Genomic DNA, 60948 nt, shown 5'->3' with positions numbered 1-60948 from the left:
GGGTAAACCACTACAGCCCTAATGGGTCTCCTTGGACCTCTGCCAGGGGGTGATGCAAGGTCAGAGGAGAACGGAGAGGCTTGGAACCACTCCGCACTGCTCAGGGAACAGGGTTGGGATCCAGCATAGCTGTCAGGTCCCAGCCCCACCTCCCACTCGTCCCGGAACACCTCCCTCCTGCCTCCTCCCCACTTCTCTCCGCCCTCCCCAGACCCCTGCGTCAGCCAGGCTCACAACCTTCCCTCCCCGCGTCCCTCCATGGGCCAGTGTGTGTCCCTGCACTGGCCCAGCTGACTCACAAGGAAGCGCAAAGTGCTTTATGGCATGTTTGCAACCCTCCAAGGGACTTGCGCTTGCCTAACTGATAGTTAGGATTGCGCCCAAACTGTATAGTCCTTACTTTGCATGCAGAAGGGCTCCAGGTTTAATCCCTGACAGCATCTTCAGGTTTCTGAAACTCCAGAGAGCTGCTGCTGGTCAGTGCTCAGTGATGCTGAGATGTCTGTACCAAGGGTCAGACTCAGTACGGCAGCTTTATATGTTCATTAGGATCACCCGTAGGCTGCTTGTAGTAGACCCCAATTGGCAGCATCTCCAGGCAGAGCTGGAAAAGACCCCTTTTCTGACACCCTGGAAAGATGCTGAGCTAGACAGAGCAATTGCGTATGGCAGCCTCCTGTTTTGGAGAGTTCATGACTCAGCAGGTGAACAAAGGCTTCGTGCAGAGATAATAAAAAGTCCTAGTTTCAATCACTGGCAATTGTCTGTTAAAAGGATCTGCCCCAGGAGGCCTTGGAGAGCTCGCTGGCTGGACCAACATCTTGACTAGTCTAAAGTTTAATTATTTTAGTGGTCAGACCCATGAAATACAAATTGAGGATGTGAGAGTTGGAAGGGAGCTTGGAGGTCATCTAGTCCAACCCCTTGCTCAGTGCCAGTGTCTGCAGCAGTCCTGGCAGATGGCCACAGTTGATTGGTTCCAAAGGTAAGCACCCCTAAGCACCCCTGCAGACTATGCCACCTGCTATAGCTGGGAGTGCCACTCATGGAGTCATGGAGTGCCACTCCTGCTGCTGGTGCTTGACTCCAGCCCTGCCCAAAGGTATTCAGAATGTTGGACTTTAGTCCCTGGAAGGTATAACATTCTCTGAGAATATGCAGAGTGCTTTTCCCTGCCTGCCAAGTAATCCTGGCCAGTCCACACAACGCATTTGGGTTTAACAGGGCAAGGATTTCTGGGGCATTTCTTGTAGTGCAGCAGGCACTGTAGAGTTTTGGGAAGGGGTTTCAACCTTGACCCAGCCTGGAATTTGATTCAGGAAAAAAAGGCTGAGACCATTTTCCTCTCTAGAATAATAGCCCAGGTGAAAAGAGAAGAGAAATTCCATGTGTTCTGAACGGCTGTATCCAGCATCTGTCTTGAAACGAACACCATAAAGGTTTAATTAAAATCTTATCCCAGCCAGGCTCTTTTGGCTATTAATGGGGCTAATAAAAAAAAAAGATGAAAGATTTCAAACGTGGAGAGATGTGTTAAAAATTCAACTGTGCAACGCTGAAGAAACTGGATTAATTTATTTCTCAAAAAAGAGGATGTGCTTTTTTCTCTTCCCACCTTTGTAGAAAGGTTAGCACCTTTGATGTGTTATTCAAGAAGGAGTACCGTATGAATGGCTGGGGGGGGGATTGGCAGGGGCTAGTGAGAAAGAATGCTACCATATATCTGGGTGTGACAAGGTGGGGAGAATCCTCAATCAAGTTCCCATGAAGTCTGAAGAACATGGATAAGAAGCCATGTCCTTGGGGGGGGGGGGAAGTGATGCTTTTATGATGTACTTCCTGTTGGCTCAAAACAATAATGACAAGGGACAATTTGTGGAAACCCCTAGCAGTGCAAACCTGCGCATGTCTACTCTAAGAAGTAAATTAGAATTTACTTCTAATTCCATGGTTCTGTGTCCAGGATGACAGTCTAAGGTTGCAATTTTATGCACACTGATTTTTTCAAGGTGTGTGACTCCTTGTGACACAGTCTAGCCACATGCAGGCACCCCCCCCCCAACAGCTCCTGGATGACAACTGGAACTCCTGCATACCCATGAGCCTCTGTTCTTACACTAAGGACTGCTACTTATGCCGTTCTACACATCACTGCAGGCTCTTCTCATCTTGATCTATGGCACTTTCATTTGCTCACCCATCGTCATCTGCCCTGCACACCAATTTGAAAACAACTATTTAAAAGCCAGTGTTGTATGTGTGCAGGCTCAGCAGTAGAAAATGAACCTCACCAGCTGCAGTATGTGGAATGGCCACCTGTGTGTTAATGGTTAGCCACTCCTGGTTTTACAGAGCAAGCCCCTGCCTATCTATTCAGAAGCAAGCCCCAGACATTCAGTGCAATTTACTTGCTGGTAAACGTGTACATCTGTGGTTCTCAAACCTTCTAGCGTAGGACCCGCTTTTTAGAATGACAATCTGTTGGGACCCACTGGAAATGAAGTTGTTAACCTGAAAGTGATGTCATGGCTGGAAGTGACATCATCAATGTAGGTTTCAAACCTAAGCTGCAATCAGCCAAAGGTCCCATGACATAGCGCACTCATGATGTTATTTTTGCAAAGCTCGGAATTCAAATGTTCCAACTCAGAAGTTAAAGCAGAAGGCGGACTTGGGTCCTCCTCCAACTACACAGCCCTCCTCCCCTTTCCAGCATCCCCCCACCTACTCAGGGCAAGGCACCCTGCCTCTCTCCCACCGGGAACCCCTCCCCCCCCCGGCCAGCGACTCTGCACCCTGTGTTTTCAGCTCTGTATTTTCAATGGTGGCTGAGCTAGGTGCTACACAACCCAGCTGAAATTGGCTTGTGACCCAACGATTGGGCCCCAACCCACAGTCTGAGAAATGCGGGTGTACAGGATGGCAGCCTTCGTCTCAGAACTTGACTTTGGATTGGAGCTGGGACCTGGCACAGACTTGGAGACTTTGGAAGCCAAGATCGCAGAGGGACCGGCCCGTTCCATGCCCCAGAACTCATGGTTCTATCAACCTGCACATCAGCACCATTGACAGAATGCAAGACTCCTGCCAAAGGATGGCTGCTGCTTTTAAACCAAACCAAGCCATGAGACTGAGAGTGGAGGTTCATAGCAGTAAGCAAAGGTTTTTTAACCACAGATCTGCAAGCAAGATCTTTGCAGGCTCAGCTCTGGGAATGCACTGGAGACCGAGGTGTGAAAAGGAGACCCCACTGAGCTTATCCTTGACCCCTTTCAACACAAGAGGGCAGCAGATAGCCCTGTTTGAGCTGGTAAGAAAGAAGGCGGTGAGGGGTGTGTGTGTGTGTGAGTTGTGTGTGCGCCAAGGAGAGAGAGAGAAAGCTTTCCATTTGCAGATGGGTGCTGTTTGCTATTATAAATCTAATCCAAAATCAATTTCTACTGCTCTGGCAGGAAGGAGAGATATATAGGGCTTACCAACCAGCAGCCTAAAATGAAAGACTTTAGAGGGAGGCAGCAGTGGAGCTCTGCTTAGAGGGAGAGAGCAAATACATATCTTTGGGAAATAAATAAATAAGTGGGCAGCCACCACCCTGGAAGGGAAGGGCGGAAAATAATATACACCTAGTCAGAAATGACTTGAGCATCCAAGACTTGAAACAAGCACAGATAATAGTGAAGGGTTATGAGCTTTCAGGGATGGGTTCATTTCTGGACAGTTGATCACAAATGGCTGCAGATCTTTTGGGGGGGGGTCAAACCTGCCATTTAGGTCTGATGTGTGCCTTTTGCGGTTGTCAGGTGTGGGGCTGGAGCTAGGAGCCTCTGTGCCTGTTGAGCTCTTCCTGGTGTGAATCGAACTCAGGGTGTTGCCTCCCACAGTTGGCTGAATGTGTGAGGTGGCTTCTGAATCAGACTGTGGATCTGCTCAGCTCAGTGCTTGACACTGGCTGGCAGCAGCTCTCCAGGGTTTAAGGGAGGAGTCTTTCCCAGCTCTACCTGGAGATGCTGCCGGGGGTTAAACTTGGGACCTTCTCTGTGCAGAGCAGGAGCTCCGTTCCTGAGAATTGGGGCAGGCTCCAACCATGGAGGCACAGAGGGCTGAGATCTTCTCCAGTTGCAGATGTCCAGCACAAGAGAAGGGCCCTCCTAGATCAGGCTGACATCTTGCATGGTCCTGTTTCCAGTGATGGCTAAACAGATGTCTCTGGAAATCCTACCAGCAGGAGATGAAGGCAGCACCCCTCTTCCCTGTCTTGCTGCTTCTCTGCAATGGATGTTGCCAGCGGCCATCATCTTGTAATGGGGACCAGAGGTCTTAAAAAAAGGGGGGCCGGAGAGGGGAATCTCTGACTGGGATTGTGGTTGGTTAAATAACAGAGTTGATTTTGTTTAAAGACTTAAACCTCCCAGTGCTATTGATTAGGCACATATAATGCAAGGCTCGGTGTTCTCTGCCTTGGCAAGCACCACTTTTCCAAGAACTATGTCTGCAAATCCAGCAGCTGCCACCAGATACGGCCAGGGTGCATAGTGGTGTGTGGGTCACCCCATAGTTGTTCCTGCGGCAAGGTAGAGATCCTTCAGCCACAGCTGCCTCCTGATCTGTCTTTGCCCTGAACTTGGCCACTTTTGAAGAGCCAGACAGCTTGCCTGCTAGTCGTCTCCACTTCTAGGAGGACCGAGCCAGTCAGGGCAGTGCCACCTGGCCTTGCAGACCCCAAGCACCCAAGACCCCTATGGATTACCACAAGTTGAAAAACACTCATCTGCCTGTCCAATAGAATATCCATTATTTTGTAGAAGATCCGATGGCTAACAGGATACAGCGCGTAGCTGACCCATGGAACTCACTGCCACAAGATATAGTCAAGATATATCCTAAAAAAGGAGGGTGAGGTACATTCATCAATGACTGTTCTACCCATGGTGGCCATCAGTTTCCTCCAGAATCGGCTTGCCTCCTAAGTCCAGTCACAGGGCAGCAGGGGTGGGAAAGTGATCAACCCCCTCCTCAGGAAGGAGGCTTCTGGGAGGGCACTGTGGGGAGTGGGATGCTGTGCTAGAGAAGTCTTTGGCCTGGTCTGGCTTTTCTTGTGTTCTTGTATTAATGGACTTGCATCCAGATCCTCTTTTTTTCTTGTCATGTGTGTTTTGCATCTTAAGTTACTATTAATCAGATAGTTGATCTCTCCGTTTCTGCATCTCTCTCCCAGCTCTTTTCGGATGGCCCAGCCTGCCCCGTGCCCTGCTCCGACCAGGGGCGGGTTCAGCCATTACAAGGGAGCAAATGCTCGCTTGAAAGACAGTCAGGATGATTGAAGGCCCCCCTTCTCTCTCTCTCCCTCTCTGGGCTCTGCTGCCAGTTTGTTTCCAGATTTCCTATGAGCTGAGGCAAACACAAACGCTTGCATTGAGACAGCCCTCTCAATTACGGCTGCTTTGTGCTCTGAGCTATGAGTGCCTCTGCAGAATTCGGCAGAGGTGTGATTCTTTTTCCTTCTTTTCTGGCAGTGCTGAGACATCAGTCTGGGATTTGCATTTTCTTATACTTGCTGGAAATACCTGATTGCTTTAAAAAACAGACCCAGGTCTTGAAAATGACAGGTACTGGGGCTCAACAGCCTGGTCCAAGAAACCTGTTCTCTCAATCTCTGATGGGTGAGGGTTGACAAGGTTTCCTCAGTGGGGAGGAAAAGGCACTCTGCACATGGTCAGAGATGCCCTCACTTTGGAGGCTTGGGGGACCTGTCTTGAAGTCACAGCACAGGAGACTAGCAGGCTAGTTTGTAGCTCCAGGAGGTACAGCTCATTGAAAACAATGAGCTCAACTGGGCACTGAAGTTCCCTGGTTGGACTACTCCTCCCAAGTTCTGCCCCTTTTCTGAGGAGTAGTCTGTCTTAAAAGGGCAGATCCCTTGACCTGGAACCCGGCACTCCTTCATTAACCATCCAGTAGGTCAAGGGAAGCACCAGCTGAAAAAGTTTGGGAACCACTGGGCTAGTGATTCAGACCTGAGGAAGCTGAAGCAGTTTCCTCCAAAGGCAAAAGTCAGTCTCTCCAGGCACCTAGAATTGGAGACTATCCGGTAAACAAGGTTTGTTATTTATTATTTTGGTTTTATTTTTCACCTTTTTATACAGCCCTTCCTCTAAGGGGCTCAGGGAGGTGTATCTAGTTCCTCCCCTCCTTTTGTCTCACAACAACCCTGAGGCTGAGAGAGAGTGACTGGCCCAAGGTCACCCAGGAGGCTTCACAGTCAAGTGGAGATTTGAACCTGGATCTTCCAGGTCTAAGTTCAACTCCCAAATCCTGACACCATCCTGGCTCTCGGTTGGAGTCAGGGTGACTCCAGAGGTGGACCATTCCCCCCCCCCCAATGCCCTTTTATACTTCCTGGATGTCTTGTCCCTTGGCGCTGGGTCAGAGACCAAGGAATTGCTGAAAAGTGCCAGGGGAAGGAAAGGCTGGACTGACATTGACAGCTCCTCCTGTCCCAACCCTCTCTCAGTTGGACAAGGGGGGTACTTAGAAAATTAATTGGGCTGCAGTTGCTGCTATCGCTGTTGGCCTGAAGGAGGTCGTGTGTCCATCATTTCCCCAGTTCCCAGTCACCATGGGGAGATCTTGGCACACACATGTGCTTTCTGAAGCATGGAGAGAGCTTGCCAAAGGAGCCCCCTCTGCAGGGCTTTTGCCCAAAGCCCCCACCCCACCTCAGCCAACACTGGAGTCAACACCAGCTAGAGTCTTAAAAGTCTTATCCAATCAGTCTTAAAAGCTGGCTGAGATCAGACACTTCCATCACCGGACGTCCCTCTCCCAGGTGTAGGTACCATAACACTTTGTACGCAGCCTGCATTTCCCTACTCACAAGTAAGCCTGTTTAACTCACCAGCAGATGCTTCGTTAGTCCTCCCCTGGTGACACCTGTCATAACATTGTTACAGCCAGGCCCAAATTCAATTAATTTCTCTTTTGTGCTTCTTTTTTAGTTAAGACTGAGCCTTTTGATAAGATTATTACTGTTGTCACTGCAGAAGCCGCTTCAGCCTGCCTTCTCTCTCTCTCTCCCCCTTTTCCTATTTTTATCTCCTTATAAATAGCCATAGGTGTTGCTGTGTTCTGTGTCTCTTCTCCGTGCCAAACCTGTTTTTATTTTCACACCTCTCTTAATGCGAGCAAGGAATGAGTGCAGTGCTAGTAGGGTGGTTCCCCCATGAAGCACAGCTTGGAGGGGTGGAGTGCGGGGAGGGGGGGGCAAAGAGACAGGGCTCGAAGGATAAAGACTGTTGAGCCAAAGCCAAGATTATGCAGCTCTGTGAAATCAAGTTGTTTCTCCTGTGGAGTACTAACTGCACACCTTCACCCAATCCCTTTCCTTCCCTCTTGGCCGACACTTGCATTTGTGATGTAGCCATCCATCTTCTGCCTTGACTGCTGTTGCTTTGTTCCCCTCCCTTGGCATCCCTTGTCATACCTCAGTCCTTGTCGCCTCTATCCAAGTCTCTCAGCCATCAAAGATGTTCACCTGTCCTGTCGCTCACAGCGTGAGATGCTGCACATCAAATCCCGCCTCTGCATAATGTGGGCCCTGCTGGCTCAGTCATTGCATCTAGGATGCTGGGTCAGGCCAAGACCCGCCTAGTCCAGCTTCCTGTGCCCCTGGAAAGCTTGCAGACACCAGATGAAGGCAGACCCCTCTTCCATCATTGGCTCCCCTGCATCTGGTCTTTCAAAGCAGACGGCCTCTGAATCCAAATGCAGTACTTATCCATCATGACACAGCCGTTGACATGACATGTCTCCTCCTCCATCCATTTGCCCAGCCACCTGTAAAAGTCATCTTAAAACCTAGCAGCCATTGCCACATCTTGTGGCAATGAGTTCCATGGATGAATCATGTAGGGTGCTTCATCATGTAGGGTGCCAACTTAAAACCTAGTGGCAATCTTGTGGCAAAGAGTTCCATGGATGAATCATGCAGGGTTTGAAAGACTTCCTTCGCCCCCCTTCAATCTATTGGATGACCCTCAATTCTAGAGTTGTGAGAGGGAGAAACTGCGCTGGGGCTTCCCTCTCTATCCTCTTCCCCAAACAGTGCATCATTTTATTTATTTTTTACCTTTTTCTACTGCCCATCTTCCAAGGAGTTCAGGGTGCTGTACATGGTTCCTTACCTCCTTTTGTCCTCCCAGTAACCCTGTGAGGTAGATCAGAAAGTGACCAGCCCAAGACAACTCAAATCCTCCCACCAGGCACATTTTTCCTAAACTAAGAAGTTGCCTTTTCCTAATAAGCTCGGTGCTCCACCCACCCTGGTCATTTGCAAGTCAATCATCTTGGGGGCCTTGGCTGCTTGGTGTCAAGAGTAAAATCTGGTCCTTCTCCCAGATGCTAACTTGGGAAGCTTGGTTCATGGCTGGTGGGGACAAAAGAGCCTGTTGGAACACGCTGACTCCTCCCTCTCTGACCTCCCAGTCCTGGATCCCGATCTTGAACTGGATGTATGATTTGCCTGCTTATTGACAACTGCCCCCTCCTCATCCAAACAGCTGACCTTTCATCTGCCCCTCCCACTGGGAGGGCAATGGTTGCTAAATCATAAACTGCTAAATTTAGTGGTATGCTAAATCATAAACTGCAAATTAAAATATGGCTTCAGTCCTAAGCAGGGTTGCTTAATAGCCAACTCTTTCAAAATCAATAGGGCTGACCTCAGGGAAAATATATTTTAAGATGGGCACTCATATGAAATATATCATGATTTCTCTTTTGGAAATCTAACACAGAAGGTTTAGTTTGTTCAGCCAGATATATCCCAATCCTGGAGGTTTTTGAGGAGGCCTTGTGATGTCATAGGTGAGGCTTGGGGTTTGTCGCAAGACTGCCAATCTCAATAAAATGGGGGAGGGGGTTTCCTGGTACTGGGAGGGAGCTCTGCAGTAGAGAGGTGGGCTATAGTGGCAGCCCTCCAAGTGACCTGTACCTTTTTGCACCTGCCTGAGAAAAAAGCAAAGAAATAAACACAGCTCTGAAGAAACAGAGGGCTTTGGGGTTTAAGGGAAGCCCTATGTAGGGTAAATCTTGCACCCTGAAAAATTCACCCCAATTTTTGGTGGCACCACTTGTTGGCAACCTTTAGTCTCAAAAGACTCTGGTATCGCGCTCTGAATGGTGGTTCTGGAACAGCATCTAGTGTGGCTGAAAAGGCCGATTCGGGAGTGACAATCCCTTCCACACTGGGAGCAAGTGCAGCCTGTCCCTGGTCTGTCTCCCTGGCTGTGGGCCTTCCTTCTTTGCCTCTTTGCCTCGGTCTGTTGGCCAAGTGTCTCTTCAAACTGGGAAAGGCCATGCTGCACAGCCTGCCTCCAAGCAGAACTCTCAGAGGCCAAGGTTTCCCATCTGTTGAGGTTCATTCCTAAGGCCTTCAGTTCCCTCTTGCAGATGTCCTTGTATCGCAGCTGTGGTCTACCTGTAGGGCGCTTTCCCTGCACAAGTTCTCCATAGAGGAGATCCTTTGGGATCTGACCGTCATCCATTCTCACGACATGACCAAGTGAACGCAGGTGCCTCTGTTTCAGCAGTGTGTACACGCTGGGGATTCCAGCTCATTCTTGTTCTAGCACTGTGTTGTTTGGAACTTTGTCCTGCCAGGTGATACCAAGGATGCGTCGGAGGCAGCACATGTAGAAAGCATTCAGTTTCCTCTCCTGTTGTGAGTGAAGGTCCATGACTCGCTGCAGTACAGGAGTGTACTCAAGATGCAAGCTCTGTAGACCTGGATCTTGATATGTTCTGTCAGCTTCTTGTTGGACCAGACTCTCTCTGTGAGTCTGGAAAACATGGCAACTGCTTTACTGACGCATTTGTTTAGCTCGGTATCCAGAGAAAGAGTGTCAGAGATTGTTGAGACTGCTCTGGGACTGGTAAAAAAAAACAGGATGTCAGGAATTTAAGAGTTCCTGCAACAAATGGCTCCTCCTTCCACACATCTCTGCAAAACATTCCTCTTTTAATTTGTGCAGATCTAGAGAGAAATAATGACAATATCTTGGAAGACCAATTTCTACTTCAAACTTCTGCCCTGTTGCTAATTGGGGTGACAAGGTGGGGGGTCCTCTCTTGTTCTGGTGTCCTGTGGTCCCCGCTAAAGAACTCTCAGGGATGTTGAAATCTACTGCAGCAGAGTCCTGCGATGCCCCATGTTGGAAAAGGAGCCCTTTAATTCCATTTGCAAAATGAGTTTGGCACGAGAAGTGCCGGATTCTTCTGTCCAGTTCCAAAATGCTCTCGGGGATGATGTAATTTATCTCTGCGGGAGCTCAGCCACTCTGCGGCCTCCGCTGTTCCTGCCCTGGCCTGATTCCCTCCCTATCTGTCTGGCATTTTGGAACTGGGCAGCGAGATGACTTCATGTTCTTTGGAGTGCTCCAAGTTTTGTTCCCCCTCCCTCTTTCCTTGTCTGCCTTCCTACACTCGCTCTGCCTGCTTCACAGCTTCCCAGAAAGGCCTGCAGATTTAAAAAATTTTTTTTTTTTTGCTGTGTTTGCTGGACAGGAGAAGGAGAGAAAAAAATAGCTTAGCAATTTTGGAGTGCAGAAGGAATGCTTGGTTGTAGATGGAGATGCCTCAGGCTAAATAATATGCCAAGTGCCGAGTGTGAAAAGCTGAAGGATTGGATCCGGGTTTTCAGGGGAGCCTCTCAATGGCCCCCCCCTTTGTGCAGTTTTGATGGGTGGGGCACAAGAAATGAGGAAGCAACTGAGCTGAGGGGGCATTTTGCACATGGGATGGCAACACAGTGGTGGACTTGGAGATCAGCATAGGACACTTCCAGGCTTCTTAGGCTCTCAGCAGCGGCCTGATACTGCGGGCTCCTGATCTTCCCTTCCCCCCCCCAAAAAGAGTCTAGGGATAGGAGAATTTGTACAAATCAACAAATCTGTACAAATTCAACTTGTACAAATTCAACCAGCTTAATCGAGAATCTCGGCCTGCTCTCTGACATCTGAGCCAGTGGAAGGTCTGTCCAGGCCAACCTTCTCTTTCCAGATGCTTCGGAGAAGCTCTCAAGCCAAGTGTGAAGATGATGGTTTTTCTCCATTGTTAACATCTCAGATGCTGCTGCACCTGTTTTTTCCATGTTGAGATACCAAGAACCCACCAATCTATGGGGGCCTTAGGAGCTGCAGCGCCCAACTGGAAACTTTTTTTTGCAGGGCCCCAGGTTCACAGCCAAGCTCTGTAGAATCTTACAGCACAGTCCACAGGGCATCCTGGGCTGACGCAAGTCCTTTGCGCCAGCCCCTCTTTGTGGCGAAAGTACCATAAAGCACTTCCACGCTGACATATGAGGAGGGAGGCTGATACACGGGCATGTGCCAGCAGATGGGTAAATATGTGCCAGAATTTCCTGGCTGGGGCGGGAGGAGGGTGGGAGGCAGGCAGGCAGGGTGGGCAGGCAGGGTGAGGCAGGGAGCGTGAGGCAGGGCCAGGATCTGGCACTTATGTTGGATCCTAGCCCCCTTCCTGGACAACCCCGGGCTACTTAGATTTACACCACTGATTTAGGTGGTGCAGATCCATATAGCCCCACTGGGGCTGCTGCAGGGGTAAGGGAAGCATTTCCTCTTGTCCCGAGCTGGCCTGCAATCAACCCCAAACTTGCACTGGAACACAGCCCCAAACCCCCACCAGCCTGCCTGTTCCAGCGCAAGTTAGGATTGCGCTATCCTAAAATACAAATAAAATTTAATATAGACATTCTACCTCTGTGGTAGAATGGGAAGCAATCAAAATGTGCACTTAAAAAGTGCATGGGAGTTATTGGGCCATAGGAATCTAACCACATTTTAATATGAAATTGCATTCATGTATACAAGTAAACAAACACAATGTGTAGATTACCTTTGAAGAGTAAATCACAGCAAAACAACTTGTGTTGGTGGTTATGAAATGATTTACAGCGCAATCCTATCTTGCGTTGGAACAGGCAGGCCAGGAGGCTCGTGCTGTATCCAGGGCAAGATAGGGCAACAAAGTGGCTCAGCCAGAGGCAGAGGAAACTCTTCCCCTTACCCCTGGGTAAGCCACTGCAGCCCCTATGGGTCTCCTCGGACTTGGTGGCGCAAGTCCAAGGAGAGCAGAGTGACTTGAAGCTGCTCGGTTGGGATTCTAGCCCCGCCTCCTGCTCCCTGCCTGCCTGCCCCAGAACACCTCCACCCACCCTCTCCACAGAACGCCTCTCTCCCACCTCCTCCCACCTCCTCCATGCCCATCCCAGAGCTGACACAAGGGTCCCCCATGAAGTTGGCGCAGAGGCTGGATTGAGCCTCTATGGGTGGTGCACGTCCCTGCCCAACCAACTCACAAGGAGGCTTTACGACACATTTGTGACCCTCCTGGGTCAGCACAAGGTACTTGCGCCAGCCCAAGGGTGACTCAGGGTTGCATCCTTAGAAAAATAGTAATTTTGTTTTATTTTTTTAACCCTAGTGTTAAAAAGCCAGACTATGCATGGCTATCTATGCATGGCTGCCCCATGTAATGAGCGAGCAGGGCTTCAGGTGAGAACAGCTCCTTAAACAGGAAAATTCAGTTACTGGGGTGAATTCAGTTACTGGGGTGACTCCGCAAGCCAGACTGAACACTGGCTTTCCTGAATAGGAAGTAGAAAAAAGATTTCCTGTTTGGGTGGAGATTTGGCCTAGGCAGCTATAGTTTCTATTGGTTGTCTGGGCGTGTTCTTTGGTTCTGCCTCAGCCCTGCCTCTGCCGGGGTTGGAGGAGGGAACCATGAAGTTTGGCAGGAGTCTAGCTAAGGAAACAGAACCATGGACAGCTCCCTACAGAGCAGGTAGATTCATCCTGATCAGTGGGCTTCAACAAGGAGCTGAAATCAGAGGACCTGCCCTTGTTGCTGCCTCCTCCTCCCAGGGAGACCTTGGGAGGTGTGAATTCCAGGATAGTTGAGGGACCGCCTCCTTCCATACAATCCCAACTATCAGGTCATCCAAGGGGACCCTTCAAACTGTGCCCCCACCAGCAGAGGTGAGGGGGTGGCAGCAAGAAATAGGGCCTTCTTGGTGGTGACCTATGGAATTTCCTCCTCCCGGAATTAAGAACAGCTCCCTCTCTAGAGTCCTTTTGGCAGGGTCTTTAGACCTTTTTATTCAGGAAAGGCTTTTTATGCTGATGCTTGGTGTTTTTTTAAATTGGGATCCAAGTTTTATAGTATTTTATTGTTTTAGACAGACAGACAGACAGACAGACAGACAGACAAATACTTTTGCTGCTTTTGGAATCCTGCAGGTGGTGGTGATGGGTCTGATGCAGGACCCAGGGTCAGATAGGTGTCACCCCTCCCCCCCAAAAAATTGTTTTCTCCTACAGATCCAGCTTTGCCTGTTTCTTAAAGACCCTGAGCACTGGTGGATTGCAGTTGATGTCACCAGCTTCTGCAGGGGTTAACTCATTTTTTCCCCTTTTGGAGGTTCCTTTGGGGGTCAGCTCTGGCTGGGTTCCTACACCTGGGCAACTTTAGCTTGGATTCAGGTGAAAATGGCGATGATAGTGATATGGCAATTGCAGCATGAAACCTTATAAGACTAGACAGTTGAGCTCATGATTGTGGGGGTGGGGAAGAGCAACTTGGAGGCTTATAGTGGAGCTTATTGGGGGGGGGCAGTGGAATTTATTTCAAGAATTTATGTCCTGCCTTTCTCTTGATGAGGGCAATCAAGATGCTCGAGATGATCACAATGCTCAGTCAGTTTAAACATTTGAGTGTTTGGGGAGGAGACATTACCCAGTGGAAGCACTTTGTGTGCAGAAGGTCCCAGGTTCAATCCCTGGTAATCTCCAGGTAGGGTGTGGCAAGCAGGGACACCAGCCGTGGGAGCCACTTGAAAGGGGGTGAATGTATCTAAATCATAGTCAGACACTGACCTTGCCCAAGGAAATCTCAAAACCACCATGGTTTTGCTGAGCACACAAACTCAGTGGGTGGGATGGACAGGGCTGGCTTCCCACCCCATGAACTCCCCTTCTCTGTTTGGACAGGGGTGCAATTGCAGTGCTTGCCATGGGCGCCACTTTCCCTAGATATGCTACTGGGGTGGGGAACTCTGGAGAGCTGCTGCCAGCCAGTGCTTGACGCTGCTGAGCTAGATGAATGAGGGATTGAACTAGCTACGGCAGCATCCTCTGTTCTTAGTCTGTTCCCACTTACAGTGTCTGTGCTGCAATACTCTGGTGGGCCTTTGTAAAACTGTTGCAGAAATTAAATGATTCCAACCCTGTTCTTTGCAACAGTGACAGTGAACCACATCACCCCTCCCCCCACTTTGAACCCCTCCCTGGTTCATTAACACAATGCATTAATAATGAGAAAGGCCCATTTGCACTGAGGTGGGGGTGTGCAGCTATTTCTTGCCTCAGTGGCTTTCATTCTCTGTGCTGCTTTCTTTGCTGCCTCCTCTCTTCTCTGGGCATTGCAGGTTGGAGATGGAGTAGAATGGAGGCAAGGGGGAGGAGCACAGCTCTGAATGGTCAGACAGGGGAGAGTTGGCGTGTGTCCCATCCAAATATTCTAACTCCCTTCTAATGCCCACTTTTTGGCTAATTAACACCCTCCTTTTCCAAGAACAGCAGCTGTGGTGTGCAAAGAAATGAACAGAACTCCTTATCAGTTGAGCAATTAACAAGAATTTATTGCTACAAACACACACACTCCCTGCAAGTCCTCTTGTTTAGAGGCTTTCCCTCCCCAAAATTCCACTTAACTCAGTGGGTAAAGGTCTGAAGCCTCCAGTCCAAGTCCACAGTCTAATCTCCAAAGCACAGTCCAGTCTTCCAAATTCAGTCTTCTGCAGCAGAGTCCCTCCCCTCCAGCAGTGTCTCCTCCAGTAGGGTCCTGGCAGTCCTCTCTTCTGTGTCTTCCAGCAGAGTCCTGACAGTCCCCCTCCTCCCATAGGTCTGGATCAGGTTCCCTCTGGGTCAGGTATGTTGCTCCTTGCCTTTTATCCTGCAGCCCCTTGTTAAGTCCAAATGCAGCTCAGCTGTGAGCTACCTTCTTAACTCATTCAAAGTCCCATCAAGGTCAAATGAAGCTCAGGTATCCATCAGAGTCTCCATTGCCCTTGATTGATTACAGCTTGATTGATTATAGCCAGCCCTGCCCTTCCCAGAGCTGTCAAACAGCTGTCAAAACATGGAATCGCTGTCAACACCACATCATCCACCTGATGATCTTCTGATTTTCCATTACAGTGTGTGACATTGGCAAAGAGGTCTTAAGCAAGGCTGGGGGGGGGGGGGTGAGGAGGTCCCTGGAGATAGGTGAGCTCCCTTCTAGTGGTTGAGAAAGGAGGCTGAATGGCAGGCACTACAGCCAGTGCTGTAGTGATGAAGCCATCCTGTTCCCACCCCAAGCCCTGGGATGAAATTGGATTGCTTCAGAAAGTGATTGGAAAACATAACCCCCAAGCTATGCATATGAACAGAGGGGCTGGGTGACCAAGGACTGTCTGTGCCCTTCTGAATTTTATGAAAATGAGGGGGGGGGGGAATCAGGCATCTTACTCATGATTCTCAGCAGCCCTGCCAGTTAGTACTGCCTTCCCCAACCTTGCAGGAAAGCACTTTGCTCTGGTGGGGAATAGGAATGGTGGGTGGTTTCTCTTTGAGCCCTTTTGAGCAGCGGATTCAACTGCTCACAAAAGCTCGGAGTCTCGTGAGCTGCCTGGGTTTGTCTCGGCCCAACTTGCCAGCATTCCAGCAGGAGGTCTGTGGTGCACGGGCCAGTCGGTGGGCAGGATCAAAAGGGGCATCAAAAGGGGCTTTGGCTTCCTTGTTGTTGTTGTTGCGCTTGGCCTTTGAGAAGTTTTATTTTGTTCACACATTGCCATTTTTTTTATTGGGTCTTGGGAGGCCTCGGAAGCAGGAAGTGGCCTGGGTCTCTCTAGACTGAGGAGAGGGGCCCTGGCAGTCTTTTCATTCCCTGCTTCGAAGCAGACCTTGAAAATATTTTCATTTTGCAAGGCTTTCTGATAATGGATTTAGCTGCAGGTTTTTTTCCATCTGTGCTGCTGTTTCCATTTCTTGTGTGTGATTTAAAAATAATTTATTTTTTCTGTGGGAAAGTGTTATTCCCCCCCCCCCCAAATCCACATATGAACCAAAGGAGAATCTACATGGCACGTATTTTGATCCGTATTCAAATTCTTCAACATGCAAGCCATTTAGAAACTGGATCATAAGGCCCTAACTAATGAGACCTTCGCTGTTTTAATTTGGGGTCTCTCTCGGGCAGTAATCAAATTATAGTCTTGAAGGCAAAGATAGTCAACCGTCAGAACTACACTGGTTCTAAAACCTGGTTTTTTATGATGGTTTTTATATTCTACTTAATTATGGTGCGTTTCAGGTTCGTTAGCCACCTGGTGACCCCGATTCATTTCAAGGCAGCAATATAAATCTTATCTAATAAATAATAATGGTAATGGCATATGGTAACGCAGTGGTGGGAGCGAGCCAGGCCCAGCCTCAGCAGAAGCAGGTATTGTCCCCACTTTTTCCTTTTCGGGGGGTATTGTGTATGCTTGTGTATGCAGGTGGCCCCCCCACGGCCACCACTTCCTTTGCCCTGTTCTTCTTCTCAAACGGGCCAAGGAGGAGAAAGGGAGAAGACGATGGAATCCCCCATTTACTCCTCCAACCTGTTCTGGAGGGGTGAGTTGGGAAGAGGATGAGATCAGCTGCCAAAGCCAGTCTTAACCTGATTGGACCAATTTGCCCCAATCAGGTCCTGCACCAGGGAGTACATAGCCACAGCCTATGGAGGTAAGCCTCTGTGCAAAGGCTGGCATGGTGTGTGGAACTATCACGGTCTACCACCACCCTAACCCTAACCTGAACCCTACCGGCCACTGCAGATCCAGCTCCCACGCACCCCTGCTTCTGATTAGCCCCAAATCAGGTGACTCTGGAAGCAGTTGGTGGTGATGTGATGACAGCATGTCACTGCCAATCTAGTAGTCTGCTTGTCACGGTATGTGGAGGGCCATGCAGTGGGGGGGGGGGCATATGGCTGGCCCTTTCAGCTGCCAGGAGGACAGTCAAACAGGGTGGTCCAGCTGCATCCCATGTGCTGTCTGTCCAGATGACATTGGCGAGGGACAACTGTGACTTGATTCCAAGATCCTCCAGGAAGTCCTCTGAGTGAAAGGAGTGAGTTAGAGTTGGGTCTTCAGACCTTGGAAGGGGCCTGGGGGTTTATCTCCTGGGGTTCCCCTTATGCAATGGGCTTGGGTGGAGTAAGGATGTCCATGACCTGTGCTGCATAAAGTTCCTCATCCTGGGCAAGCCTTAGGAAATGTGGGGCCCAATTCAGCAGGGTCAGGGCCCCATATATCTGTTTTGCACACACATACACCCCACTTACTGCAATGGTGGCAGCCCAGGCCGGACCAGGCCTTTCACTGCGAACTGCTTCTGGACTGGTCTGATTTCAGGACAATCAGAAGCAAAGATGGGAGGGTCTTGTGAGAGCTCCACTTGCCATGCCAGCCTCTGCATGAAGTGCCAGCTGCAAGTGTCCCACTCTCCATCGCCGTGCAGGGTCCCCCAGGCTCAGGGCCCAATTGGGCCGTATCTGTCCAAGTGGGCTAAAGTAGGCCATGCCCCCCTTCAACCTGTCTTCTCCTCAGGGTTGTCCACTTTGTCCCCAGACTGGGGGAGTTCCATGCTCGGGGGCACGACAGGGAACGGCCTTCTTTGTCTGCTTCAGTTCACTGTTTTTGTTTTGTGGTTATTTTATTTAAAGGAAATATTTGTACAGATTTTTCTCCTGAAGCTGCCGCTCCGTTTGGGCCATAATTGTCAATTGCTCAACACATTACATGATCCTCGTTGGGTGTTTTATCCGTGGGAGTCGGCATGACAGGGTTTTTATGATCACTAAGGGTTCGATAAAAATAATTACAGCCGCTGTCTGATGAGAAGGGGTGTGGAGGGGGAAATCTCAAAAATACGATCAGTTTCCAAAACACTTTAATTTTCACAAGTATCGAACTCTCTTCCACATGCACAGACCTTGCCGGGGCTGCGCGCACTCTGCTCTTGTAATGTCGAGTGCCTTGTTTTAAAAAGAAAAACATTCAACCCTTCAGGACTGGGAAGGGAAATCCAATTGCCTCCTCAAATGGGGGGGGGGAAGAGCTTTCCGTATCACTTAGAGGAGCTGAGAGCTCGGTTGGCTGGGGATAAAAGTGCTTTCCTAATGGCAGGAAATATTAAGATCCTAAAATGAAATTATATCCAAGTGCCTCCTGGATGTGGAGGTATGTGGAATGCACAGGAGGGCGTGATCATGAAGTCACAGGGCTAAGAGTTGCCTAGAGATCATCCAGCCCAATCATAGCCTGCCCTGGAGCAGGCAGGCCTGCTCCTCATCCAGAGCAGCGTTGGGGCTAATTCCTTCCCCTTACCCTGGGTAAAGCTGCAGCAACCCCAATGGGTCTACTCGGATCTGCACCACCTCAAGAGCTGGCACAAATTGGAGCAGCCTAGAGATGCTCCATGGTTGGCAACCTTCAGTCTCGAAAGACTATGGTATAAGCCTACAGCACCCGGTATTCCCAGGCGGTCTCCCATCCAAGTACTAACCAGGCCTGACCCTGCTTAGCTTCCGAGCTCATGGTATAAGCCTACAGCACCCGGTATTCCCAGGCGGTCTCCCATCCAAATACTAACCAGGCCTGACCCTGCTTAGCTTCCGAGATCATGGTATAAGCCTACAGCACCCGGTATTCCCAGGCGGTCTCCCATCCAAGTACTAACCAGGCCTGACCCTGCTTAGCTTCCGAGCTCATGGTATAAGCCTACAGCACCCGGTATTCCCAGGCGGTCTCCCATCCAAATACTAACCAGGCCTGACCCTGCTTAGCTTCCGAGATCATGGTATAAGCCTACAGCACCCGGTATTCCCAGGCGGTCTCCCATCCAAGCACTAACCAGGCCTGACCCTGCTTAGCTTCTGAGATCATGGTAGAAGCCTACAGCACCCGGTATTCCCAGGCGGTCTCCCATCCAAGTACTAACCAGGCCTGACCCTGCTTAGCTTCCAAGATCAGACAAGATTGGGCATGTGCAGGGTAACAGTTGCTGTCCAGGACTGGGGTAAGGATTCAGCATATGCCAGATCCTGGCCCCAGCCCCTGCTTACCTGCTACCGGCCCATCGGCCTACCTGCCCCCCCCAGACCCAGCTGGCACATCCTTACTGGTCTGCAGGCCCAATGGGGCTTGGGTCAGCCTCTGGAATCTGGCACACATCCTTGTGCTTGAATGGTGGCTCAAAAGTGCAAAAGCCACCAAACTGTTGGGCCGGCGCAAGAGACTGTCTCCATCTGGCTTGGTCTTGCCAAGCACAGATTGGCAGCTTCTAGCTCAGCACTGTCGAGCACTGTCTGGCAGCATTTTTCTAGGGTTCTTTCCTAGACACACTTAGATGTTTTGCAAAACAATGCAATAGCTACAAAACCTTGGGATACTTTTGAAAAAGGGAAAAAACTTTAATTTAAAAAAATTCGTTTGCAGATGTTCGTGGCCTGCTTCATTGCTATCTCTATAAGCTCAAGCAGAAACAATAGGATGGGGAATGAAAAAGTTGCATTGCTGTGACGCTGGTTTTTTGTGAAGTCCTTATGAGTTTCCAGCCTTGTGAGAAATTGGCAAAAGTCCCCAGTCCTTAATGCACAGAGATAATTCCTCGCGGAGATAACTTCCAAACGGTTCCCTCTCTTTTCACAATTATGAGAGTGGCTCCATTCATGCCAGGACTTTTGTTTTCTCATAACCTGAAGTGGCCTGTTTATTTCGGGAAGGCAGGCAATGCTGCTTCCTGCGCAAGCTCGGATCAAAACAACTTTATACATGAGAGAGACATTAGGCTAGAAATGGCTAAGCGGAGACCCTGCTCTATAGAAACAAAATTTGGAAAATGACTGTTAGTAGCGATTAGTGGCTCTCATGTGCTGTGCAAGGCAAGGACTGTGGGGGAGGAGAGTGAACATTCAGGGGGTGGATGGGATAATAACATTCATGCTGTGTTTTGCAAAGTGCTTCAATGACATTATTGAGATAAGTCCTTATAAGGTATGGTAAGGTTGATTTACCCCCATATTGCAGATGAGGAAAACTGAGGCTGAAGAGGATGGGCAGCCCAGCATGCGACGCTGCCACGGTGCCAAAAAGGCTACTGTGGCATCCAACATGAGCCACAGCAGCTCCTCAGCGGAAGGGGACTTTTGTCTCCTTCCCCCAGGTAAGGAAAGTAGCCCCATAATGGAGCTACTTGATTCTGCATTGGCTTTTGAGACCAGGATCCAGTGGAGCTGAGACCCGTCAGTCCTGCCCCACTCCCTCTCCCAACCCCCCATCCTCTTCCTGCCCCAGAATATCCCTCCTGCCTCCCCCCACACACCCACTCACTTCTCTGCCACCCAATAGTGTGAACTCTGCCCAGAGTGGGCTTGCACTGGGCCGGTTCTGGTGCTGGGCCCGCAGTAATAGTTGCAGACATACCTTATGACACATTTGTGATAATGTGTGCCAGCAGTAAACCAGCGTGCTGGGCTTTGGATTGGGCCTTCTTAGAGAGAGGGAGAAAAAGCATCACCACCTTTGCTTTGGTTATGCAGCGATGGCTGTTCATTTAGATCCCTTGGAAAAAGGAGTAGAGAAATCAGTGTGCGATGAGTCTGTCAAAGGCTACTACAAATTCCCTCTAAATTCAGGTTCACACAAGCCTGGCAAAGATGACATTTGAGACTGCACAACAACCAGCCTTTGCCTCTTGCAACGTGTGTCTTGGAGTTCCAGAAGCTGACTTGACATCCAGTCATGGAGCCCATGAGTCATGAGTGCCCCCCAGCAGCACTCAGTAATCGTGCCAATCTGAGGACCGCTCCCTGAGGGCCACCCTCCCAGAGGTACTCTGAAGGACGGGGAATCCACTCACAGCCTCCCCTGCCTTCAGAAGGCCTTGTAACTCAATTTTCAGCCCTCAGAATGCCTGGAGGGAGGCAGTGGACACTGGAGGGGGGGTAGAACTTCCAGCTGGGGGTGACACCCCTGGGGGTGTGCCCCAGAAAGGGCAATGGCCAGGAACACTACTGGTGTTCATAATGACACCATAATGACATCTCTCCCATTGGCTCTCCTTGGCTTGGCCTAGCTGGACCTGAATGTAAGGCTGACTATTTCCTGGTCTGCCTCACATCATCCTGCTTTTGTCATTCTCAGCTAGGACCTGCATGGTGAAGACCTTGCTCCAGACAACTGATTGACCCCAGCCCATCACAAATTCATCTGATGCTTATAAGAGCAAAAGGATGGTAAGGCCACACCTAGAGCATTGCATCCAGTTGTGGTCACCACATCTTAAAAAGTACATAGTTGAAATGGAGAAGGTGCAGAGGAGAGCAACCAGAATGATTCCTGGGTGGGGCACCACCCTTTTGAGAAAAGGCTGCAGCATTTGGGGCTCTTCAGTTGAGAAAAGGTGTCACCTAAGGGGGTGACATGATTGAGACATAAAAAATTATGCACAGGAAGGATAGAGTGGCTAGGTGGATGCTCTTTTCCCTCTTACCCAACACCGGAACCAGGGGACATTCACTAGAATTGAGTGTTGGAAGAGTTAGAACAGACAAAAGAAAAAGTATTTCTTTACCCAGTGTGTATTAGTCTGTGGAACTTCTTGCCACAGGATTTGGTGACAGTATCTGGCCTAGATGCCTTTAAAAGGAAATTGGACAGACTTCTGGAGGAAATACCCATCACAAGTTACAAGCTATGATGGATATGTGCAAGCTCCTGGTTTTAGAAGTGGCATACCTCAGAATGCCAAATGCAAGGGAAAGTACCAGGATGCAGGTCTGTTCTTGTCCTGTGTGCCTCCCTGAGACATCTGATGGTCCACTGTGATGGTCCCTGAGACATCTGATGGTCAGCTGATGGTCTGAGACATCTGAGACATCTGATAGTCCACTGTCCACAGGAAGCTGAACTAGATGGGCCTTTGGCCTAATCCTGCAGGGCTCTTCTTATGTAAGAAAGGCCTTGTTTGGTATTAAGGCAAATAGACCTCCCTCATATTTGTTCCCAGCACCTAATATTTAGTAGAATGCTTCCTTTGAACCTTGAGGTCCAGCAAGCTATCATGGCTTGTAGCCTTTGATAGTGCTATCTTGGAGGGAAAAGATAGCACTGGTTTATTGGTTGAGCACCTTTTTTCATGAAGAAAGTCCCAGGTTCAACTCCTGGGAGCATCTTCAGATACAACAGGGAAAGGCTGCTTGTCTGAATCCCTGGAGAGATGCTACCAGTCAGTGCTTGACAATGCTGAGATATCTAGACCAAGGGTCTGACTTGGTATCACAGCTTCATATGTTATTGGGAAGACTCCTTAGCTCAGTGGGGCACAATTGCTTTGAACGAGCAAAGTCTTGCTGAAAGAGTGCCCGTTGGTGAACTTGGGCTGCAATCCTATTTGTGCTTACCTGGGAGGAAACACAACTGAACTTAATTGGGCTTAACCTTAGAGTAAACATGAATTAAATTGAGCTATAAGTGGACTCAACAGAGGGCCATTTTGAATGAACACATCCAATTTGTTTCCAAAGTATCCAAACCAGTGACTGCCTTCCCATTTTGTGTTGGTGAATACCGTCATCAAATTATGCAGTGTTGGATTGTGGGAATTTATGTATGCAGCACTGAGTTCTGGGCTCGTAACCCATGCTCTCAACAGCGACACTAACTGCTGCAGTGGGACATGGGGATGCTACCTCCAACAGTGTCTACATACGAGTGATCCCCCCCAGTGCATTCCTCTCCCACCTACATCATCTTCAGCTGGACTCGGTTAGCCCAAATGGGATATCTTGGGAGGTCTGGCCTCCAGCGGAAACTGTTAATGGCGAACCCGGCTGCCAGTTTGCACCTTCCTTGCTGGAGCTCATCCAAGGCTGCCGTGAACACAAAAGGATTCATCACTCTCCAGCTGTCTTCAGACAGCAGAGTGAGCGCAGCGTTTGACAGGGGGAAAAATAATGACAGTGCCAGCATTTACTGTATCCGCAGTTCAGATTCAAAAAATGGGGAAAGGTGGGGATTGGGATTCACCGCTTCCTTGGGAAAGGAGCTCTGCGTCGTGGCCCTTTCCAAGCTCCATCAGGAAGGGGTGCCACTTACACTGTGAGCCAGATGGTCCCTGCATGGAAAGGGTGAGATCAACAGATGACGTTCCACTGAACTCCCCCCCCCCCCACTCCTGAGCATCTTGGCATCTCCTTGTCAATGTACCTGCTGCTCAATGAGAACATTCAAAGCAAACTTGGCATCTCTGCTTGCGCAAGGCATGCACTTGTTTATTTTCTTAAGAGAATTATATGTCCTCTTTTCATTTGTAAGTAAGACATTTGCACAATCATTTCCCTCCCCAGGTTTTGTTTCGGGTTAGTGGCTCTGGCCCACATCATTTTGGAAAGGCACAAAGCTTGAGAGTGTGTTGTCTGTTCAAAGGATGCTAGGAAGAGAGAGGACATTTGACCTTTGTGACTGTTCTCCCAACCTCTTCCATAACAGTCTAGTTCAGTGATTTTCAAAGTGGGCGCTAGCACCCCCCCAGGGGGCGATGGAAAGATCCAAGGGGGCGTTGAAAGTAAAATGGGCGTTAGGGGGGCGATGGGGACAAAGTGGGCGATAGGGGGGCAGTGACAGGTCAGGTCAGGTGAAAAACGCTGGCTGCCACCAAAAAAAAGGGGTTCCAGGCAGCCAGCGCTTGAATTTGGCGCGCTTTGTCCTTGCGCGCCTCTGATTTGTTTTTCTCTGCCTGGAGTCAATGAGCGGGAGAAGGAGGCTCCTCCCCCCTCACCGCTCAGAGCGCTCCAGACTTCTGAGGCAACAGCCTCGTGAGTGCTCTTCCCCTGCGCGCTTTGCCACCTGCCTCCCTGCTTGTGTGGCCACAGCCTCAACGCTGGTCATGGTGCCTGCCTGCTGCCTGTGTGGCCACAGCTGCTTGCCTCTGCAGCGGCGCTGTGCTGCCTGCCTGCCTGCCTGGGACCAACACAGCTCAGCAGCAGCCTTCTCCATTGATATCCAGGTAAAAGAGGAGAAGGAAGTATAAGTGTGCAATCCTGAGGCTGTCTACTCAGAAGTAAGTTCCATTATATCCAAGAAAGTGTCTTAAGGATTGCAGCCTCAATACATTACGTTAAAAACATTACTCATCCTACTTGTGTCTACTCATAAGTAAGGTCCATTACTCAGTTGGGCTCGCCCCCAGTCCAGCAATCTCCCCCTCCCAACCCCCCCTGCACCTGCAGCCTCTATCTCCCAGTCTGAGCCCCATCCCAGTTGTGTCTACTCAGAAGTAAGCCCCCTGAAATGAAGTGGCTTGGATTGCAGCCTAACTAGTCTTGCCCTCCCAACCCCTCTGGACCTGCCTGCACTGCCCCAAAGAAAATCCCGTCATGCATGCACCCCCCGCCCCAAGATAAAAAATATATGCAATATATTTATACATATTTATTTATAAATTTATACATATACAAGATGGTTGATGCTGGATGCAAAAAGGTTGGTTGCAAAGTTTGCTGCAAGTAGTGGTGTGTGATTTGCACAGGTGTTTCTTGACTTGGCCTGCTGGAGACTTCTGCAGACTCTGCAGAGAAGGTTGGTTGCAAAGTTTGCTGCAAATAGTGAGTGCCTGCTTTGCAAAGAATTTGCATATTCTTGTTCCAGAATAAAATATGGCTCCAACACGCAAACAAAAAAGAAGTGTAGGCAATACAGTGTGGAATATCTGAAATATGGATTTGTACCAGCACCAAATAACGAGCAGCAACCAATGTGCCTACTGTGTGAGGGAGTTTTTTCAAATGAAGCCATGAAACCTTCCAGGCTCCTACAACATTTGAAGAAGATGCACTCTGATAAAGCAGACGAAAACTTAGCATATTTTCAGTCACTTCGGGAACAATTACAGAAAAGGAAAAATATTGTAAATATGTTTGCTAGCAATCCAGTGATGGTTTGCGTGCATCATACAACATCTCATTGCTAATTGCTAGATCTGGTAAGCCTCATACAATTGGGGAACAGCTTATTCTGCCAGCAGTCAGTGAGGTTCTGCGCACAGTTCTACACAAGTCACCCGAACAAATTATTAAAGCTATTCCTCTCAGTGCTAACTCTGTTCAAAGAAGAGTGGATGAAATGGCTGAAAATATTGAAGACACATTGTGCAACATGCTTAGAACAATAGAATTTGGTTTACAATTAGATGAGTCCATTCTTCCAGGCAATCAATCTTTGCTTCTTGCTTATGTTCGTTTTGTCAAAGATGAAAGTTTGGTTCAAGAGCTGTTATTTGCAAGACAACTAGAAACAGATACAAAAGGGGAGTCAGTATTTCGTGTTGTTGAGACTTTTTTCAAGGAGAAAGATATCCCGCAAGGAAATGAGATTAGCCTTATTAAAGTCAAATCTGTCCTCTCCACGTTTCGCTCGAAGTTACAGTTGTTCAGACGTAACAGTTGCCCATCGTGAGCTCTTTCAGTTTCCGAGCCTCTCTGAATTAGAGAAGGAGAAGAGCATACCAGACGATAACCTACAAGTGTATTGTGCACACCTGGATGAGTTGCACAGAGACATGTCTGATAGATTTCAGGATCTTTTTTTGCTTCAGATACCAGACTGGGTGATAAATCCATTCCTAGATATCGGCAATGATGAAACAGGAATGGTAGAGGAAGAACTTATTTCACTCCAAAATGACATTGAGCTCAGGCCAAAGTTCAAACAGTCATATCAAGACTTTTGGTTACAAAAAAAAATTTTTTGACCGATACCCTGCACTGTGGAACAAAGTTAAGATGTACTTCATTGCTTTCCCTACATCATATTTAGTGGAGCGAGGCTTCAGTGCAGTCGCCTACCTACTTTCCAAGCAAAGAAACAGACTGAACATTATTGAACGTGGGGATCTAAGACTTTTCCTTAGTTCCTTCCAGCCAGATGTTGATAAGCTGATATCCCTACACCAAATACACCAAATACATCCATCCCATTAAACTTGTGAAGACAATGTAGTTGCAGAAGAGATGCAAATTTAGCTTTTTAAAAATGTTATTTATTAAAAATGTTAAATGTTATATATTTAACTTTAAATACTGTTTACTAGATTTATTTGTCAAACACATACGCTTTTTTTATAGTGTTGTATTACTTGTTTTGAATTTGCAGTAGACTATTAAGCAAAGAGGTGGGGGGCGCTAGGAATTTTTCCTGGATCTCAAGGGGGCGTTAGCCCGAAAAAGTTTGGGAACCGCTGGTCTAGTTTAATACAAGCCCACCTTCCCATCCGGTAACCAAAATAACGGCTTTTCTATATTACTCCCAAGTGGGCAATCATAAGAACATAAGAAGAGCCCTGTTGGATCATGCCAAAGACCCGTCTAGTCCAGCCCCATGTACCTCACAGTGGCCCACCTGATGCCTCCTGGGAGCACACAAGACACCTGTATCCTGTTGACACTCCCTTGCTTCAGGCATTCAGAGATAGCCTGCTTCTCATGACTTGTAACCTGTGATGGCTGTTCCTTCCATGAATCTGTCCAGTTCCCTTCTCAAGGCATCTAGGCTAGAAGCCATCACTGCATCCTGGGGCAGGGAGTTCCACAGATTAAGTACACACTGGATAAAGAAATATTTTCTTTGTCTGTTCTAACTCTCCTGCCTCACTCGGTCTGAGTGGCTGTCCCCTGGTTCTGGTGTTGTTCTGGTGTTCACCCCATGCATAATTTTATATGTCTCAATCATATCCTGCCTTGGGCAAGTTTTCTAGCCCCACGGTTTGTTTTGCTTCCATACCAGTTTGGACATAGGTCATTTCTGCCCCCACCCACTCCATCTGTTTGGGAAAGCTAGTCTATTGGCTATCACCTGGGACATGTCAATAAAGGACAAAATCACTAGCAAGACCAGAGAACATCTAGAGGAAACCAGGGAGTGCCCGCGCAGTCCCTCAGGGCTTGCTAGAGCAAGGGGAAATGAAGGGCCTCCTTTCTACACCAAAAGCATCACACCTTTGACGGGTGTTTGGCTTGGAGGTAGTGATGTTGTGCTAAGGACCTCCTTGACTCTTAACTTGGGATGCCTGAGATGTGCAGTTCCTGATGGCTGCCAGGCTGAAGCGTGTTCCTCGTATGGTCCCTTTCAAGTTACTGGACCCACTGCTGAGGGTGCAAGGTGACATTTTTGTTGTTGCATTGATCGAACTTGTGGCCCTTGTATGCGGCATGAAACGTTGCCACTTGTATGCAGCAATTACCCAGGTCAATGAAGTTACATTACATTGTTGGCAACCTTCAGTCTCGAAAGACTCTGGTATCGCGCTCTGAATGGTGGTTCTGGAACAGCGTCTAGTGTGGCTGAAAAGGCCACATTCGGGAGTGACAATCCCCTCAGTGAAGTTGAGGGTCAGAAAAACTTTTTGTTTTTCAAAATTTGTGGTGGTTTTATGGGAATTTGGGGCACTGATTCAAAAAATGGCATCGGCTTGGTTCTATCACATCTAGCTTCAGGATACAGCATAGCCCCATTAGTGAATGGCTCAAGCAGCTTCCTCATGAGGAAGTCTACGCCATGGCTTCCTCACAAGGAAGCTTCTTGAGCCATTCACTAAGGAGGCTATGTCTTATCTCTGAAACTAGATGTCATCGGGCAAAACTGATGCCATTTTGAAATTGGTGTCCCAAATTCATATAAAACCACCATAAATTTTGAGAAACAAAAAGTTTTTCTGACCCTCAACTTTGCAGGCCTGGGTAATTGCTGCATGCCCCAAGTAAACCCAGGAACAGGTCTAACTTTGAAGACAGCAAAATGTGAGTTGGCCTGTGTTATTAAAGGTGGTACAGTTAATAAAATGAGGAGAAGCCATTAATTAGATTAAAAGGATGACAGCAAGGAAAACGAGGAGAATGTCACATTCCAGTGCTCTTGAATCCCTTCTAAAGAGGAAGGGTGAATTTTCCGTGGTTCCTCTCTCAAGACAGGAGACATAGGAAGTCAACCCAGTTTGAAAAGTCAAGCGCAACCCATTAATTGCAGGAGAAATTGACATTTAAGCAGTCTTGCTCTGCAATCACTCAGAGTGAGGAGTCAGAATTGGAGTCTTGGGGAAGACTCCGTGACAACAGTGCCCTCAGGTAATGTTGAATCTCTCTTGATTGTAGGTTCCTCACTGGGAAATTCTCCAGCCTGTTGCCTGTAGAGGGGCTCTGGCATTCATTTCATATTTCACTTGGTGCTGAATTTTGGTGCAAACCTGAGGGCTGGGCTGAAGCCATCCTGAGAAATCTCATTCGTCTTATGCAAACTATTTTGGCTTCCCATCAATGTTCTCAGCTATCCTGCCTTTGGAGGAACCTGGAAATTGGCAGGGGTGTGCTGGAGCCACGATGCAGAGTTGCAAGTCAAGTCACGAGTTTCCTCCCCTCTTGATTTGACTCGCAAATGAGTCATAATGGATGTGTTGAAGTTCTTCACTTCAATTGATCCATGAGTTTAGAAGGCATTCCTCTTCTATCACAAGGAAACAACCTTCCCCTGCTTTGCCAATCTCCTTAGCCTGGGCTATCCAGGCATTTTCCTATTGCAAGACCCCCTCCCCCATCCATTGGGCTCCTCCTTCTCCCCTCCCACATCCAGAGAAAAAAAATCAGGCCACCAATTCAGCCAATCAACTGTCTGTTCCTTCTGAGATGGACAAGGAAGCCCACTCTCCCTGTGTCCTGGCTGCCCCCCCGTCTTCTTCTGGTTCCTCCCCCCAGCCCCATGCAGCCTCCCTCCAGCCCCCAACCCCCTCTTCCTGAAGCCAACCTACCTTCCTCCCACCAAGTCCCACAAAGATTTGGATGCTGGCTTCTGGATCACCCACAAGGCCTTTTGGGCTGACACAGAAGTGGTAAAAAATAATAATAATAAGCAAACCTGCAAACACATGAAGACGAGTCGCCGGGTTTGGGCCCAAAACGATGAGTCTTCATGATATGAGTTGTCCCCAAAATGCCCAGCTCACAATACCAAGATACCCACAATGCCTGGCTCCAAAGATCAGGCTTCTCTGGTTTAGGCCCTTCTCTGCCCTCTGCTCAGGGACGCTGCCACTCAGCACCAACCCTCCTCCTCAGAAAGATCTGGCCAAACCAGATAAGCCGATATGGGCCTCCAAGGAAGGACTGGTGGGAAGGAACAAAAGGGTGTGAGGCAGGACAGTTAGGACAAGGGGGGTGATTGATTACCCCACCCTTGATAATGGATATCTTGTATGTGGACACCCTGTCAATGCACCTGGTACCGGACCTCCTACATGTGTTGGCAACCTTCAGTCTCGAAAGACTCTGGTACCGCGCTCTGAAAGGTGGTTCTGGAACAGCGTCTAGTGTGGCTGAAAAGGCCAATTCGGGAGTGACAATCCCTTCCACACTGGGAGCAAGTGCAGTCTGTCCCTGGTCTGTCTCCCTGGCTGTGGGCCTTCCTTCTTTGCCTCTTTGCCTCAGACTGTTGGCCAAGTGTCTCTTCAAACTTGGAGAGGCCATGCTGCACAGTCTGCCTCCAAGTGGGCCGCTCAGAGGCCAGGGTTTCCCACTTGCTGAGGTCCACTCCTAAGGCCTTCAGATCCCTCTTGCAGATGTCCTTGTATTGCAGCTGTGGTCTACCTGTAGGGCGCTTTCCTTGCACAAGTTCTCCGTAGAGGAGATCCTTTGGGATCTGGCCATCATCCATTCTCACGACATGACAGAGCCAACGCAGGCGTCTCTGTTTCAGCAGTGCATACATGCTAGGGATTCCAGCTCGTTCCAGGACTGTGTTGTTTGGAACTTTGTCCTGCCAGGTGATGCCAAGAATGCATCGGTGGCAGCGCATGTGGAAAGCGTTCAGTTTCCTCTCCTGTTGTGAGCGAACAGTCCATGACTCGCTGCAGTACAGGAGTGTACTCAGGACGCAAGCTCTGGAGACCTGGATCTTGGTATGTTCCGTCAGCTTCTTGTTGGAAAAGACTTAGTAATTTTCCAAGGATGTTTACCCCTCTTTCTCTGTGCTCTTTTGTGCCCCTCCTCTATTTAGAATGCTCTATAAAACTTGCATCATTGTAACCCTGCCGGGTCCATCATGCCTCTGTGCTGGACCCGTTTGCAAAACATAGTAAAAGCCTTCTCCGAAGCCCTCTGAATTCTCCTGTCTGCAGTTTGCCTCTCTGCCATCCAACAAATACTGCACCCATTCGGGAACAGAGTCATGACTCTTTTGGGGTAAAAACCCCAAATTATGATCAGTGTTTGAGTCAGTGGGGCGCGTGACTCGAGTTCCCACTAGTCGTGAAAAATGTGTGTTTTCACGATTTGACTCTGCCTGTCCCCATTCCTGGGAATAGGCTTTGAATTTTGTTTGGGGGGGGGCATGTGGGTGGCAATTCTTAACTAACAGACAGTACAAGTCTGTGAAAAGTCAGTTAACTGACGAGCGCACTGCAAAGTGTGTTTAGGCAACCAATCTAATGGTGAGAAAGTACTATGGACCCAAGAAGCCACGCAGTGACATTTTCACAGGACCCATTTAAGTGGTTTCAACTTAGCAGGCAATTTCGCTCTGATGGCAGTGGAGCAAAGCTGGTGGGGAAGATAACACCGAAATATACCCAAGTGAGGGGAGCAAAATGGGGTAGTGTTTGTTTTTTTTGCATTGGGGATGTTGAGAAAGAGATGAATGAAACCAATTGGCCTCCACACAATGAACCTGGATGATGCTGCTCCCATTCATACATTTTTCAGCTGGTGCCCTTAAGGCATTGAAATTATCGTTCACTGGAGTGTTTGTTCGGGGTTTGTCAGTAAGATAAATCAATTAACTTGCTGCAGGTCTAAGAACAGGGAGAAAAAGGCAACTCGGTGTGGGAGTCAGGAAGAAGGGGGGAGTACTTTGGGTGGTCCCAGTTGAGAACTGAGCATTCAGTTTGGCGTTGCAGTTTTCTCTCTTTTACAAAATAAAAAAGCAACACAAAGCAAGGCTCTAGTCCTCAAGTGCTGGTGAAGTTTTCTATACACAGCATTGCTAGAGGCTGGAGCTAATTTGAGCATGCTCTGTTTACATATAACCATCTTTATGACCCAGACAGTGTCTCCTCAAGGCAGCTTACAATTAAAATAAAGCAATAATAAATAAAGCAATAAGGAGGCTGGTGGCAGCATGGGAAACATGTGCACTACACAGAGCTCATCATAGAGGGGAAGGTGGCCCCTGACCAGGCTGGACTAATGCAGTGTGCTATATGTTGATCTTCCACCTGGAAATGCTTTGGGAGCTTCAGCTGATCCAGAGCACCAGTGGTGGAAGTACAGAATACCTACTTTGCACCATTTAGACTGGATACCAGTTTGCTTCTGGGCCCAGTTCAAAGTGCTGGTCTTGTGCTTTGAGAATCTGGGATCAAGTTACTTTCTCCCATATCACACCTTCTCCCAGCCCCTGAGATCTTCATCAGCCCCTGCTCTTTGGCCTGCCTTGGCCAGACATCCTGTTGGCAGGCACAAGAATCAGGGCCTAGTCAGTGTTATTTCCCTGCTGTCATTTCCCTGAGCAAGCCATACAGTCCCTGTTGTTGCAGTTTTTAGGGAGAAGTTAAAGATGAACACAAACATAAGAACATAAGTGCCCTTCTGGATCAGGCCATAGGCCAATCCAGTCCAGCTTCCTGTATCTCACAGCGGCCCACCAGAAGCCTCGGAGAGCACACAAGCCAACAAGATCCCTGTATCCTGGTGCCCTCCCTTGCACTTGGCATTAGGAGACAGCCTACTTCTAAAACCAGGAGGTTGCACAGACCCATCATGGCTTGTAATTTGTGATGGACTTTTCATCCAGAAATCTGTCCAATCCCATCATGTAGGCCAATGCCATCACCACATCCCGTGGCAAGGAGTTCCACAGGCTAATTACTTGGCCAGGTCTCCCTCCCTCCTTCACTGCTTTTTAAACTTACGTTTCAGCCTCAATGTCGATTTTAATGCTGCTGTTTCTAGATGATTATTGGCATTGTTATATCTTGATTGTTGTTTTTTAATTTCCCTGGAAGTTGCTCTGCACTCTAAAACAGTCAATAAACTAAAACAAAATATTTGTGCCCCAGAGTTTCGAAAGCTGTGGAGCTGTGTGTGGTGGCACAAGAATGGGAGGAGAAAAAGTGAACGATCTGGGCTTTGAAGTGTTGACAGAACTACCAAGAGCAGTGGCAGAAAATATCCTGCTCCTGGCAACAGTGTAAAAGGGGACAGCGGGCAGCCGAATAAGAGGGAAAGAGCATTAGAGAAGGCCCTATTTGAGCATTGAGATAAGAGTTTCTCCTGCCACTCGATCATGGAGAATAAAAGGAGATGTTCTGTGAGGGGCAGAAGAATCTGCAGTCACCTTCTGACAAATGAGACAGAATCAGGAGGCTCGGGCAGGAAAACAAACGTGCTTCTGTGAAGATGCCCCTGGATTTTTCATGCTGATTCTTTCGGCAGGCACTCCCTGAGAAGGCAAAGTGGAGGGGTGGAAGAGGAGAAAAAGGACAGAGCCTTGTGGGTTGTGTGTTCCCTTGCCTCTCTGCATGGTGTTTTAGAAGCAGGTGAGCTGCAATCCTGACCAGGAAGTCTACCAGTTAATGCCCCCAGCTGCCTTCAAGGATCAAGGGTGTCTTGGATTTTGGTGTCTTGACCGTTTCCATTTAGTGGAGAGACATCGGTGCTGATGGGAGATGACTGGCTTGATGGGCGCTTGTGAAAAGGTATCTGTTCTAACTGATCTCTGATCAGCAGCAAAGGCCAACAGAAAGACCGGTTGCTTCTCCATGCCTGGAGTTATATGTGAGTTTTGACCCAGAAAAAGAACATGCCCTCAATTTTTGGGTACTGAAAAAAAACACCAATTCTGTTGTTCGAAGAAAGGTTTAGAGGGAACTGCAGTATACTGGTGGGAACAGTTCTGGTGCCAAATGATTTTTCTTTCAGCCTTTTGGGTGCTTTAGTGGGCATATAGTGGGTGTTGGAGGGAGGAGGGAAGCATCCCTTTCTGCTGACTCGCTACCTACTCAGGTGGAAGATAATGGACTTAATTCAGAGAGCAAAGAACATAAGAAGAGCCCAACTGAATTAAACATAAGGGCCCAACTAAGCCTTTCTCACACTGGTCAACCAGATAAACCAGGATGGTGCAGGAGTCAGACTCAGACCTGGATGATTCAGGTTCAAATTCCCACTAAGCTTCCTGGGTGACCTCGGGGCAGTCGCTCTCTCTTTCTCAGCCTCATCTACCTCACAGGGTTGTTGTGAGGGGAGGAACTATGCACACCATCCTGAGGCTCTAGGGCAGCATAAAAATGTGAAAAATAAATAACCATCTTTATCTCTTCTTGTCCCTAGCATCTAGGATGCATATAACCATACAACACTGACTCAGAGAAGGAGCTAAGCAGGCAGAGAACTACAACCTGGGGCTGCAACTGAAAAGGCCCTGCCCTGTGCAACCACCTCCCCAGCTAAACTTCTGAAGGTGGAATTGGGCAGATTTGTACTAGGAGAGAAGATCTTTCAATACCTGGTCCCAAACCATTTGAAGCTTCAAAAATCAAAACTAACATCTTGAGATATCTGTGCCAGTTGCCAACACACTCTTTCTCTTTGTCATGCCCTAGTGACAAATGATTTTTGGAGATTGATTTTAATGTGGCTGCACATTTAGAGCTCCTGGGTTGGCTCCATGTCCTGGTATTAAGTATGGCTCATCCAACATGTGCATGGGACAGGGTCTTCGTGGTGGTGTCCCCTGTGGAACTCCTTGCCTTGTGAGGTTCACAAGAACCTCTCTCTCCTTGCCTTTAAAGAAGTGTTTCAGCCTTGCCTGTTTCATTGGGTATTCAGGCTCTGAAAGTGCATTTGGAGGAACTTCCTGGCATAATTTTCTGTCTGATTATTGCTTTGCTTTTATTGGACATGATGCAGCTGTCACTACCCACTCTGCCAAAGATCTCCAGCAGCTCATGGATTCTTTTAGCAAGGCCTGCCAATATTTTGGACTGACAATCAGCCTTAAGAAAACACAAGTCATGGTTCAGGATGTGGACTCACCTCCCTGCATTACAATCTCTGCACATGAACTGGAGGTTGTCCATGACTTTGTGTACCTTGGCTCAACGATCTCCGATACTCTTTCTCTCGATACCGAGCTAAACAAAGGCATCAGTAAAGCAGCTACCACATTTTCCAGACTCACAAAGAAAGTCTGGTCCAACAAGAAGCTGACGGAACATACCAAGATCCAGGTCTACAGAGCTTGTGTCCTGAGTACACTTCTGTACTGCAGCGAGTCATGGACTGTTCGCTCACAACAAGAGAGGAAACTGAATGCTTTCCACATGCGCTGCCTTCAATGCATCCTCGGCATCACCTGGCAGGACAAAGTTCCAAACAACACAGTCCTGGAACGTGCTGGAATCCCTAGCATGTATTCACTGCTGAAACAGAGACGCCTGCGTTGGCTTGGTCATGTCGTGAGAATGGATGATGGCCGGATTCCCAAAGGATCTCCTTTGTGGAGAACTCGTGCAAGGAAAGCGCCCTACAGGTAGACCACAGCTGCAATACAAGGACATCTGCAAGAGGGATCTGAAGGCCTTAGGAGTGGACCTCAGCAAGTGGGAAACCCTGGCCTCTGAGCGGCCCACTTGGAGGCAGGCTGTACAGCATGGCCTTTCCCAGTTTGAAGAGACACTTGGCCAACAGTCTGAGGCTAAGAGGCAAAGAAGGAAGGCCCATAGCCAGGGAGACAGACCAGGGACAGACTGCACTTGCTCCCAGTGTGGAAGGGATTGTCACTCCCAAATTGGCCTTTTCAGCCACACTAGACGCTGTTCCAGAACCACCATTCAGAGCGCGATACCAGAGTCTTTCGAGACTGAAGGTTGCCAACAGCCAACAGCTCTTGCTGTTTGAGGACCTTTATGTTTGCCACATGGAACGTCTCACCTTCTGTTTCATGCATTCGGGCAAAACATGGGTTAGAATCAAGTGGGCAAAAGGCAGAGCTGTGCAGAGAAAACCAGGCCTCATTGACAGCAGCATCCGTCCTTCCACCCATCCGTCCAACCTTCCATCAAGCCTTTTGTTTTTGTGTGTTGCTGAGAAGATTTCTGTGCTCCCCTTGAGCAAAAGCATCCAAGGGAGTTAACAAGAAAAATACAATAATGTTCTAACTACCAACGCGAAATTTGAAAGATAAAATATTTTTTTTAATGGCAGTTTCTGCAGCTGCAAGCTGGCAGCTGTTGAAATGAAAATCAATTGTCCATTAGAAGCTTGGGAGAATCCTGCATTTGCTGGATGCTGGAAGACAAGCAATGGAGGTGCCAACCAAGTGGCACTGGGGAAAGGATGTCACACAGGGCTGGAGTTGGGGGGGGGGGACAAGGTGGAAGGACTGGAGCATCTCACAGGGCTGGTCATGTCTGGAGGCTCCATTAGAAATTTCTGGATTGCTTTCAGTTGTCACCTAGAGGCATCCCCACTATATCCGTGGATATCTGCGGTTACTATCTGTTCCTATGCTAAGCAAGAAAATAACTGCTTCCACAGCTAGTAAAAAGAAACAAAAGTAATGTGGGTGTGGGGGGCACACACAGATGGTTCCCCTGCATCCACGGTTTCTGTATCTGCAGGGGGAGCCTGGAATCAAATCCTCACATAGGGAGGAGGGATAGCACCTGGTATTTGAGAACTCCTTGCCAGTCCTAGAGGTTTTGTTGCCCTAGGAGCAAGCCAGACATTTTGGAGCATCTCCCTATAGGTTCCCTGTATTATATAAGCTTCTTGTCTTATATAAGCTTTTGTTCTATTCCTAACCTCTTCATTCTATTGCTCAATGGAAGACTTCCTGCTTTCTATGCCTGCAGAAGGGTTGCAACATCAATTGTTGGTTTCATAATCCAGGTAGACTTTGGGAAAGACCCACATTTGAAGTGCTATAGAGTGGCTGCCAATCTGTGCTGGATCTAGATGGACCAAGGGCCAGACTCGGGATGTGCAGTCTTGTATATTGATCAGGCACACCCATAGCTCTGGGATGAGACCCCTGTTTTGCAGGCAGCAGCTTCCCTGGCAGTATCTCCAATAATAATAATAATAATAATAATAATAATAATAATAATAATAATAATAATAATAATAATAATAATAATATGTTGCTAGTGCTGCTGCCAGTAAGTGCTCAACATGCTGAGATGTATATAGACCAAGGGTTTTGGCTGCATAAGGCACTTCATCTTGAAACTCCCTTTGCTACTAGGTTATTATAATGACCTAGAAACTGAGTTTTGGCTGAGTGCCTTCTGCTTCTCTTCCCGTGGCTCTTTCATTCCAACCAGAGCTCATTTGTAGGGGATCCCGTTCTCGTTGCTGTGGAAATTCCCTGTGGGACTCACTAGTGCTGGAGTTGCTTTTCCCGGGGGGGAGGGGGGGTCTGTTGATGCAGACCTCCTCCATGTCTCTGAGTGAGCGGAAGTTTGCTTGACGCGTCCCCCAACTCCAGCCATTAAGGTCAGCAGGTTCCTAATGAGTCCCAGGCAGTTGTTTGCAGAAGTGGCTCAAGGAATGGATAATTGGCAAAGAAGGAAGCCTCCGACAGATGCCTTCAGGGGATGGGTGGGCTCAGTCAAGCGTCTTGGCAGCCGATCCAGTTCTTCCCTGTTTGGCTTCAGCAGCTGGAGCAAGGAAGGTAAAAAAACCCACTGAGGTTTAGAGGAAGGTGTCGAAGCTTCGTTTGTTTCGAACTTCTGTCCCCAGCAAGAGAATTTGGGTGCTGTTATGCCTGTCATTTTCAAGGATGAGTAGTGGTAGAGAGAAGGATTATGCTTCATCTCTTGCTGGTGGGCAAGCTGACTACTGTGGGGAAACAGGATGCTGGGCTGGGTGTGCCATTGGACTGATCCAGCAGGGCTCCTCTGATGTCATTAGCCTTCATTCATTCACTCACTCACTCACATTTTTATACAGCCCTTCCTCCAAGAAGCTCAGGGTGTTGCACAAGGTTCCTTCCCTCCTTTTGTCCTCACAACAATCCTGTGAAGACAGGTGAGGCTGAGAGATGGTTACAGGCCTGAGGTCAAACAGGAAACATGATTGAGTGGGGATTTAAACCTGGCTCTTCTGGTCTAACTCCCACTCCCAAACTAATACACCATCCTGGCTCTCCTATAATATACAGGAGTGGAGCCTCCATGCACAGAGGCAGTCTATCTCAGAGTTCCAGCCCCTATGGGCAAACAGTGGGTGAGGGAGATCACTTTCTTCTCCTGCAGGTGCGCTTCCCAAAAACATAAGAACATAAGAAGAGCCCCACTGGATCAGGCCATAGGCCCATCTAGTCCAGCTTCCTCTATCTCACAGTGGCCCACCAAATGCCCCATAAAGAACTGGCTAGAGCAGGGTTTCTCAAACTGTGGGTCAGGACCCACTTGGTGGGTCGCAAACCGAGGTCAGGTGGGTTACGGAAAGATGAGGGTGGCCATCTTGGAAACTGGCAAATTGGGCATCCGGCGCCATCTTGGAAGCTGGAACTGCCTTTGCCTCAACTTGCCTGTGTGTAGTCAAAGTGCCTCCCAGGAGCACAAGGGTGGCTTGCACAGGCACTCAGGAGTGAGTGTGGCTGCTGCACTCAGGGAAACCTCTCAGGGCTCAGCACTCTCAGGGAGCCCTGCTGGATTGTCCTGAGGTGGGCTGCAGCCTCTCCCTGCAAATGGGGGGCAGGTTTGTTTGTTTTGCTTTCTCTTTCGCCACCTCCTTCCAGCTCAAGCTCTGTCCTGTGATGCAGCCCCCTCTCCCCCCACTTGCATCCAGCCCAGCTCTGCCCTTCCCACCTCCCTCCAGGCACTTAAACCTCAGCAGATCCCTGAAATGGGGGAGGTTTAAATAGGTTTAAATATGTGTCAAGATTTAAATGGGTTTTTTATACTTTGCTATTGGAAAATGGCTGAGAAATAACCCAACCCAAGCTAATAAAACACCATGAGATCCTCTCTAATACAGTGAACAGGTGGGATGCTTGGTAGCAATGGGGGGGTGCGGTGAGAATTGAAACAAGCTTCTGAGCTGGACTATTTTCTCTTGTCATTTGCAGTTTATGAACTACTAGGTGAGAAAAGTGCTGTCACTTCCGGCCATGATGTAACTTCCAGGTTGATGACATCACTTCCAGTGGGTCCCGGACAGATGGTCATTCTGCAAAGTGGATCCTGGTCTAAAAGTTGTGAGAACCACTGGGCTAGAGAGTAATCGCAAGGGAGTGCTGTTTCTCTACTTTTGAGCTTTACCTAAGCATCTGGTTGGCCCCTGTTGAACGTGGTACATCTTGAAGTGCAGGAGGTTGTCATGACACCCGGCTTGCACAGCTACACCCCATAGGACTAGACAACAACTACTACTACAACAAACTCAACTTTCAGTGTCTCCATTGAAGTGTTTTTTTTCCCTTCCACTTATTTCTGCTTTTGAAAAGTATTGAATGACACCTTTCAGTGAAGCAGGTTCCATTCCAGGCTCTTGGAGTGAGTTGCCATCATTTTCAGCACTTCAATAAGAACGGAAGGGCAGGGTTAAAAAAAACAAACACCCAAATAAATATATCTTGCAATACAATCCTATGCTTGCTTGCTCAGAGTTCCACTTGCAGTGCAAGTCTAGGCATGTCTACTCAGAAGTAAATCCCACTGAGTGGAATGGGGCTTGCCCCCAGGTAAGTGTGTCGTGTACAGCCTGCCTTGATTATGTTTCTCCTGAAACACCTTGTCCTATAAAATGAAGATGGCATTGTTGTGGTGGTTGTTGTTATTAACAGTATTTATATACCGCTTTTCAACAAAAAGTTCACAAAGTGGTTTACAGCGAAAAATCAAATAACTAATGCAGGGCTCTTCAAACTGAGGCATCGCGACACCCCAGTCTCTGAGCCCTGGCAGCTTTCCCCTTAAGGGCGGGGGCAGGGGGGAGGCAGTGATTTGATGCCCAGGATAACATCTCTAAGAGAGCTGCAGGGACTGGGATGCACTCACCAGTCCCTGTAGCAGTTGGGGGTGCAGTCTGCAGGGCTCCCCGAAGCTTAAAAAGTGAAAGTGCAGAGATGGCGCTCCACTTCCGATTTTGCAGAAGTGGAGCGCGATCACTTCCACTTTTTAAGCTGCAGGGAGCCCTGCAGACTGCACCCCCAACTGCTACAGGGACTGGTGAGTGCACCCCAGTCCCTGCAGCCTCCTTAGTGATGCAATCCTGGGGATCACGTCACTGCCTCCCCCTCCCCCCCCCCCGCTGGCGCAAGAACTTACTGAGGTTCAAACTCTCCTTGAGAGTTTGTATCTTGTATTGCAAGATATACTTATTTGGGTTGTTTTTAAACCCCACCTTTCCGTTCTTATAGAAGTGCTGAAAATGATGGCAACTTACTCCAAGAGCCTGGAATGAAACCTGCTTCACTGGCAGGTATCAGTCAGTATTGTTGTGATCTAAAACCCATTCATCTCAGATCAGGTCTGGGCCCAAGATCATCTACCTCGGGCAGTGGTTCTCAAACTTTTTAGCACAAGGACTTTTTAGCACATTTTTAGCACAAAAATGACACTCTGCAGGGACCCACCTAGTTTGGCAAGACCTTTTTGGAAGGGGTGATCTAGGAAGAGATAACATTTTTATTATTGGCAAGGAATATTTGATTTATTTATTTATTTGCAAAATAGCCCAATCCTTTTCTCAGAATGAGGCAGTGGATAGCCTCAAGGCTTGAGGGGCCTGGTGATGTGACTGAGCCTTCACCTGCCCCCCATGATGTGTCACTGAAAGACATCAGAAGAAAGACGCTCGAATATTATCTCCCGGTATTTGCACATGCTATAAGTAAGTTGCTGTACATGCTGTAAGTTACATGCTGTAAGTAAGTTGCACATGCTGAAACAGAGACGCCTGCGTTGGCTCGGTCATGTCATGAGAATGGATGATGGCCGGATCCCAAAGGATCTCCTCTATGGAGAACTCGTGCAAGGAAAGCGCCCTACAGGTAGACCACAGCTGCGATACAAGGACATCTGCAAGAGGGATCTGAAGGCCTTAGGAGTGGACCTCAACAAGTGGACAACCCTGGCCTCTGAGCGGCCCGCTTGGAGGCAGGCTGTGCAGCATGGCCTTTCCCAGTTTGAAGAGACACTTTGCCAACAGACTGAGGCAAAGAGGCAAAGAAGGAAGGCCCATAGCCAGGGAGACAGACCAGGGAAAGACTGCACTTGCTGCACTGCACGTGTGGAAGGGATTGTCACTCCCGAATTGGCCTTTTCAGCCACACTAGACGCTGTTCCAGAACCACCTTTCAGAGTGTGATACCATAGTCTCTCGAGACTGAAGGTTGCCAACAATATTTGCACAAGCTTGCAAAGTGCAGGAGCCCAGCTGTTTGCAGGGCAATTAGAGCCTCAGGACTTGAGGCTGTTAGTTATCTGATCTTTCCATCAGTGGTGCTTTCATTAGAGGCTGTGCGAGACCCATCAGAAATTGGGTCCTGAAAGTGGGTGCCCAAAGTCCAGATTTGGGGGAGTCGTGTCACTGCTATATGCCATCTCTCTATGGTCTTCTGCAGTGGTTGGATTCAAATAAATTAACAACAGGTTCTATGTCCTAGTGATCATTTTAAGTATACCAAAAGATATACTGAAAGGTAGTTTAATAATTTATGCATTAAATACTCAAATAAGAACAATAAAAGAGGTACACAAAACTAGATTATGTTTTAAGAAAGAGTTTTAAAATATTAATGAAAAAATATTAAATACCTGACAAACTGTTATTGAAGATATTTCCATATTTCAATTTGTACAGTTAACAAAAATACTGTCAAAATCCAGGTAGGCAATAATAAAACAGAAGTAAGATTAAATTCAAGTTATCCCCCACCCACTGCATTTCACATTTTTAACACTTAGTGCACAATCCTATGCCTGTCTACTCAGAAGTAAAGTCTCATTACAATCAATAGGGTTTATTCCCAGATGAGTGTGGATAGGATTGTAGCCTTAATTTATTTTGCGGAATGCCATGCATCATGCCTGAAATTAGCCTGGCATCTTTATTAACATATTTTTTACCAAAAAAACAAAAAGAAATTTTCAGAAAATTTGGATCTTCAGAGAGGGCAGTCGCCCACTTTCCCCCACACGCATTCCTAAGAACATAAGAAGAGCCCTGCTGGATCAGGCCAAAGGTCCATCTAGTCCAGCTTCCTGTTTCTCACAGTGGCCCACCAGATACCCCAGGGAGCACACAAGACCACAAGAGACCTGCATCCTGGTGCCCTCCCTTGTCAGCTAAGCATAGAAGCATAAGAAGAGTGCTGCTGGATCAGGCCAAAGTACCATCTAGTCCAGCTCTATCTCACGGTGGCCTTTCAGATGCCTCAGGGAGCACACAAGACCAGAAGAGACCTGCTTCCTGATACCCTCCCTTGCATTTTAAAGGCATCTAGACCAGACACCATCACCACATCCTATGGCAAGGAGTTCCATAAACCAATTACACAAATGTATTTCCAATGGAACCAGGCATTTCCAATACAATACAAGCATCCAGGTGCCATTCCCTTGCACCTGGCCTTCTGAGGTAAGCTACTTCTAAAATCTGGATGTGGCACATACATCATGGCTTGTAACCTGTGATGGACTTGTAACCTGCCCAATTCCCTTTTTAAAGACATTCAGGCCAGATGCCATCACCATATCCTGTGGCAAGGAGTTCCACAGGCTAATCACATGCTGGGTAAAGAAATATTTTCTTCTGTCTGTCCTAACTCTCCTGACACTCAATTTTACTTGGTCTCCTAAACCACGATGGGCAAACTTTCAGCTTTAGGGATCCTGTAACATTTGCATAGAAGAGGGAATTTCAGCAGAGGGAACTGACTATAATGGGACTTCCTCAGAGTAGACAGGCACAGGATTGGGCTCTGAGGCTGCCATCCTGCCCACACTTACCTGGGAGTAACCTCAGCCCTACTGACTACATTGGGGCTTACTTCTGAGTAGACATGGCCAGCATTGGCCTCTGCACCTGCCCTTTCCCAAGGGGGCTGCTGCTACCCGGCTGCTAGTTGTGGTTCTCCTCCAGCTTTGGGGGGAGAGTTGCTGGAGCCAGCCCTGCCTTGAGGTGGGGGGGGGCGTCGAAGATGGGCAGCCAAACACTCCCCCTTAGCAGTGACTAGAAGGCACTCCACAAGAGGGAGGGAGGCCACCTGCCCCTGCCCCCGCGCCTCTAGGCCTCCCCCGGCCCTCCCTTAGCAACGGCCACCCCGTGCCCCCAGGCGATCCCTGCTCACCGCATGGCCGCCCCCTCCATCGGGATGCCCCACCAGCCCGCAGCCTCTGCTCTCCTGGCCTGTGTGGTCCTGGGCTGAGGGGCCATCCTGTTCACACTTTCCTGGGAGTAAGCCCCATCGGCTAGAATGGGGGCTTACTTCTGAGTACTTCTGAGGCAGGCACAGGGTGGGCTCTGAGGCTGCACTTCTACTCACACTTCCCTGGGAGTAAGCTCCCAAGTAAGTGTGGATAAGTTTGTCCTGTGAGCGGTGCAGCTGGCGCTCATTAGCAAACAGTTCTTAGAACCAACGCCTACATTAGCTAAGGGTTCTGCAGAACCGGTGCGAACCGGCTGAATCCCACCACTGGTCTTGTGTCTTCTTGCAGCCGTAGCCCACATTGCCATCTGCTGCATTGCTTTGTATCCAGCTGCTCATTCCACCCTGACTTTATTCCTATCCAGCTGACCATTTTTGCCATAGTCACTGAGGACCACTCTGAGTAAACTGTTTGAGGATCACAGTAGCAGGCAGAGCTGGGCCAAATGTGGGCTCCTCCTGGCAATCCCTCCCCTGCCGCCCTTTGTAGTTGGAGATCTTGCATGTGCAAACTGGCAGAAGCTATTTTTACCCCTGCTTTGACGGACTGGTGCTTGGATTTATTGAGGTCATGTTCTCCCACAAGTTTCATTTTTTTGCCACAAATCCATGCACTGTCCACAGCAGCCTGGCTGAATCAAACTTCTCCTTAAGCAGATGCAGCTGTCAAATCATTTCACTTCCGGGGCGGGGGGGGGGGAGAATAACACCAGAGGTGGCATTCTAGCACTCATGGGGGTTCAGGTACATTATTAACAGTATTTAACAGTATTAAATGGGGAGGAGACCCATCATGGCTGTGGCTGTGATCCTATCCCTGAAGTCAGATCCTGAAGAGTGGCATAGGATCAGGGGCTTCACTAGGTTTTGCATCACCCAGTGCGAGAGCTCATTGCGTCATCGTGATGGACCTCCTCCTGTTACTAGACCATACAGAATGAATTACAGCATCGAATGCATGCCTCAGTGCAGTGGCTCCACTAGGGTTGGTATCACCCCCGTACACTTCATTTATTTAACAGGACGGGTCACTCAACGAATCAGGAACCAACAAAAAAAACCAATGGCCAACTTGATAACACCCCCGCAACTGAATCAGAGTTCTAGAATTGACTCTGATACATAGAAATGAGAGCCGACTCATAACAATCCCTGATTGGTTCCCTGCTGTGTCATCATAACACCTCATTGGCTCTCGGAACAATCTGTTGCATTGGTCAGTTTTGAGTGAAGGAAATCTACTTTTTGTGACACAAGGCAGTTTTGTTTCTCTTTTCTGGTTATTTGGCTTTTTATAGAATACAAATATTTCAACATGGTTTGTTTCTTTGCGTTCTGCATTAAATTACCCGAATGATACATGATACAGCTGAAATACATGATGGTATTTGAAAATACAAAGATTTTCACAATTTTGGCCAGTGGTGGGTGTCACCCCCCGATGGTGTCACCTGATGTGGTCCACCCCCCCGCAACTGAATCAGAGTTCTAGAATTGACTCTGATACATAGAAATGAGAGCCGACTCATAACAATCCCTGATTGGTTCCCTGCTGTGTCATCATAACACCTCATTGGCTCTCGGAACAATCTGTCGCATTGGTCAGTTTTGAGTGAAGGAAATCTACTTTTTGTGACACAAGGCAGTTTTGTTTCCCTTTTCTGGTTATTTGGCTTTTTATAGAATACAAATATTTCAACATGGTTTGTTTCTTTGCGTTCTGCATTAAATTACCCGAATGATACATGATACAGCTGAAATACATGATGGTATTTGAAAATACAAAGATTTTCACAATTTTGGCCAGTGGTGGGTGTCACCCCCCGATGGTGTCACCTGATGTGGTCCACCCTCCCACACACCCCTTTTGCCTCCAGTGCATAGAATGCTGCTTCCTACTGTGTCTGGTATTTATTCAGTCATGTTCAGTGCACAGATTGGCAGCAGCAGCTCTCAAGAGGAACATCTGAGAAGCTTATTTTAAGACAGAATTGCATATAAGACAAGAGTTTATTAGTGTGGGGCCTCCTTAGATGTGGGGCCCAATTAGATGTAGTTAGTCCACTTGGCTTAAAGTTAGCCCTGCCCCTTCCCTTCTTTCCCATGCTATGACCATGTGCAGGGCCTTTTTGGTGTGGATCCCCCGCTTACCCACCTGTCATTGGCTCTCTCAGCTAACCAGTGAGAGTCAAGGCATGGTGAGCGAGGCAGGCAGACCATTCCAGGCTCTTGACTGGACATTCTGTCTTGGCTTACTCCTCTCTGAACCTCTTAGCAGGAGCTCCTTCAGGTCTTGAAGCTCCAGCTTCCCACTTGCGAGGCAGGGACAGAAGAAAAGCATAACGATTCCCGAAATCTCTGCTCTGCTTTTGGAGTTTATCGCCTCATAGTAGATCAAAGAAGTTAATGTATCTACAAATATTTACAGAGAGGCATGTCAGAAATGCAAGGAAAGAAGATCGAGGGTGAATAATTTGCAAAGTACATCCTTTCAGTACATTGTGCAGAGGGACAGAAATCTTGGGAATTAGAATTCCCCCATTCAATTCAATGTCCATTTCCAGGTCAATTCAATGTCCATTTCCAGGTCAATTCGTGGTCAATCTCCAGGTTCACAAAAGTCTGAGCCAGTGTCCTGATTGGGCTTGCAAGCATTGCAAGGGGAGCGCTTTGATTTTTCAAGCACCCCCGATCGAACATTTGTGACATTCTCTCTCTCTCTCTCTCCCTTGCTCTCTTTTCCTCTCCCTTTCTTCAGTGCAATCCATGAGCTATCCATGTATCCTGGAGCTTAATCCTCACAGAGGTGGTGTGCTTGGGAGGGGGGAGGCCATACCACTTCTGTCTGCAGGTTGAGCTTTCCTGATATCATGTTCCCACTGACAAACACAGTTCTCTGCACATAGAAGCGAAGCATGTCAGGGAGAAGCCTAAACTGAAACCCTAGATTTCTATATGGGGGGGAAATGTGTGTATTCTGTTGTTTGAATGGAGGAGTCATACAATTGTTTTTTTAAAGACTGTGAGGACAGGGTTATTAATGTTTCAACAACAACAGCACCTCTGTACGCTGTCTTGAGCTCAGAGGATAGAGCAGACCATCTATCCAATTACTCAATCAATGTAAGCTGCCATTTGCATTATAGCTCAGTCACAGCTTAAGTGCCTCGCTGAAAATGAGGCTCTAGTTATAGACAGAGAACGGAGGGCCCAATCCTATCCAACTTTCCAGCCCAGATGCAGCCCCAAGGTAAGGGAACAAATGTTCCTAAACCTTGAGGAGGTCTCTGTGACAGCCTCCCCACCTCAAGATGCAGTGCACGCCCCATTGGCACAGCTGAACAGCTCTGGAAAAGTGGATAGGATTTGGCCCTAAGATCGGGGAAGGTTCAGGAGGAATATTGGCCCTTCACTTAGGAAGCAAGCACATTCTGAAGGCCAACCTCCAGTTGAGATTCCTTGGCACAGTGCCCCCTCCTACCTAACAGTTGCCCCACCCCCTGCTCTCCGCCCTCCTCCCAGCGCCTTGGCTCTGAGAACACAGAGCAGTCTATCCCTCCGTCCTCTGGCTTCGAGAATTTTCTTTGGTGATTAATGAGACTTGGAATCGGTCCCAGAGCTGTCGCCTGAGCCTCTGAGCTGCAGCTAATTGAGTCAGATCTGCTCCACCAATGCTGCAGGATTAATCGGTTCAGCTTGCCGAAGCCATGGCTGGGATGAGGTGACACGGGGAGGGCTGGAGAGCAGTGGGGTAGCTGGAAGGGAGAAAAGATGCCAGAAAAATCATTTGGTATTGAACCTCTTTGGATACGTGGTGTGCAAAGGTATTCATCTTCTGGGTGAGCTGGGCATGCAGTGGCAGTTATTACCTGGCTGTGTTCAAAGTGGCATGCAATGGTAGGTAGGATCCAACTAAGAGCGCAATCCTATCCTGTGCTGGAACAGGCAAGCCAGGAGCCTTGCGCTGTATCCAGCGCAGGATTGTGGCCATAAGCAGCTCAGCTAGAGGCAAGGGGAAACATTTCCCCTTACCTCTGGGTAAGGGCTGCTGGCCCCAATGGGTCTCCTTGAACTTGCACCATCTCTGGAGGTGGCACAAGTCAGAAGAGAGCGGAGCGGCTTGGAGCCGCTCCGTTCTTCCTGGGAATGGGGGTTGGGATCTGGCATAACTGCCGGACCCAGCCCCGCCTCCCACTCCCTGCCCACCTGTCCCCGGGGCCACCCACCGCCCGCCCAGGAACGCCTCCCACCAGCCTCCCCTGCCTCCCCCCGCCTCCCTTTCCTCATTGCGTCGGCCCACAACTTCCAAGGAGGAAGCTGGCACAGAGGCTTGCTTTGGCCTCCACAGGTCGGCGCTTCTTTGAATGTTTCTTTGCTGTACGGCACGTTTGTGACCCTCCCAGGTTGGCGCAAGGGGCTTGCACCAGCAAAAGTGAATTATAGGCTTGCGCCCTTAGTTAGGTAACTCAGGGTGGCTAACTTCTGTAACTGCGTGAAGTACGGGGAACATTCTGTAGGTAGTGGTCTGAGGGAGATATCACTCCCTAAAATCTGGCTACAAGAGTGGGGGCCAGAAAAAAGTAAGAACGGTAGAAGAGCCCAACTGGTTAGGCCTCGGAAAGATCCCTGACTGAATCTTGGGAAAGCTGCTGCCAGTCAGTGTCTAGACAATGCTTAGCTAGAATGGTCAGATGTCATGACTTGATGGGCAGCAACTTCTAGTGCCCAATAACAGCATGAACAGCATGTAGGCAGTCATTCAGCCAGTCCCCAACCTGTTCTAGACACAGCTAGCTTCAGTGCCATGCCTGCATTGTGTCATCTCAGACCATACCCTGCAAATTCAAACCCAACACCCAGCCATTTTCAACCACTGTGCCGGGGCACATTGGTGTGCTGCAAATGGTCCCCAGATGTGCTGCGGGAATTTGGGAGAGGGTCATTCATTAGTGGAGCCAATGGGGGATGTGAGCTCCCCACCAATAGCATGGTGTGCCTTGTCAATGGTTCAAACACTGATGGTGTGCCCTGACCATTTTATTGTCCTTTCGGTGTGCCGCGAGATGAAAAAGGTTGAAAATCACTGAGCTAGACAACAAAATCAAAAACATTTTAGTATGTTTTGTTTCAGTTTTGATCAGAGGTGTTGCTTCTGTGGGGCAGATAAGCAGAATCCAGTTGTTTCTTCTCCCCTCCCCATTCCCAATTGCTTAAAAGAAAATAAAAACTTCAGTGAACCTACCAAGTCATCTCTCTCCCTGAGTGAGTCTAGATTTTATAGCTGATCTTCCTTCCATTTTGAAATATTTGCTTAATTTCTTCTTGAGTTTCACAAGCACATCTCAGATAATTTACAGGAACACTGTGAGCACATGGAGATGTGCTTTAGACCCACTATTCACTATATTTTCATGGGATCATACCTCCCACTTTGAAAAGAATCTCAGCATTCCCCCTTTGGCTGTGGTCATCCAGACCTTCATGCAGGTCTCTTCAAAACAGACAAAGAGGGGAAGAATTTAGGAAGCTGCTACCTATTGAGTCAAGTGCTTGGCCCACCTAGGCCAGTCTGGGTAAGCACTGACTGGCAGCAGCTCTTGATTTCAGTCAAGACCATATGGTCTCCCGTACCAGACCATATGGTATAAGTGACAATATCATACACACAGCCTAAATGCAGTGGCCTCACTAGGGCTGGTGCAACATCCATTCACTTTTCTTTACTTATTTTAATAAATAACAGTGCAGGTCAAATCAGTAACCAACAAAAAACCAGAGGCCAATTTAATGACAACCACACAACTGAATAAGAGTTCTGGCATGAGCTCTGAGACATGGAAATGAGAGTAGACTCATACTCACACCTGATTGGTTCCCTGCTGTGTCATAACACCTCATTGGCTCATAGAACAATCAGTCTCATTGGTCAGTTTTGAGTTACCAAAATCCACTTTTTGTTACATAAGGCAGTTGTGTTTTATTTTTCTTGTTATTTGGCCTTCACATTTGATAGAATACAGATATTACAAAGTGGTTTGTTTCATTGCTTTCTGCATGAAATTTCACATTGAGTGATATATAACATGATGGTATTAGAAAATACCAAGATTTTATTATTTTGGCTAGTAGTGGTATCACTAGCTAGTAGTGGTGTCCTTTTTTTTCAGGACATGTCCTCTTTTTTAGCCTTGTGTTCTGGAAAAGGACTTCAACATCCTCCTTTTCCCTGGGAGCCTGCTTGGAATAAATAAATAAATATAGTTTCAAATTTAATAATAAGTAATATTGTGGTTAAACTAACAACATGAAATCAATATCCAAGTGTTCTCAGTTTTTATTTAGTCAGATCTTACATTTTTGGGGGGATGTCCTACATTTTGGGGTACCTGCTCCTCTTTTGCAGTTGTGACATCTGGTCACTCTGTCACACACACACACACACACACACACACACACACACACACACACACCTGAGTGCGTAACCCAGTGTGGTTTGCATTCTTAGTTTGCATCCTAGGTTTGCATCCTAGTGATGCCACTTTTCCTAACCCTACCTGGAGATGTCCCCAGAGATTGAAACTGGGGCTTTCCACACATAATGCGGGCCCTCAACCACTGAGCTAAATTCTCCACAGTTTCTAACCAGCATGTATACTGCATTAAAGCAAGGATTTTGCAAGATAGCAGCTCCTCTCTGAGATAATTAACAAAACCTCTGTATGGCACTGCCTTCTGCTTGAGGTCCATTAAACTGAGGGCTCACTGAACATTGTTAGGCACTTCCCTACTGGGAGCAGAAAGGCAAGATGTTATCATTGGCTTTCTAAAGCACTGCAGAACCTCAGCTGCTTTGCAAGATGTACTGTGCTAAACCTCAGTTCCTAGACAGCTCAGATCTTAGCTCTGGCAAGCAGATTGAGCAAGACCTTAAGTGAATTTATCCAGCAAGCAGAACAAAAGAACAGGCCGGCTGGATCAGCTAAAGGCCAATCTAGTCCAGCTTCCTGTATCTCACAGCGGCCCACCAAATGCCTCAGGGAGCAAAAAAGACAGCAAGAGGCCTGCATTGCATTGGCATTCTGACATAGCCCATTTCTAAAATCAGGAGGTTCCACATACACATCATGGCTTGTAACCCGTAATGGATTTTTCCATCAGAAATTTGTCCAATCCCCTTTTAAAGGCATCTGGGCCAGATGCCATCACCACATCCTGTGGCAAGGAGTTCCACAGCCCAACCACATGCTGAGTAAAGAAAATGTGTGGCTTTGAATTAATAGTTTCACTTGTTTTCAAATGCGATGCAAATTGTATCAACAGTTGGTGTCGAATAATTTAATGTGCATCTAAAAATATTCGTTCCACTTTGATGTTCTTCTTTTTGCAAAGCAGTGCTCTCAAGGATTGGCTTATTCTTAGGACATTTCTGTGGGCTCTATGGCAGCTGCTCTCTTGCATGGTGGGACTTTGGACTGTATTGGCCCACCCTGCAAGGTTGAATGTTTCGGGAGTCTTGGAGAGAAAGGCTGTGTACAAAATATGAAGCCAAGTGTGGACAGAGAGAAGATTTACTCCCTCTCTTGCAATACTAGTATCAGGGGGTTGTCACCTACCTGAAGCAGTCAGGCTGGGTCAGGCTGCCCTCCTCCAAGATGACATCTCAAATGGTAACGTACTGACCTCTGCTCCTCCCACTCACTGGCCTGGAAAAGGAGGAAGGGGGCCAGAGTAAAAGAGGAGGAGGAGGAGGAGGAGCAGGAGACGAGAGTGGGGGGCTAGTGCCGCGTTCTTCAACCCATGGGTTGTGACTTCAATGGGCTATGAAGTCTCATTTTGGGGGGGGGGGTTCACAGCCACCTTTCAAAGCCTGTGCAAGGGAGGGCTTGAATCCAGTCCAACCATGGAACTGCTTTATCAAAACTGAGATCCTGATATAACCTTACACAGCCTCTTCTCGCTGTCTTGCTCTCCAACTCCTAAGGCTGGCCCTGCTCAGGCTGCTACCTCACAGGGTTGTTGTGAAGACACAAAAGGTAGGGGGAAATAGGGCGGTGGCAGGGGTTGGGGTGGGTGGATTGGGTCCTGAGATGGGGGGGCAGGACTGGTGGTAGGTCCCCAATCTCATATTTATTGGGCAGAAAAATGTAGAAGACCGCTGGGCTACAGCAGGGGTGTCCAAACGTTTTGACAGGAGGGCCACATCATCTCTCTGACACTGTGTCGCGGGCCGGGGGAAAAAAAGAATTAATTTACATTTCAAATTTACATAAATTTACATAAATGAATGTATTAGAGATGGAACTTATATGAATGAATGAAGAGACCTTGCAGTAGCTCAAGGCCTATAAAAGACCTGACACAAAGCAAGGCCAGGCTTTCCTTCGCTGCCACTGCTGCATCATGGATGTGAAACAGAAGGTAGTGGAGGGAGCCCTCGTCCCACAGCTCAGGTGTTGAACAGTCGTCCTCATGCTGAGAGCAGTTGCATCAGGCTCCAGCAAGTCTCCGGAGGGCCAGAGGCTCATTGGAGACTGGGGGATTGGTAGCCCCTGAGGGCCACATGTGACCCCTGGGCCTGGTTTTGGGCACCTGTGGGCTAGAGAATTGGAGACCTGCTCTGTCCCACCCAATCCAGAGAGTGGGGGTGGTGGAGTTACACAGGAAAGTGGAGATGGGCAAATCCCACCCGCACCAATCTGCTGCCCAAGGCTGCCATCTGAGTAGACCTCATGGTTGAGCCGGATCAGCACCTGCTTTCTGGTTCTCCTCTTTGGTCCCCTCCCCTCTGCCAGGGCCTTTTTGAAGTTGTCACTGTATGTGGTTTGTGCTCCCTTCTTTCCCTCACCCTGTAGTCCCCTGGTCATGAGATTCTGGGTCCAGGCCCCCACCACCATAGCAATGGAGTGGATGGCCCATGAGATGTAGGCCAGCTACTGACATCTTTCCAACACCAGCTGCAGAGCCAACACTAGCTGCATAAACATGAAAGAATCCCCTCTCATTTGCCTTCAATTTCATCGCAGATCAGCAAGAGGGGGCAGAACGAGAGCTTTGGGTCACTTTACAGAGCAAAATTCATCCCTTTGTTTCCCTGACACTCCTGAGCTCTCTGTTGAATGTGAACTGACTCTCGCTTGTGATGTGAGGAGCTAGGAAAGCTCCCTCTGCGGGCGTTTGATCAGTGACAGCTCATTCACACATCCAAGTCGCCCCATGAGGGCTACAGTTGTGGTGGACGGGAGTGCGCGAACCATTCCTTTTGAGGTGGCTTGATGCTGGAAATAGACCTCCTGTGCTCTCTTTTCAAAAGTTATCAGGTTCACATCGTGTGGAAAGAGCAGAAATGCTTTTGGGGAGGCAAGAGAAGGGCCAAGTTTCGCAAAATGCACTCTCAAGGCACTTTGCACTGCACAGAAGGGCAGGGCCTCACCCTTGCACCATTTCTCCTATGAAACTCCCTCTTTGCAAACAAGTCATTTTGGGAGCGGGATGACACAAATCTCTCCCAATCGCAAGGGGGGTACACAAAGTTACAACTAGAAGTCCCAGCACCCATGGCAGTTATGTCACAAACAGCACACTCCTATCTTGCACCGGAACAGGCAGGCCAGGAGGCCTGCACTGTATCCAGCACAAGATGGGGGCCAAAGTTGTTCAGTCAGTGGCAAGGGGAAACTTTTCCCCTTACCCCCAGGTAAACCACTGCAGTCCCAATGGGTCTCCTCAGACTTGTGCCATCTCTGGAGGTGGCATAAGTCCAAGGAGAGCGAAGCGGCTTGCAGCTGCTCTAAACTGCTCAGGAATGGAGGTTAGGATCCAGCATATCTGCCAGGTCCCAGCCCTGCCTCCTGCTCCCTGTCCACCCATCCCCAGGATGGGGATGCCCCAGAATCTTTCACCCAGAATCCTTCACCCCAGAATCCTTCACCTGCCCCAGAATGCATCCCTCCCACCTCCTCCCCAACCACCCGAGACCCAACCACCCGAGACAACTCTGTCTGCTGTCCAGAGGGGCCAGGATGCTGTCCAGTGAATCTGACCCTTCTACCTGTTCTCTCTGTGATCCTTGTGGAGCATGGCCCTAACCCTTTTCCTTCCCTTCTCCTCTGAGCACTCCCTCTCTTGCTCTCTTGGCACGCAGCAGGGCTCTGATGTGCCTACGCCATCTTGAGAACATGGCATGCAGGGCGAGGCAGCTTCTAGGGCCTTGCTATCTTAGCTAAACCTCTGATCCTAATCAGATGCTATAAATATGCACTCAATGGAACAAAGGAAGTAAACAACTTCCTTTTGCAACTTTAACAAGCCATTGTCTTTTTTCATTGAACAGCAGACAGCCGGGTGAGGGACGTTCCCTGGGGTGATACCCAAAAGGGGGAGTTTGCTGCTTAAGCTACTCTGCTTCCCCCCAAAGAGGAAACTACTTTTAATTTCCTCCAACAGCCCTGAGGTAAGGGGAACTTACCTCGAGGAGGCCTCTGTGACTGCAGCACACACCCCTTTGGCACGGCTGCACCAGCACTGGAAAACTGGATAGGATTAGATCCCTACTTATTTATTTATTGGGGTCATGGTACAAAAAAGGTTGAACAGCACTATGTTTAAGGTGTCATTTGATCAGAGAAGGGGAAAAGTGAATTATCATTAATAATCAGAATACTTACATACTTTTCAACAAAAAGTAGTTCACAAAGGGCGCAATCCTTTCCAGCACTGACATAGGGGAACTGCAGCTCTGAGGTAAGGGAACAAACATGCCCTTACTTTGAGGAGACCTCCATGAGTGCCACCCAACTGCAGGATGCAGCACATGTCCCACTGGCACCTCTATGCCAGTGCTGGAAATCACTGACATAAGGGGTTAGGATTGCGCCCTAAATCTATAAATAGGTCCCTGTGCCCAGAGGGCTTACAATAAAAAAAGAGATGCAGAATGGACACCAGCAACAGCCACTGAAAGGATCCCATGCTGGGGTGAAGAGGGACAGTTGTTCCCCCACTAAATAAGAGAACACCACTTTTAAAAGTGACTCATGACCTGGCTTGCCCTTTTCTTGCTCCCTCTGGGATTTGGGGACAGCTGAGCAGAGAGAGAGAGAGAGAGAGAGAGAGAGAGAGAGCACATTAAGAGCATGTAGGAATATGGGCAAATGTGGTTATGTTGTTTTAGTTATTTAAAATATGCATTCACATAAGTTACCTTTTGCCAGCAGGCCCCAAGGTACATTAAAATACAATAAACATTCATTAAAAACAAATTAGTAAATCTCACTACAAGAAACAATTTGGAAAGGGAAGACACCTCTCCAATACTGAAAAGCAAAATATAAGTCTTAACAATAATATCATAATCACCTTCTTTGGTCAGACGGCACCTTAACAGGAGTTATCCATCAAGGGCCTGATGAAACAGCTGGGTCTTTAAAACCCTCTTAAATAGAGAAAGGGATGGGGCACTCCAAATCCACTGTGGAAGGGAATTTGAGGACCTCGGGGGCTACTGCAGAGAAGGCTCTGTCCAAGTGAACATTAGCCAAACCTCAGCAAGGGGTGGCATGCGGAGCAGAGCCTCACCCCAAAGCCTCACCCCAAATGGATGGGCAGTTTTATGTGGCAATAGAGTCATCATAGAGATGAAGGCACCTTGGAGTTCATCTAGTCCAATGTGGGCAATGACAGGTGGTAAATCCAGCCCCAGCTTGAAAACTTCCAACAAGGAGAGCCCACTGCACAAGGCAGACTGAACAGAGGACTGGGCAGCTCTTACCCTCAGGACATGGTTGTTAGGAATTGGCACAATCTAATTATCAATTCTAGTTGGGGAAACTCCATGTTGAGCCTCAAACTACCTCCCTGTGGTTTGGGACTTGTGTAGTTTTGAGAGTACCTGAGGCAAGGCAGATTGGGGAGGAAATCCTCTTATTCACGGACTCAGCAGCCACGGTTTTCAGAATCTGGGGGGGCCAAGCCTGCAGCTGGAGTGCTTCACAGGCATCAGGAGTCCTCCTGGATGCAACTGGAAGACACTTCGGCTTGCCAGCATGGCCCCCCTGCAGATTTCATTGTCTGCGGAATTCAGTATCCACGATGGGGTGGGTGGGAGGCTGGAACAGATCTCCCCACAGATACCAAGGGCCCACTGTACTGTGGCAGGCCGATGGGCAGGAACCAAAGGGGCTAGCTGGAGATTTGGGACAAGAGCATTGTCCACACACCCCTTCCAGAAGCTGAAGTCTCCAGCAGTCTGTTGCAAACCTCTGGTACAGGGCTGCACATGCTACAGAGCATGCTGTTTACATGAAATTGGAGTTATATGTTCCAGTCACAAAGGCCACCTTTCAATGTGAGTTTCAAATCGTCATTTCCCCCCCTTCCTCTATCACCAGCACAGTCTTCCTCCCCTGCCGTCAAAGGGAGTTTTACAGCACAATCCTATCTTGTGCTGGAGCAGGCAGGCCAGGAGATCTGCTCTGTATCCAGCGCAAGATTGGGGTCTGAAGTGGCTCAGCTGGAAGCAAGGGGAAACTCTTCCCTTACCCCTGGGTAAGTCACCACAGCCCTAATGGTTCTCCTCAGACTTGTGCCACCTCCAGAGGTGGCATATGTCCAAGAAGAATGGAGTGACTTGAAGCCACTCTGCACTGCTCGGGGAATGGGGTTGGGTTCCAGGATAACAGCCAGGTCCCAGCCCCACCTCCCGCTCCCTGCCCACCCCCAGGATCGCCCTCTGCCTGCCCTCCCCCATCCCAGAATGCTTCTGTCTCCTCCCCACCCACCCCAGACCCCTGCATTGGCCAAGCTCAGCTGATGCAACTCTCCCTCCCTAAGTGATCAGAGGCTGGGCACATCCCTGCGCCAGCCCAGCCGACTCCTGAGGAGGCACAAAGGGCCAGCACAAGGGACTTGTACTGGCCCAAGGCACAGTTAGGATTGTGCCCTTAGGAACCTGGCAGGGCTCTCTTCCACTTCTTAATACGGCTCAAGCACACCTCATTGTTGTTAAGTGTAAATATTCAAGCAGTACGATCGTAGATACTCCACAGAGTATCTTCCTTGTGTGTGAATGAACTGAAACAGAATAAATCATTCCTGGCAGCAACACTTCTGTGGGATATAGGAGGAGGGGGAGAAACAGATGGGAAGCACGGCTCTCCCAAGGATATTCCCACAATGCATTGGAGCTTGCCCCTTCATTCTGCTGGATGCTAAAATGAGGGGTAGAAATCTTCTAAGGAATGGGTGGACAGTGCTCCTTGTAAAGTAGGGGCTCCAGCCTTTGGGGGTCCAGGGATGAAAGCAATGCAGGGGACTCCCCCATAGCACCCCCATGTCTGCTGCTATTCTCTCACAGCTTCCTAATAAGTAGTCTTGTGATTCTTGCTTACAATGGGGAACAACAGCAGAACTGGGGTCTCACTGCTCCACTGTTTGGAGGGGCATGGCTGCAGGTTATGGCTGTGGGTATGGATCCTCAGCCTCTGCCCTGCTAGGCCCAATCAGTGAGCCCCCCCTTGTCTTTGGGGCTGGCAGCACAATCTTGGCTGTCAATGTCCTGATGAGCAATGAAATGCTAAGAGAGCACATCCTTACTGGGTTGGGTCAAGGGTAGCTCCCAATATTGCATCACCAGTGGCAAGCTTGATAAGAATATTTGACAATCCCAGCTGGATGAGGTCAAAATGCCCATCTAGTCCTGCTTCCCGCTTCCTTCAGTGTCCTCCACCAGCCCACAAGCAGGAAGTGATATTCCTTTTCTGCTGTAGCTTTTTCACAACTGAATTCTGAGCTATACTGCCTCTGAACCAGGAGGTTCCATGCAGCTCTCATGACTAATAGCCAGTGATAGACCTGTTCTCAGTGAACTTGTCCAATACCCTTGTGAAGCATCTAATCATATGACCATCAAATATCTTGTGGCAGGGAATTCCACAGTTCAGTCTTGCTTCTCCTGGTGTGTGTAATTTGGTAAATTCTCAGGCAATATCACTTTAATTAGCTTTAAAAAATATTTTTGCACTCCTCTCTGTGTGTCTGTGTGTGTGTGTGTCTGTGTGTGTGTGTGGACTATAGCTGAGTCATGTTCAGGTTCAGTCTCTGGCAGCTTCTCCCAACAGGGCTGAGAAGGACTCTTTGAAACTATGGGCAGCTGCTGCCCAGTCAATGTTCACACGATAGATTATAAGAACATAACAAGAGGCCTGCTGGATCAGGCCAAAGGCCCATCTAGTTCAGCTTCATGGATCTCACAGTGGCCACCAGAGGCCTCAGGGAGCACACAAGACCACAAGAGACCTGCATCCTGGTGCCCTCCCTTGCACCTGGCAAGGAGCTTACCCATACCCATCACGGTTTGGAACCTGTGATGGAATTTTCCTCCAGAAATCTGTTCAATACCCTTTTCAAGGCACCTAGGACAGATGGCATCATCAGATCCTGTGGCAAGGAGTTCCATAGATTTATTAACCTCTGGGTAACAAAGTATTTTTTTGGTCTGTTCTAACTCTTCTAACACTTCTGTTAAGTTTAGTGGCTGTCCTCTGGTTCTGGTGTTGCGTGAGAGGGAAAAGAACACCCCTCTGTCCACTCTGTCCATCCCCTGCATAATTTTGTATGTCTCAATCATGTCCCCCCTCAGGCCCCTTTTTTCTAAACGGAAGAGTCCCAAATGCTGTAGCCGTTCCTCATGAGGGAGGTGTCCCAGCCCAGTCATCATTTGGTGGCTCTAGTCCTGCACTCTCCTCGGCGTCATAGATCTGACTTTGTAGGAAGCCGCTACGCGTGTTCCAGTGGTGAGCTGGCACTCTGCACATGCTCAGAACCTGCTTTGCAAATGGATTGTGAGGTGGAAAACAAGCCAGTGGTGATTGAGTTTTGCTCTGTCATCCAGGGGGGGGGGGGAAAAGCTTCTGGTGCCACGTCAGCCATTGGGCATCCTGTCCACCTTGGAGCCATAATCCTCTGTGCCTCTGCAGTCCTCCTCCAAGGACACAGCCTCTTCTGTTCATCATGACAAGCACAAGGAGCTTCTGAAGAGGGCTGTAAATCTTTGATAAGGGTTCCTTAAATGTGCTGTGCAAAAAGCAGCCTGGCTGGGAGCTGCTGGGCCTGTTTGCAGTGGGGGGGGGGGGCAGCTGGTGGCAGGATTTGAAACTAACCTGGAACCTGGGGGAGGGCAGGGAACTGGACTCCGTTCAGTGCCAAACTAAGGACTGATTCAGTTTGCATGAATTCATTTATTTTTTATTGCTTGGTGGCCTCATTATCTCCCCATCTCTCTCTCTCTCTCTCTCTCTCTCTCTCTCTCTCTCTCTCTCTCTCTCTCTCTCTTCCTTCCCTTCACATTCACATATTTATACTGCCCATTAGAACACAGGGTGGCATACATGGTTCTTCCCCTCCTTTTATCCTCACAAAAACCCTGTGAGGTTGGTGAGGCTGAGAGAGAGAGTGTGCCTGGTGCAAGTCACCCAGGAAGCTTCATGGCTGAGTGCAGATTTGAACCTAGATCTTCCAACTCCCAAATCACTACACCATCCTGGCTTCCTCAGCTGAGAGCTGGCTGCCCTGGTCACCTACAAATGAGAGTGTCACCCAGGTGCTCCCCACTGGGCAGTGGAAAGGAGCAGAGCCCAGCAGCGAAGTGGAGAACCCAATGATTGCCCACCCAAATGGACCAGTGACAGTAATGGCTCTCCTTCAACTGGTATTCTCAGATAGACTGCCTCTGAACTTGGAGGTTTCATCCATGTTCCCCTACAAGAGATAATCCTTCCTGTCCCATTTAAGAAAAGACAGCAAACAGCTGGAAATGAGGGGTGTTCTTGGCTAACTGGCAGCCCTTGTTCATGCAAGTCATGCCTCTGGCTCCCAACACACACTGAAGGCCCCAACTGCTTGACAACAACCTCCCCTTCCAAATTCTCCATTCTCAGGAAAAAGAAGCTCACAGAAGTAAGTTGCATTGTGTACAATGGCGCTTACTCCCAGGAAAGCGTGGATAGGATTGCAGCCTCAATGGCTGATCTCAGGAACACTTTTAAAGCCGTGACATTTTTCCATTCTTTTGTATTTGTTGCACAATTTTCCTGTTTAGGAAACAGCCAAACAGCAGAGAAATTTGTAAATCATCTTTTATTGGTGCTGAAGCAAGACGTGCGCCGAGATATCCAGACCATTAAAATAAAGATTATAGAGAGCACAGATTTATTTTCACAAGGGAAGCTGCTCCGCAGACAGACTTTGTAGCTTTTCTCTGTCTCCCTTTTGGCCTGTGAGGGATCGGATGGTCGCATGCAGTGAAAAGACAACTATTCTCCAGTAATCACGGTGATTTCCCCCACAGTTGATTAATTGGTCTTTTAACTGATTAATCCAGTGACTAAGTGATTACATTGTAACAAATCTGCTTAGTTCCAAAACCCTGGAAAAGATGCCTGTTTGAGAGATCGGCGGGAGTGCAAGAGGGCTTACAATTTAATAAACAAGAACAACCATGCCATTAAGAGGGGGAATCCATTTTGCAGTGCCTCCCGCCACTGCCTCCTTACATGTGATCAATTGATAGATTGATTGATGGATTGGGTCCCGTTAGGGAGAAGGGCGGGATAAAAATAAAGTTTTATTATTAATAAATAAAGTTTTATTATTGTCCTGTCTTTGCCAGTGCCACTTTGCTGGGGGTGGGGACTCTCAGCCCAGGCTTTGCCCAAGGCATCCCACCCATTTGGACATGTGCACTGCCAGCCGTGATCACAAAACTCAAGTTTTTGCAAGGAGACCTGTGTTGCTCTCAAGTGTTGAAACTGAGGGGGGGTGTCACTTTTTTTTTAACAGCCCATGTTGAACATGGGCATCCCTCTTGTTAAGGATTTATTAGCACAGCCCCAGCAATGTATATCAAAGATGAGCAAATCCAGCCCAGCTTGACTCGAGTTGAGGCTCCATCCCCTTTAACTCAACTTGAAAACAAGTCCCAACGGGCAGACTTTCTGAGTTGCCCAGAGCATTTTGGGGACCCGAGTCTTTTCCATTAAAAATTCAGCCATGGCTCCATGGGGAAAAATGGAGCTGCTGCCGGTGTGTATGTGTGTGTCAGAGTTCTCTTTAAACACCCCCCTATGTCTCTACCCATCCCATCAGTAAACAAAAGCCAGGACAAAAAAGATCAGGACGCATCCTCTGTCCAATGGATAGTCCAGGGAACAAGAAGAAGCACCTCCCCCCCTGTTCTGAACACATGCAGCACATAAGAACATAAGAACATAAGAACAGCCCCACTGGATCAGGCCATAGGCCCATCTAGTCCAGCTTCCTGTATCTCACAGCGGCCCACCAAATGCCCCAGGGAGCACACCAGATAACAAGAGACCTCATCCTGGTGCTCTCCCCTACATCTGGCATTCTGACTTAACCCATTCCTAAAATCAGGAGGTTGCGCATACACATCATGGCTTGTACCCCATAATGGATTTTTCCTCCAGAAACTCGTCCAATCCCCTTTTAAAGGCGTCTAGGCTAGACGCCAGCACCACATCCTGTGGCAAGGAGTTCCACAGACCGACCACGCGCTGAGTAAAGAAATATTTTCTTTTGTCTGTCCTAACCCGCCCAACACTCAATTTTAGTGGATGTCCCCTGGTTCTGGTATTATGTGAGAGTGTAAAGAGCATCTCCCTATCCACTCTGTCCATCCCCTGCATAATTTTGTATGTCTCAATCATGTCCCCCCTCAAGCGTCTCTTCTCTAGGCTGAAGAGGCCCAAACGCCGTAGCCTTTCCTCATAAGGAAGGTGCCCCAGCCCCGTAATCATCTTAGTCGCTCTCTTTTGCACCTTTTCCATTTCCACTATGTCTTTTTTGAGATGCGGCGACCAGAACTGGACACAATACTCCAGGTGTGGCCTTACCATAGATTTGTACAACGGCATTATAATACTAACTGTTTTGTTCTCAATACCCTTCCTAATGATCCCAAGCATAGAATTGGCCTTCTTCACTGCCGCCGCACATTGGGTCGACACTTTCATCGACCTGTCCACCACCACCCCAAGATCTCTCTCCTGATCTGTCACAGACAGCTCAGAACCCATCAGCCTATATCTAAAGTTTTGATTTTTTGCCCCAATGTGCATGACTTTACACTTACTGACATTGAAGCGCATCTGCCATTTTGCTGCCCATTCTGCCAGTCTGGAGAGATCCTTCTGGAGCTCCTCACAATCACTTCTGGTCTTTACCACTCGGAAAAGTTTGGTGTCGTCTGCAAACTTAGCCACTTCACTGCTCAACCCTGTCTCCAGGTCATTTATGAAGAGGTTGAAAAGCACCGGTCCCAGGACAGATCCTTGGGGCACACCGCTTTT

At 48.5% G+C, this 60948-nt stretch overlaps 1 pseudogene; it reads right to left on the bottom strand.

Annotated features, from left to right (window-relative positions):
* Positions 1-19054: 19054 nt before the first annotated feature.
* LOC136635368 (5S ribosomal RNA) lies at positions 19055-19171 on the bottom strand (annotated as a pseudogene).
* Positions 19172-60948: the final 41777 nt, after the last annotated feature.

This window comes from Tiliqua scincoides, chromosome 15 (genome assembly GCF_035046505.1).
Source record: "Tiliqua scincoides isolate rTilSci1 chromosome 15, rTilSci1.hap2, whole genome shotgun sequence".
Classification (NCBI taxonomy): domain Eukaryota; kingdom Metazoa; phylum Chordata; class Lepidosauria; order Squamata; family Scincidae; genus Tiliqua; species Tiliqua scincoides.
The sequence above is the reverse complement of the archived record's forward strand: the minus strand, read 5'-3'. Positions and strand labels throughout refer to the sequence as shown.